This window comes from Bactrocera latifrons, unplaced genomic scaffold, assembly GCF_001853355.1.
Source record: "Bactrocera latifrons isolate USDA-ARS-PBARC rearing strain unplaced genomic scaffold, ASM185335v1 scaffold_1, whole genome shotgun sequence".
In the NCBI taxonomy this organism is placed as follows: Eukaryota; Metazoa; Arthropoda; class Insecta; order Diptera; family Tephritidae; genus Bactrocera; species Bactrocera latifrons.
Window position 1 is genome coordinate 1,962,192 of NW_017534407.1, and position 72,089 is coordinate 2,034,280.

The 72,089-nt window shown below is 37.3% G+C and overlaps 1 protein-coding gene across 1 annotated transcript; it reads left to right on the top strand.

The window, feature by feature from the left end:
* Window positions 1-15,178: 15,178 nt before the first annotated feature.
* On the top strand, window positions 15,179-50,649 carry LOC108965435 (homeobox protein caupolican). Its single transcript, XM_018927855.1, has 5 exons — window positions 15,179-16,194; window positions 34,590-35,234; window positions 41,217-41,332; window positions 46,068-46,459; window positions 49,054-50,649. Exons 1-5 carry the CDS (start codon window positions 16,147-16,149, stop codon window positions 50,205-50,207), a joined length of 2,355 nt encoding a protein of 784 aa, XP_018783400.1. The 5' UTR covers window positions 15,179-16,146; the 3' UTR covers window positions 50,208-50,649.
* Window positions 50,650-72,089: the final 21,440 nt, after the last annotated feature.

The following is a 72,089-nucleotide window of genomic DNA, read 5'->3' on the forward strand; positions in this document are numbered from 1 at the left end:
TGCGAAAGTAATGTGCCATTCAATATACTAGTGAACTGAAGTGTCGGCCGCTGCATGAATGCGTGCACTGCCAACAACAACACGCATAGTGTGTGCATAAGAGAGTGCGTAAATGAAGCTGCAAATGACATCAACACCGCAGCAATTGCTGCAACAGCACAGCGACATCGACAGTCGTAATGCCGCGGTGATAATTCAATTTTGACACCTCAAACAACTGGTGTGCAGAAAATGAGGTCCTCGACACGCGAACCGTGCGATAGATAGCGTAAAAATGCTGACCATTTACGGTGTTTTATTGAGCTCCGCTGCCAAATGAGTTTAATTAAAAATTTAAAATAATTACATGTGGATGCGTATTTACATATACATATGTGAATATCTGTATATGTACCCCGAAATATATATATTAATATATACAGTGTGTGTAATCTTTAATGCCAGTAGGTGCAAATTCATAAATTTGAAAAAGCAACTGTCTTAAGAGAGAGTCTAATTCGTAGAATAGTGCAGAAGCCTTTGAAAGTAGTAGAGAATTGAAGAAATTTGCGATCAGAAATAAAACAAGTAAGAAGAAGATTTTATACTCTTGCATCTTTCAGGACTCCAAGACAGGAAGAAACCCAAAGGCGTAAAATGTCAACCAGAGGATCGAAATCCAAGTAATTTTATATATCTGCTTTTTTTCTGGCGCAGGCATCGATTATGCGATTATAGCCGAGTTAACAACAGCGCGTTAGTCGTTTCTTCTTTTCGCTACGTGGCGCCAAGAGAAGCCAGGATCTTCTCTAGCTGGTCCTTTCTACGGTGTGGAGGTATTCTTCTTCCTCTGCTTCTCCGGGCGGGTACTGTCGAATACTTTCAGCGCGAGATTATTTTCATCCATTCGGACAGCATTAATTCGCTTAACTATGTCGTTGCCGTCGAATAACTCATACAGCTCATCGTTCCATCGATTGCGATATTCGCCGTGGCCAACGCGCAAAGAACCATAAATCTTTCGCAGAACTCTTTTCTCGTAAACTCGCAACGTTGTTGTCATCGTCCATTCCTCTGCACCATATAGCAGGACGGGAGTAATGAGTGACAGAGTTAAGCTGATGGCCTTAGTCGCTAATGCTGAATAATTTTTAGAATGGTAAGGTGTAATTGTATTATCCTTTTCAATAAAATAATACTAATAATAATGAGTGACTTGTAGAATTTGGTCTTTGTTCGTCGAGAGAGAACCTGTTGGCAAGAGTTATTCTGCATTGGATATCTAGGCTGGCATTGTGGTTGGTGTTAATACTGGTTCCAAGATAGATGAAATTATAGACGTCTTCGAAGTTATGACTTTCAACAGTAACGGGGAGGGGGGGGGGGTCTAGTCGTGAGTGCGACGACTGCTTGTTTGATAACAGGAGTTTTTCGTCTTCCCCTTGTTCACCTACAGACCCATTTGCTTCGCTTCCTTATCCAGTCTGGATTAAGCAGAACTAACGGCGCGGATGTTGAGGCCAATGGCATTAGTGTTATCGGCATACGCAGCAGTTGTACACTCTTATAGAATATTGTATCTGCTCAATGAAATTCTGCAGCTCGAATTAATTTTTCCAATAGTATATTGAAGAACTATCTCGCGATAGTTAGTCGCCTTGTTTGAAATCTTATTTGGCTCGGAGAACGGATCTTCTCGATCCTGATGGAGTTCGTGGTATTGCTCATCGCCAGTTTGCATGCAATGCAACATTAGTTTTGCGGGGGTACCAAATTCAGACATCGCGGCATAAAGGCAGCTCCTTTTCATGCTGTCAAAGGCAGCTTTGAATTCGGCGAAGAGGTGATGTATGTCGATTCTTTTTGACACAATCCGATCGATAGAATTTTATGTGCAATATTAAGGACGCTTATCCCACGGTAGTTGGCGCAGATTTTGGATTCTCCCTCTTTGTTATTTGGGCAGAGCGCTCTTGGATTCCAATCGTTGGACATGCTTTCGTCCGACCATATTCTAGAAAGAAGCTGACGCATGTTCATTATCAGTTCCTTGTCACCGTATTTGAATAGCTCGGCCGACAATCCATCAGTCTCGCCGCGTTGTTGTTCTTCAGGCGGGAAATTGCTATTCGAACTTCTTCATTGTTAGGAAATGGATTGTGTGCTCCATTTTCATCGATTGTGGAATCACGTTTGCCATCCCCTGGTGTTATGCTTTCACTGCCTGCTTAATGCTGGAGATGTGTTCCATCCATAATTTTATGCTCTGGATAACGGTCACTCTTTTAGGTGTTCACTGTCTTCTCACTTCACTTATGTAAGTAAGAAATATGTGTATTTGAAAAAGGAATTATAGCTCCGGTTGAAGTCAAAATTTTTTTATTAAGAATAAGTAAGAATACGGCACGTGATTCGAACAATCAGAAATTTCTCAAAATCCCAGTTTCCTCCAAAAAAATTAAATTAGACTAGTTTCTTTACTATATCATTATACAAAATTTATAATATTTATGAAAAGTTTCATTTGACAGATGAAAATTGATTTCTCTCGTTACACTGACAGTTTGCATGATAGGCAAGAATTTTAATTAAAATAACTTCGCTGGACAAGTGCAAATTTGCTGTGTGTGTTCATTGGCTTTGCAACAAATTGAGGGTGGAATGCTCTTAACTTGAAATTTCTTAAAAGATTAATGTACTCAGATATAGTAGACTACAAATATATTAAGTACGACTGTTATAGAGTTTCAATATTTAAAAAAAAATTATAAACATAAATACGTATGCATGTATATAAAAGAGTAGGGAAGATTTGAAAATACGTAATAAATAATAATGTGCATTTTTAACTAAAAGAGTAAAGATGAATAGTAAAGTAGGAACCCCACTTTTATAAATAAATATATGTATGTATTTTAATTTGCATTTTGCGTTGTTTAAGTATTTCAAATAAAGCCCGCAATTTAATACAAACTATATAATACTTCAAACGTTTAAATAACAATTTTCTTATTTTTAGTACAATTTTAAAATTTTTTTTTTTACACTTGTTTTCTCTAGGTGGACGATCTACATACGATATTTTAGGTTAGATGGCTGATTCAGAGAGATCGGGCTTGGACTGCTATATGAAGTTCTTTTGTGTACTCCTGTTTTCGATTTAATAAGTTGGCAAAGCGCTTAACGGCAAATAAAAATTTGCACAGGCGTTTAATTTCCACTGCCACTAGTTCGGTGGGTTGTCTGAAGGTATGCGCCGCCAAATGTTTAAGCCTTAATCTCCCAGCGGGACAGTCAAGAAGCAAGTGTTGAGTTGATTTCCACATCATCTTCTTTTAAACAGCTTCTGCATATGGCTTCTGGTAAGATTCCCAGCGTAACCTCATCTTTGTCGACACTGCAATAGTCAGGAAGTCTGAAGCTGGAGTTGATAGAGGACTCATGACAGTAAACCCCTTAACCAATCTTTCTCCCAAGCTACCTTTTCAAGTATATAAAACCATCTCGGTTTTATTTGGGTTGATGGCGAGACCACTTTCGACTGCCCAATTTGTTACAACGCCGAGATATTCCTGTGTCAACTCGTGCACAGCACTCAAGAACTTTCATTTGACCATAAGTACTGCATCGTCTGCATGAGCAATCCCCCTCAGCCACGATTCTCAAGTTTTATAAGCATATTGTTAACAATTCGGATCCAAAGAAGAAAAGAGAGAACAGTCTGTTGCAGCCGCGTTAGTCTGATGCCATCCGGTCTCTTGGACTTGAAAGATTTGAAAGAATTGATCGCCCAGGTAAAGTGCCGTCTATCGAGAAGGTCGACAAAGGCCCCCAGAGTATGTGTTGCTCGGAAACAGAGCATCAAAGAGCATTCGAAGTATATGTATCTTCACTACTTAGAGCCCGCTTCCCATTTTCGTCTTTAAGATAACCCGGGGAGACGGGATTCGTTGCGTGAATACGTCTGAACTGAGGACTTATGACAAACGTCCACTTTTTCACAGAAGCTTTTCCATGAGGTCCTCTTTGCCTCCCTTAACTCGGACTTGTATGTTGCAAGTCCCGTTTTATAAAACGCCCAATCGTCAACTAACCCACTTCTACTCTCTGATTTCCGAGAATTTTTTAGACCACCAAAGAGGTTTCCTTCTGATGTTCGGTGTTTTAGCCGGACAGGAACTCTCTAGTGTAGTTTTATACGCCAAGCTGAAGGCTTCGACCCACCCGTCCACCGTATCGGTGGTGCCAATGAGTCTACCCCTGGCGCGCGTGCGAGAGTTTGTCGGAACCGCTTGCGATACCCTTGCCAGTTTGTAATTCAAGGTTTCTAAAATACATTCTAGGTGGACGTTCTCCGACTAGACTGTAGTCGATATACCTATGATCAGAAAAGGAGTGATCGTGAAAGATCTTTCAGTTTGAGATCAAATCAGAGATTCCGTTCGAGGGTAGGGTGAGGTCAAGAACCTCTTTTACTGAATGCAGTCACGAATGCAGGAGAGCTCTCATAGTACAAGGGAAAAGCTTATCGCTAGCAATGAATTTGATTTACATAAAATGTTTCATTATCTTAATATTTTTTGAAACGAAAGTTCCCTTAACTCGAAAGAAAATGCAGAAAATGTGTTTGTACTCCCACAACGAATAACGGTTAACGTTAACAAACAGCTGTCATATACAACAACAATTGATACCTGGGAAAGCATTAACAAAGGCCAATTAAACATATGAAAATTAATTTTTGTGCTAAAAACAACATTTGGCTGCAACCATAAGAGCAAATGTCAAGCCATATTAAATGGCATTGTGATAAATACAAAAACAATAGCAATACAAAGTGATATACCGCCATGCGAGCACACGCATACATACATATATCAACAGGCGGGTGGGCGATGGGTCAGCCACTTGAAAATACAAAGTGAGCCGATTTGTTGATTTTCGTAAATAAACAAAAACAATAACAATGCCATCTAAAGATACCAAATGCTCATAGAAGTATATGTGTGCGTGTTGCTATGCATTTGTATGTTTGTTGCTTTATGCGTCTGTAAAAGTGTCAGCAAATAAGTTTCCATTTAGTGATGTTTGGAAAAGTGTTGCACTTTTGTTTGCACAAAAATACCAATTTCAAGTGGCGACAGATAAGATTTCTTTGATGATGACTAACTGCTATTTATTGGAAATATTTTTATTTATCAACACATTTGTTGCTGATAAGTCAGCCAGACCTCATAGTGTCTAACCTTAATGAATTTAACAGCAAATTAGTAAATGTTACAAATGCATAAAGAGTTTTGTTGTAAATTTTTATTAAAAATGTATTTTAATTTTCCACAAATTCTATTGAATTCATATTTTTTGTATAGCTCGCAGGCAACTTGCCAAATTCGCTCTAATCTGTGTAAGCATCTTCATTGGAAACTGAAAAATCCTAGTATATACACCAAATGTCTTTGTAAGTATAGCTCCAACTACAGTACTAAAGTTAAGCACCACTTGCGTCGCACACCGGGGATTAATAGTGCCTTTACAAATTTATTTAAAACAATTTGCATTAAATTCTTCCTTCCGTCTACCTTTTAGTGGCTCCCATATGCATTTATACTTTCTCTCTTCCTATAAAAACACTCTGTCACACACACACAGGTGCTTGCAAGTGGCAATTTTGCCTTTTGTTCGGTTCAAGGTTTTTATTACATTGAAGTGAATCGATGCACGAAATTCACAAGACTCGAATTTGAAGTTGGCAGCCGCCAGCCGTCAGTCGCTTCATCTTCTTTATTATAACACACATGCACACACACATTTGTGCATGTCTACCAACAGCCACCTGCGTATTTGCATGTGTTGCTTGCATGTGTATGAGCATAAGTGTGTATTTTGCAGGTATTTGTGTGTGTGTGTGTGTGTGTGTGTGTGTGCATGCGAACGTTTAAAAATAGACAATTTCATGTCCAAATGCTTTCCAGGTGACATGAAACAACACTTAGGCAGTGTGGCGTAAGTGCTGCCACTAGATACAGTTGCCAATGTGGCACAAACGCTCTAGCTCAGATGTGTGTGTGTGTCCGTATGTTTGACACGCTGCTTTATTCTTCTATGTGTGCATATGTGCTCACTTATACCCTGCTGGAAGTATTGGAAAAAATATAGTGCACAACAAGTGCTTCGGTTAAAAACTCACTAACACATACATACATATCAAAAACAAGAATACATACATATTTGTGTGTGCTTGTAGAATATGAAAGTAGCTAGACATTTGGTAGCCAGCAAATAAAATTGCTTGAAAAAATCAGTTTAGTTTTTTTGGTGAAATCAAAACTTTTTGAAACACTTTAGTTAAATAATTTCGAGTAGTTGTTTTTTTTTTTTGAAGGTTCATCAGCGAATTTAGGTCAACGAGGCACTATATTGGTGACACACATATGTTTGGATGTATGTACAACTATTTTTTTCCACAATTTGGAAAATGTGCAGTTGTTGTCCATTCAATGGCAACAAAAGTTTTGACCTTGCGTATTCGCTCTTTGGGTAGATCACAGATTCGATAGGGGTAAATTTTCGTTATGTTTGCATTGTTCCATTATTTATTTGGAAATGTATGTCTCAAAATCTATTTTCTATCAGTGTGAACTGAGTAGAAATTATTTAAAGCTCAGTGACGTGATTATGGCGAGATAGCTAATTGCAGACAATTTGTAGAATGAGCCGAAAGACGAATTTGTTTAGAATATTTCGCAAAAGTTGCTGAAAGTTTCCATCCATACGGATTGCCAGATTGTCGGCATGCCAAATTGAGATATACGAAAGTAGATCCAAGAATATTTCACGTATATAAAGGGTGACTTTTTATAAAGAAAAAACACAGAAATTTCAAATTAAATGGGGCATGTTAATTACCATTCGAAAGTACGTTATTTGGCATTTAATTTTTCAACTTATCTCTTTGGTCCATTTGTTGAGTCCAATTTTCGATAACTCGTTCGAGCATTTCGATTGGTAAGTGACGAATAACACTCGTGATGTTTTGCTCCAAGGCCTGAATCGAAACAGGATTGTCCGCATAGACTTTAGACTTTAGATATTCCCAGCAGAAAAAGTCTAACGGTGTGATATCACACGATATTGGTGACCAATCGATCGTTCCAAAACGTGATATTATCTGCTCACCGAAGTTTTCTCTCAATAAATCCATTGATTGATGGGATATGTGGGAAGTGGCGGCGTCTTGTTTAAGCCAAATGTCGCCCGCGTCACGAGCTTCAATTTTAGACATCAAATAGTCGGTTATTATGGCGTGATAATGGTCAAAATTGACCACGTTCTCACGTTCGACATATTTTTTTAAAGAATAAGAATATGAACCAATTTTCCACCGGCCCTGAAACCACATCAAACCGTTGTTGTATAGTCGAATCTTCTTGGATCTTTTCAAGAGCCCATAGAACAAAGCGATGCCGCTTGGGAAGGATGCGCGGCTTCAGTTCTTGCACAAGCTGTGTTTTATTCGCTTTCAATTTAAGACCTCGACGTAAGATCCGCCAAATCGTTCCATTGGTCAATCAGAGTTGCTGCAAATGGCGCCAACAAAAATAGCATGGCTCGTGCTTGATCTGCCGAAAACAGACTATTGAAAGAAGTACCTATACTTGGATCAACCGTTAGTTTGATCTCAAATTCGCTCTCGCGGCTCCAATAATCTTAGAAATGAAGACAGACTTATAGAGAGGAATCATGACTTATAGAGAGTGAAGACGTTTCAGTTTAAGTCTTATATAATTGGTGTAAACCTTATCTTCTGGCTGCAAGATATAGAAAACTTTTAACCTTTTCAAATTTATAGCTGCCAATATACACGTAGTTCCTAAGATACGAGGAGTCTTTCCGTGTGGCCTCCAAATTCTTTGTCTTGTCCTCGTTCACCACATGATCAACCACTTAACTTTTTTTCTATGTTGAGCGCTGACAGCTCTGTTGTTAAGGCCTACCATATCAATATCATCTGCGGACCCCAGTAACTTTCTACTGAAGTGGTCCTTCTCGACTTTGCCGGAGTTAATGGTTGTTTTCAACGTCATTGTACATAACCGTATCGTTAGATTTGCTATCGAAAGCGACTTTAGAAAACAACAAAAAGTTAATGGATGTCCATCTGTTGCCATAACCAATTCATTTTTACGAATATTAAAACTTTATATTTCATATTAAATGACATAAGAAAATCTTTCCTGCAAAATTTATAACTCTGTTTCTTCCTTTTTTACGTTGGAACATAAATCGGACTCATGTCTTATATGGTCTACCTTTAATTACTAAAACCGGCTTCTATGTTCCAAAATATTTTGGACGGCATTTCTTTATTACGAAATTTCATATTCGGATTATATACATATACATATATATTATATATATAGATATAAAAAGTGAGGTTATATTAACTCATGAACCGTTTGCCTTCCAACTATCGCAAAACAAAAACAAAACAAAAAAAAATCAGTATTCTACTAAAGTGTTTTTCCAATGTATCTGGCTTTAATAATATCAAAATACAAAACCTTTGAAATCATCTCCATCAAAATACTCAAACAAAATTAATAGAAGCAACTTATGCCACTAAGATAAAATCAAAAATTAATTTCAAACATGCCTATTCACTAATCTCAATAGTGTTTGCTACAAATATGCATAAATATTTAAATATCCTGGCATGTCCTGTGCCTACACGATAAATACTTATATCCAAGACGTAGCACGTTTTCACTCCGCTGGCGCCATCAAGTGCCGCACTCTATTAGTACCCTCAAATTCTCAAGTGAGTAGCCGCTTTGGAAGTGCTGCGCTTTCAAAATTATGCACCAACTTAGACGAAACATAATAAATTACTACAAGTTAACACCCACTTTTTAAATGCTCATCATAGGCAACAACAATAGCAATGAAGTCGTTAAATATTTGGTGTTTTATAAAATCTCACTTTACACCAAATTCTGACTAAAAAAGAAATGCTGCTTTAGTCGAGCTCAAATTCCAATAAATCACCGCGAGCAAACCAGATGCTACAAAACGGTACATTGTCGTGAGGCTAGGAAAATTCAACAGTTGGAAATTGGAGCTATTGGAGTGTGATCTGCCTTTAGGAAGTGCACTTGGCATACAGATTCCCTAAACTCTGGCTGTACGCACAATTAGCACTCGCATTCGATATGGGCTTATATATACACGTACTTCTATACGCATATGTTATTATAGTGTATGTGTATGTACATATGTATTACTCCCACACACTTTGACGCTTATCATGTTAAGGGCTTCTGGGCTTGTGTATGAAATTGGAAATTAGTTGTATCTTCATACGATAATTTTAATTTCTGTTGCTAGAGCAAATTTGGATACAAATAAAATGTGTTACATATGCAACATCTTCCTACAGTTGCTCACCTAACGGCTGTATGCAGCACTAATCGAGTTTGATAAAGGGTTATAAAAATATATCTGTGGGACTGTCTGTCAGTCCGCCCGTCCGTGGAAGCTGTAACTTCAGTAAAATTGATAGATCTGGATGAAAGTTAGTACACATGTTCCTTTGGAAAAAAAGTAAGGCGAAGTTCGTAGATGGGCGCAGTCGGACCACTGCCATGTCTACAAAACGCCATTGAAGGATAACTAAGCACTCAAGATGTAAAACTATAATTTAGCGCAGACGAGCGCAGAGTAGCAAGAGGCTACTGCGAACTGAAAATTTTAAAAAGTGGGTGTAGCCTCGCCCTATTATATCTCTAAATCTAATAATATAGCCAAATTCGGTTAGGACAATTCCTATAAGAGCTTACCAAAAGTGTGAAAATGGATGAAATCGTATGATAACCTCGCCCGCCTGTATATATTATATGAGAATGTTAAAAACTACTTAAAACGCAATAAATAAATAACTAAATACGTCAGAGGCATAAAGGAAGAGACGGCTTAAAATGGGCCGTTGTAAAAAGTGGAGAGTGGGCGGTGATGCCACCTTTTATTCAAAATCACATATCTCAGGAACTGCTCGACGGATTTCAATATGTTATATATGATTCTAATTATTTATTTAATAATTTATTTCGCAGTTCGAATATGGGCGAACTCTGACTACCACCACGCCTACTTCGTATTTAAAACAATCTTAAATTTTTTTTTGATTATTTCACCTTCCGTTATACAAATCAAAAAGAAATTAATATAACGGGGCAAAACTTTGCACGAATTATAACTTGGAAGTATGCCAGCTTATGAACAAAAATTGCCCAAATCGATCTAAAACTGTTCAAACCCCTGGGTACTGGGAGCCTATAGTTGACTTTGTACCACAAATATCGGTCAATTTGTCAGTGGTATGTTTGTGTTTCAAAAATGTGTTGCATCGGGTCAATACTATCCTTAGCTCCTACATACAACGAACTTCTAGGGGACTTTATGCCGCATATAACGGAAAATATGTGAGTTATCTTAACGTTTGATGAGCGTTTCTCGGCATCTATGCCAATCGCATGGACCATTGTACATCAGTAGAAGGCATATGATCTCAGAACACGATGAACTCATTGCACACGACAAAGACCAAAAACTATTTTGATGACGATAGAAAGAGATTGATCGAAATATCTGACACTCTAAAGTTATCAAAGGATCGCTCTGTAAGAAGAGTAAGTACTGCACGAGTACCCAATCAACCGTTTTACTTTACAACTATCCCCAAAAGCAATGAAATCAGAATTTCTCTTCCCTTGGCATAAAGTAAGTAGACACGGTGAATGGCTAAAAGGCACAGTAGTTCAAAAACGCGCTTTATGATAAGTATAGACTTTTGGATTCCCTGGTTACTATTTATTTAATCGAAATTAATAATTATTTTAAAATAATAAAAAAAAAAAACGTATCTTACAAGCCATCCATGATAACGACCAATATTTAATGACTTATGTGTTTTCAATAATGGAACTGCTCTAAAAAATAAAATTTATTATATTCTCGAGCAATTGCGAGGACACCCAAACATAAAGCAGTATACGGAAATGTGATATAAGAATTCTTTCACAGCTTTCTCGCATAGCACTTTGTTCATTGAAGAGCATAAACAATAACTGACTACTTCACTTTTATTGTGAGGAACGATTTTGATACATGTGTATGTGTATGGGTATAGCCTCCGTGAAATTCAATATATTTAGGAAGGTTGCAAATGTTTAAAAGAAAACCTTTAGGAAAATTGGATTGTTAATTTAAATATAATATATTTATATTTTGTTAACAGCAAGAAAAACGCTAACTTCGTTTGCACCGAAGCAATAAGACCATTTATCAATACAAAACATTTCTTGAAAGAACTTGATTTTGAAGGGTTAGTCTTATGTCAAATGAAGAAGTCGTTCATACAAACCCTTGATACCGATAATTCAGTTTATGAGACAGCTACATGCAGCTGCTTTGGCAGAATGTGTGCATAATTTCAAATCTACATACATATATCCCAGAAGTTGAGGGACTAGTTCATGCATTTACAGGTGGACAGATAGACAAACATGGTTAAATCGACTCAGATCGTCATGCTGATCATTTATATACTATATAGATTTTATAGCGTATCCGATGTTTAATTCTGGATGTTATAATTCTTAACTAAAATGATAGACAAGAATTAAAAAATCGCTAAATAATTTTAAACTCCGAAACACAATTTTTTATTGAATTCTAATTAAAAACTAGGGATTATATTTTTTTTTTCAATCCGGTATTTACGATAAAAACTATCATGTTTTATTTTTATTCTGATTTTTGGGATTAAACATTTATTTAGTGCAGATGCATCGACAGCCGGAGTGTGGAACTTTAATCTGCTAAACCTTACCTTCTTCCAACTCATGTCTCTCCCATGGAGCCACCGAATTTGATATTACTTAATGCGAGAGAAAAATACTTTTAAGTAACTTCTATTGTGCGGACTGACCGACTCCTAATCTATTGTAAGTTTCTTAGCTTTGTCGTAATTAGAGCTGACGCTTCGTTGACAGCTTTCCATTTATCGGAGGGCAGATACTATGTGTTGTAAAATGTACACCGTTACACTACCGCCGAGTGTAGATTTTAACTTTTCCTTTATGTTTAAGAAATGGGGAACTGCAAAAATAAGAGTATTCTATGCACTCTCTACATGTTGGACACAACGGACTAAGGTAGTGATGAAATCGGAGCAAATAATACTTCTAGAGCATCCTTGGTCACTTAGTATTTAGGTTAGGTGGAAATTCAGGTAGACATGTCGTCTGTCTATCTACGAATGAATGTCTGGGATCAGTCTGTTCAGTCTGTGGGTCCATTGTTCTATGGAGGTTTGCCACCGCTGCTGCCACATTGTAAGGCTCTTGGTTTTCTCCTCTTTTTTCCGCCGTGTAGACGGCTTACGGTTAGACATACACATATATGTGTTCGTGTACAAGGTTGAATCACTAAAAGACCTTATACATACATTTGTACATACATACATATATTGCAATTAAAAACGTAAATTAAATACAAGCACAATAAAAGTGCCATTAATCAAATATATGGAATTTATTTATTGATTTTATGTACCTAACATGTTTGCTACTTTTTCTATTTTTGCAACGCAACTTTGATGCCACGAGTGTCTATTATGGTTTTCTTTTAATTAGTTTTTTTATTATGCCTATCTGCTTATGTGAAGATGTTCGCCGCTAAAATCAACAAAATGAAACCGCACCTAGCACGCAGAAAAACAACAACAACGAAAAGCAAATATACACATACAAACCTACATACGTGTATGTGGATATGTTTGTATAGAAAACATGCAACAATTAAAAATATTTTTAAAATATACAAAAGAAGTGAAAACAAAATTGCAAATCGAATAAGAGAAACTTTGCCTACAATTGATAAAAATATTTGCAACCTTTTATACATACATACATATGTACACATATGTATATACAACCATATATGTATGCATATAATAAAAACATAGGTAAAACAAAATGGCAAAATAGACGCAAAAAACCGTATTTGAACATGCAAAGGTAGGCAAATCCCACATATAGGCCGCCTAGTACACTTCACCTCCCCCCCAACCCTCTGTGACCAACATTTACTATTCTATGTACTCGCCGCTATATCCGTAAGCTATGGATTTTTATGGCTTCGTGCCCCTTAATTTTGCTTGAGTTGCTGGCGTTTATATACCCGCAAGTTGGGAGTGAGGGGTACAACGTCGTAGTCGCCATAAAATTCAAATACAATTGCTGGTGGCAACACTGCATTTTGCAGCATAAATCAGAGAAAGCCACATACGAAATGGTCGCCGGCATGCGAAGGCGCGAGGGGGATGTGAGTGGGGCTGTGCAAATTGCGCTAGTCGGCCATAATCGCTCTACGAGCATTTGACCAGCGCCATGCAACAGTGTAGAGCTGAGTTGCAGCAACGCCAACGGCTGCTTGCAATGCATTTTCTGCACACACAGACGCATATAAGTGTGCTCGCAGCGTTGATACTCGTTGTTTCACTCGCTGGCAGGCAGTTACTCGCTGGTGTTGTGCGCTCAGCTCAGTGGGCGTTGCCTTTCGTATTTTGGAGAGCGCTGCTGCTGTTATGCTTTTGTTGGCACGGCAGTTGAGTAGTCATATCAGCAATCGCACCACTTCACTAAGCTGTTGTTGTGCCCTGATACACTGTTAGCTGACTGTTAGTGTGAGTGAGTAAGAAAGTATCCGTGGTATAGCTGTCTCTTTTACTCTACTGTTTTTGTGCGTTTCTTAAGTGTTTTGAGTTGCCTTGTTGGCAGCTAAAGCAAAAAAACACAAACATAGCCGACCAGTTTGTAGTTGTTGTACTTGTGATGTCGTGCGGCAGTTAGGTTGGAAAAATGTCGTATGAACCGTTGGATGCGTGCGACTAGTTTGTGTTCGAACGCGATTTGGTGTGCATCGTGAGGTTGCGCTTCTTTATGCAAGAAATTCGTGATTGGAAAATTTCGAAAAAAATTAACTGGTGTTGAAAACTGGTTGTAGCGAAATATGTGCTAAAAACTTACTGACAAAAATCGTTAAAGAAAAAATTCGGATTTTAAAAATTGTATGAAAACAGTAATTTGCAACAACAAACAATACTTGTTACTGTGACAGACAGCAGTATACAAAAGAACAGATTGTGAGACAAGATTTTACTCGAAATATCAAAATAAAGCGAAACTCTGAATGTGCAGAAGGGCTGAATATGCAGTAGTAACACAAAAATGATAACTCTTTTCTTATAAAATATTTGGTTGCAAAATATGCAATAATAAATTTATAAATTTGAAATCAGTGAAAAGCAAATTTATGAAAAAAATAAATAATTAAAATAATAAATAAACAAAAATTAAAATAAATAGACACAAACAAAATAAATAAAAAATTAAAATTCACGAACTAATATCTACTTCTAAAGAAAGGTCTGCAAAATGGACTAAAATATTGCGCAATAGAAACACACAATTTATTGACTGTGAAAAACGTTGTTTATGAGGTGTGGAGAGCATAAAATAAAACAAAAATACTAAAAATTTACAAAACCGTTTTTGAAACAAGATAAAAAATTTTGAGTTTTTTGAGGACAGTAATGAGCAGAAAAAAAACAAAAATATTATAACAGATACATATGTATGTATAAGAATAATGCCAAAAATGCAACTGAAAATTTAATTTCAACGCAAATTATGGAAAATTAATTTCACAGTTATTTTGTATAATTGATGTCAGTTCAAAAAGAAAGCATGCAAATAAACAGTTACGCTAAGCGGTGCTAAATTATTGAAGTTATTACACTTCAAAAGCAACACAACAGCTTGCCAGCGGTTTAAAAATAAAGAAATTCAATGAAACTCAAAAATTAAAACAACAACAACAATAACACGAATACTCCAACGATTTCATTGACACGCACAAACATATGCCGCTAAGCATTTGCCAAGCGCGTAAAACGTTTATTACGGCATGTTTTACATTTATGCGACAGCTTAAATACAAGCAACAACTGCAATAAAAACAAAAACAACAACACTAGGGACCCGCTGTATACGCGTGAGCCACTGACGAACAAACGCCAAGTAAAAAACGAAGAAAACAAAAACAAATCAGTAAACAAATAATCATAAAACCGTCAAAAAGGATATGCAACAACAACAACGGCAAACAGCAAAGAAAAGCCAACAGCAACAACAACAATAAAGCTATAACAATAAAGGCGAGGGCAGCAGAGCAAACAAATCCCTTAAAATCAGCGCTACACCCACAGCGGCACAGCACACATACACCTACATATATACATTGCACGCAACACCCACAAAGCGTGTGAACCAAATACTCCAAAATAAGAAGAAGAAAATATTTGTAAAGCACGAAACTCGAAATAAGCGTCCACAGCGGAAAAGGAAATAAGTTGCGGAGCAAACAAACATACAAAGCTTATACGTACATATGTATGCATGTATGTATGGGCATGTAATAATAGCGAAATATGTAAATAAAAAATCGTTGCGAAAAAGTCGCCAAAGAGTGTAGCCTGAAAACATTTCCCGCTGACATTAACACAAATGCTTGACAATTTGTTTTACCAATTTCCAGCCACACCAAGCGACTATATTGACTAGCCATATAAGGCAGCAACAACAAGCACGGTGTGTGTGCGGGTGTGCACGAGTTGAAGCTAGCATCCTGTGCCGCACGAAAAAGTGCTTTTATACGCAAAAGCAGCGCAGCGGCGTCAACGTCAGCGCCAAACATCCGGTGGGCGCGTTCAGGCCACAAACGCGGCTGTGATTGTATGCTTGCACCACTAGGCAGCATCCAACGTGCGCGTATCCTTGCCGCTTGGGACACATTTAAATGTGTGTGCGATAGCTCGTGAATGTCCTGTGGCTAGTTGATTTTATTTTTTGCGTACATTTCGTCCAACCACTGTTGCCACAGACAATTGTCGTTGCTGTTATTAACAGTGAAACGATCAAAAGAGTGCCCTATAGCTAGCTTATAGCTTTGCTAACAGTGTGTGCAAAATAAAAGCTGCTTTAAGGGGTAATAACAAAGTGAGACTACTACAAAAACAACACAAGTGTGTGTGAAAAGTGTTAAGAAATGGCCGCCTACACGCAGTTTGGTTATAATTACCCGTCGGCAAATCAGGTGAGCGAAGATTTTCTTATAGCTTACAGGCGAATTCAACGTAAAATTAACACTTTTGAATTAATTATTTATTTATTCTCACAAATTAATTTAAAGCTTATTATTTAAGAAAATATTGCTAAGAAAATAAATAATTGTTCCTATTACACAATGTTTTCTACTATTCGAATTTGAAATCAATTAAAGTCGAATTAAGACACTTTTTTTTTTTTTTTGAATGAAAATGTATTTGTCGCAATATATAAAGGCGTCTCATTAAATGCTTAATTTAGTGTGGTCCTTTCGAATGATAATGACAAAAGTTATGCTCAGATTATCACTCATTATCACGCTAATTGAGGGTTTAGGCTATTCCGGGAAATAAATTTTTTTTTCTTGAAGTACGATTTATGTAGGTTACTTAAAACTATACTAAATTGGTAGAGTATTGAAAAATACATTTTCGTAGTGTTGTTGTTGTTGTTATTGTAGCTTCAGAAAACTTTCCTGAAATATTGCTGCCGAGTTAACAGTCTTTGGCTGGAATAAAATACGGGTCCGCTAAGTTTATATAGGCCCGTCTGTTCTGGGAACGAATTTTTGTAGTGTTAAGAAGCTGGTTATTCGGCTTTAGCACGAAAAACTTTTAGTGCGTCTATCTAAAAAATATAATATAAATAATCTGCTTGATGCTGACTTAATTTGGACCTGCCCGTCTGTCTGTTTTTGAGATATTGAACTGAAATTTTGTGAACTTGCTTTTCTTCTCAAGAAGTTGCTTATCGCACAAATTAACTGATCAAAATTAAGTTAATGTATGGAAAACTACCATTTTACGATATAGTGCTATAAGCACAAAATAGTAAGTGCTTCTTCATAAATTTAAAATTCTTAATTTATACTTCTAAATCAATGCTGCAGAATACACTTGTGACAAGGTTTTTTCCAATCCCCTAACCGGCTGTTTCAGTGAATTTCTGAAATAGCCTTCAATGCGGATTGCGCTTCAAGTTCAATGTCTTCAATTGACTCAAAACGGTTTTCCCGGAGCGAACGTTTGATCTTGTTGAATAGCTAGGAGTCATACGGTGCTTGCGTCTCGATATTGGTTGAAAATTTGACGAAAACTCACAAACGATCACTGCAGTATGTGACGTTGCATTATCGTGGTACAAAAACCAAAAATTGTCGGTCCATAATTCCGACCTCTTTTCACCAATAGCATCACGCAAGCGACACAAAGCCCTCAAATAGTATTCTTTGTTGACAGTGTGGCCATTGGAAGTGCACCACATCACGATATTCGAAAAAAGCTGTCAACATGACATTGATTTTTGACGTGCTTTTACTTGTTTTTTCGGCTTCGGCGCAACTTTGCCACGATATTCGGCCTATTAATCGTTTGTTTCTGGCTCGTTAACATACATCCAAGACTAATCGTCAGTAATAATACGTTTTATGACATCTTAGTAGTCGGAAATCATTGTTTCACAGACGTTAACGCGACGTTGTTTTTCGAAAAATATTGAGTGATTTTGTAACCAATCGTACTTTCACTCTTCTTAGGCCCAAATTATCTTTCAAATTAAACTTTTGATCTCTTTTTATTGATCTTTTAGATATTCCAACGATGCCAGTAAGATCTCTGACTATAATGTTCTTTAAGACTGCAGGTAGATACGATTTTGGGTCTGATCCTTACATAACAAACTTCAGTTTTTCGTAACAAAAATAAGGGACTTTTTTTTAAGTTTGCTTTTGTAGAAATTATTTCGTAGAGGCAAATCTTGCAAACTTTAAGAGCTAAACAGTTCTGAAATAATTTTTTTTTTTTTGGGGTCTGTTCAGAGTGGCTTACGAGTTGAATTATTTTTGAAAGATCAAATAGCTCCGATTATTTCACAGCAAATGTGTATGAGAAATCGATATACGGCGAATGTTCATAGAATTTTATAACTAAAAATTTGCGGGTTTGGAGAGTCCAATTGTCAATTTTTTTTTTATGTTAATATATGATACGACGCAATGATCAGCTTTAATCCTTGCTTACTTCTCCGCTAAGGACATGTTTTTATGAGCTTTTCTATCTTTCGTTTCTTGAAAGAAAGAAATGGTTAAAATAATTTATTCGCGAATTCTTCTCCGAAGCAATACTGTAAGTATGCCCCAGATTCCGTATTCGCCAGATGAGTAAATTTTTCTTTTTTCCAAAAATGAAGAGAGTCTTGCAAATTCGTAGTTTTACAGGATAGCTGAAAATCATTGAAAAGGTTAAAGGCTATCCCGAAAATCGAGTTTGAGCAGTATTTCGACAATTGAATAAAGGACTGGTAAAAGAGCATAATATCAAATGATCACTATTTTGAAGGCGACAACATTAATGTGACAAATGTGTTAATATTTTTTTCGAAAAAAAATATATCCCCTGAAAATTTTTTCGAAAAAAAAATTTCTTTATTTTTATATACAAGTGATTGTCTTCGTAGCATCGTAACAATTTTCAATCTGAAATTTATCATTTTGTTTGAAATGCACATCAAGTTTTCACTGAAAAATTTTCAATAATTTACCTTTTGAATAGCCGAAAAAAAGAAAGCAATCGATCGAAATTGAACGAATCAAATAATTTGCAAAGCAGTTGGAAAAAAAAATTGAAAGAAAGAAGTTTTGTATGGAAAAATATCTTTTTTATAGTATTTCGACTTTTTTCGATTTTTTTGTATTGATAAATTTGAAAAAAGAGAGATAGATTTAAATAAACAATTTAAAAAATAAGACGAAAAAAAAATATGGAAAAAACTCACTTTTTGAGATTTTTTAATTTTCCGAATTTTGCTCAGAAAAAGTATAATTTTTTGTTTTCTAAACCTTCCGAGATCCATAACGAATAACCCCTGAAAATTTCATCAAGCTTGGTTCACCCTTAGCCTCACTAACAAACAAACATTAATTTTTATTAATTTAAAAGAATCACCAAAAGCTTTCAATACGTAAATAAATATGTGTTTAATTTTTGCTATTTTAATAAATTTTATACATATATTTTATTTAATAGCAGTGAAAATGCTTTTGTTTTCCATGGTCCTTTAAATAATTGTAAATTTGTAAAAGAGTAAAACCCTTATATTGAACGCAAAACGCAAATTTTTTGTTATAACATTAACTCATTGCCTTAATGAAGACTCTTGCTTTTAAGTGTAAAGCAATGATTTTCTAGTTTTTATTCTAAAACTCTAATTCTACCAAGTCGAATACATGCACTCATACGTTGATTTATCCTCTTTTCACTGCTTTTCACCATTCAAACCCCTGACTCATACGCAAATGCCGCACAAAATTATTTCGCACTAAAAACGTGTTGAAACCCATAATTAGCTTAATGTTCTAAGCAGACAAGAGCACAACTTAACCTCCGCTGCCTCGCACAGCACTTGACTCCTTGCGGCGCAGCGTGACGAACCCGACCAACGCTCATGAAACGTGATTCAATTTTAAATCAACGCTAATTTCGGTTGCTGCCACCACTGTGCCTCCTCCGTATGTATGTGTGTGGCTAAATACCCAAGCATAACGCGCCACACAACACTCAAAATAATTTTATTATAATTTTAAAAACGTTCGATAATTAGAGCAAAAGCTTATAAAGCGGATAGAACAAGAAAACTACGATTCTTTTATGCAAAGACAGCGTGTGTATGTGTGTGCAGCTTGTGGAAAAGTAGAAGTTTAAATCACAAAAGCGCCACAGGCATGAATATTCAAAAGAAGAAAATTGCTGCGCCATGGAAGACAGTGTCAGACCGTGGGCTCCAGGAGAGGCGGGCAATGGCTATGCAACTATTGGCCACAGGGCAGGTTGTATGTGCCCGGTGGACTGTGCTGGCGTTTGGCGAGCGTTGGTCGCGCGTTAATTCAGCAAATTATGCAAGGAAATGTTTGCAACAATTTAGGACAACGCCACAACAACAACAACGATAGCCAGCATAGCAATGGCGAATGTATAGGTGTTGTGTATAGGTCTAGGAGTAGGGCATGCAGCTTTATTTGCAACTTGCATATCGGTAATTACACGACGGTGGCAGCATTACATATATGTATGTACATATATTTACATACAAACAGAAATTTATGTATATTTACATATATAAGCTTAATGCTTAAATGATATATATATGTATATTGGTTATATATATATCGTATATATATATCTAAATAATGCATCCCATCTGCCTTGCACTCCACTCACGCGGAGCTGCCCTCGCATGGCGACTTCCATTGCTGCTTATTTGAAGATAATTTACACTGCACTCAAAGCGCCATCACAAGCATGTGTATGTGCATGGATGTGTGTGTGCCGCAGTTTACTTACTGGTATGTTGTTTTGTTTGCAAATTTGCTCCTTACGCAGGATCTTAACGCTACCGCAATGCGTTTAAACATTCAAAGCGTATTTGCACACACGCACACACACACATAAAAACTTATGCAACTATATTCGTAATAAATTGGTCGGAATGGCTACCCATTTATTATAATAAGCAAACTTGTCTTAAATTATTATAATTAAAGTAATGCATGTATGCTGAAGATTATCGGCAATTATAATTACAGACCATTGAAGACACATTGAAGGAGCTCGCTGAGGAAATTTAGTTCGAACTGTATAAGCTTTTTAGGTACATAATCAACTTACTTGCAAATATTGATATATGTATATAGAAATATATGTGGGGTAATAATATACAAATACATTTATGTACGTGTATATACATATATATTTATATACATATATATTTATATACATATTTATATACATATATATTTATATACATATTTATATACATATGTATATGATATATATGTATGCAGTTGTGTTAACACTTTATAGCAAAAGTAGCACATTTCCTTGTAGTAATGATGCTTGTGGCTAAAATGAGTTGAAATTATGTAAAATTATATTATTATGAAATAACTAAATTACTGAATTAATTTCCAGTATCATCAAACTGCTGTTTATTATGTAATGTCATGTTATTGAGTTTTAATGAAAATTTGATTAAATAATTAAAAATTTTGCAAATACCAAAAAATTCTACAAAAAAAAAAAAAAAAACAATTTGGTTTTAAAGAGTGATTCATATCGAGAATCCCTACTTTTTTTTAAAAGAACTTGTTTTGAAAGAAAAAGTACAGAAACTTCAAATTTAATGGCAACTGTTTATTATAATTCAAAAGAACAGATGGTATACGTGATGATTTGCTCCAAAGCCTGAATCGAGCCATATCCTCAAAAAACAAAAAAATCTATCTAAATTTTGGTAACCAATCGATCGGCCTTAAACATGAAATTATCTGCTCACCAAATTGTTCTCTCAATAAATTCAATGCTTGGTGTGATGTGTCAGATGCGGCGTTGCTTGGAGAAATCAAATTCGTCAAGATCACGAGCTTCAATCTCCGGCATCAAATAATCGGTTATCATAGCGCTATAAAGGTCACCATTGAAGGTTACGTTCTTATCGGAATCATATCTGAAGAAATATGGACCGATGTTTTCAACGGCCCACAGACCACACCAAACTGTGGGTTTTTCTAGATGAAATGGCTCGAAAATGTCGAATCTTCTTGAAACTTTTCAAAGGGGTCATTTAACAAGCGATGCGATGTCGCTTGGGAAGATCGAGCTGCTGCAGCATTTTGTACTTTTTCAATTTAAGATCTCAACGTAGAATGCGCCAAGTTATCTTTATCAGGAAACAAAACAAGCATTGTTCCAAATGTCGTTATGTGGTTAAGGTAAAGAAATAAAAACATCTTTATAATTGGTGTCTGTTTAAAAATAATATCGATTACTGAAAAATATCGATTTTTTTGTTAGCATATATCAAAATACCGATTTTTTAAACATTATTTTAATTGTGTAACCGTGGATCCGCCTCTGATTATTGTTGATTTTTCTGCTCAGTTTATTACCATTAAGGTTATAGCTTAAGAGTAGTTTTCTTTCAAGAGAGTAGCCCCATCTTTGGAGCAAATACCATGTCCTATAGTTTTTAAATTTTTTTTTTTAACTCTTTACTAAACAAAAAAAAAAAAAAAAATAAAAAAAAAAAAAAAAAAAAAAAAAAAAAAAAAAAAAAAAAAAAAAAAAAAGGAAAAAAAAACAAAAAAAAGTTATTGTCGATATCCTTGACAGGTCTTTAACTTGATTTTGATGATTCCGATCTGAACAATCTGTTTGGATGTTGATAGTTTGAATAATAATCTACATACGAGTATATAAAATTCCATGAACATGCTTTGCCAAAATTCAAATTTTCCATACAATTAATTGGTCAGTGTATATGGCAGCTATATAAAGCATATAGTTGTCGGATCTGCACAAATGTTTCAGTGATTGTATCGATGATTGATGTAATATGCCAAATTTTGACTTTATAAATTTTTATATAATAATTTTTATATAATTTTCGAAAATAAAAATGTTGTTAAGATTTCTTTTAAATGCTATAAGAAGAGTCCATCTTCTTCATCTTCTTTATTGGTATAAACAAAAATGAGTACTACTCTTACGACATATTTGCACATATTGCGATAAATCAAAAAATTCACAATGAAAGCAAAGAAGTTAAATAGAACATTCCCGCTAATAATATGTATACACGCTCTATATACGTACTGTTGTATGTGCACGCAAGAATTTACGTAATATTAAGTATATTATACGAGTATATAATAAATAAAGTATATGTAGACATTTTAAACATTTTATCATCGACTTGTAACAACACTACAGTACATTTTTGCTAAGGCTTTGCGCTACTTAGTGACTTGAAGCTTTCCAAATAACCACTTGTTAATGATATACGTGAACCTACGCACTAAATAAAATTTTTGAAATATTTTCCGACCAATTACATTCAATAAAAATAAATCAAAAAAAAGTCCTTCGATTTTAAGTTCTCTAAAAACAACTCTTCCACTTTTGAACATAAAAAGCAGGATGCGTAATGTTTAAATGTGTAGACTTAAGCTTTCAATTTTTATAGAAAATATTTTTTAGAACCATTCCAATTATGGACGCAATCGAACTAGTTCCCTAACTAACTTCGATATATGTAACTGCTTCTAGCGTTGGATATTCATCAATATTTATTCATAAATGCATGTCTACACATACTTGCACGCATACGTGTCTCTGTATCAGTGTATATGAATTTTTATGAGGTGTCCTTATTATCCGCAACCGAATGCCGAAGACAATGCGTTGCAAAAATGCACATTGATTGCATGAATGAATGAGCGAATGTGTGTGGCAGGCGCAAAAAACAAAGCAGACGGCATGCACAAAAAAAAAAAAAAAAACAAGAAAAAACGTTAACTTCGGTTGCACCGAAGCTAAATACCCTTCACAAGTGCATTTGGCTTAGTAACTTTGTGTTCAGTTTATATGAAAGCTATATGCTATAGTAATTCGTTCTGAACAATTTTTTTGGAGATTCTATTGTTGCCTTAAGCAGTAATCCTTGCCAAATTTCGTGAATATATCTTGTCAAATGAGGAAGTTTCCCATGCTAACATTTAGTGCCGATCATTCAGTTTGTATAGCAACTATATGTTATAGTTAACCGATCTGAACAATTTGTTCTGAGATTTCATTGTTGCCATAGAAAATAACTGGTGCCAACTTTAGTGAATATATCTTGTCAAATGTGAAAGTTTTCCATACAAGAACTTGACTCCGATCGTTCAGTTTGTATGGCAGCTATATGCTATAATGATCCGATATCGGCAGTTCCGACAAATGAGCAGCTTCTTGAAGAGAAAATGACGTTTGCAAAATCTCAAAACGATATCTTATAAACTGAGGGACTAGTGAAGGGAAACGAACAGATGGACAGACAGACGGACATGGCTAAAACGACTCAGCTCAACATACTGATCATTTAGATATATACTTTATAGAGTCTCCGACGCTTCCTTCTGGGTGTTACAANAAAAAATAGCACAAAATAAGCACAGAAGCTGCAGTAAGGACAAATGTACACACACACATATATACAAGCCTTGGCACACAGGGCTAGACGGCAAAAGGCATAACAGAAATTTTTCAGTTCCACATTCCATAATTGATTTATGAATTTTTAATGTGCGTATGCGCGTTGAAAACACAATAGCAACTAAGCGACACACAAGCACGCGCACACACATGCATACATGTGTAAACATAAAAACACATACATATTATGTATGTATGGATGTGTGTATGGCGGCTGCGTAGCATTTGAAACAATGCAAAAACTTCTGTTAAGCAGACAGCAGCAACAACACCAGCAACAACAACAACTCCTGTCTCTTATACACATCTAGATGTGTATAAGAGACAGCATGCATACATGTGTAAACATAAAAACACATACATATTATGTATGTATGGATGTGTGTATGGCGGCTGCGTAGCATTTGAAACAATGCAAAAACTTCTGTTAAGCAGACAGCAGCAACAACACCAGCAACAACAACAACTCACGCAATTATTGTCATTCTGCAGCAGTCGCTGCTGAGCGCAATCATTATGCCTGCTACTTTGCAAACAATTTTTTTTCGGCCAACTTTTCAACTCATTGTGTGAATATTTAAGTGAGTGGCTCGCTTTGCGGAGGCGAACTTCATTACCAGTTGCAGGCGCAGCAGACAGTGAGCGAGCAAACAGCAACGCCGGTAGCCAAAGCAGCGCCACTCGACTTTTTTTTGTGCAAAAACAAACCCGCACATAAACACATATTGTAAATATGTATTTTTGTAAGTTGTTGTTGTTGTTCTGTCTGTTGGCCAAATGTGGTTTTTCAAAGTAGTTCAACGGTTCACCTTCGCATTTTGACCACAGCTACTGTTATGCGTTTTATTCTTAGTCTCTGTTGTTGTTGTTTTTGCCAGTTAGCTATCGCCAAAATAAAAACTTGCAAGCATTAGTTAAGCCTTTTTACCTTGCGGTTGTGCTATTCCATGCTTTTAATTTTTCGGCAACAATAACGGCATTGGCGCTTGGCCGCGCTCTTTGTAGTTGTTGCATTGGCGTTGACCAGCAAATTTATATGCAATAAAAACGCGCTCGAAGATTGCGCAAATTCAACTGTATGTGTATAAAATACATAAATCATAAAATTAATAACCGTAAATTGACGGCGGCGACTCGAGAAGACCAATAAGGGGGTGTATTAATGTTTTTGTGTCCTCATTAATTGTTTTCTTCTACTTTCTTCTTTTGCACATTCAATCTTGTGCACATTTCTTGAATCAAATTGAAAAAAATCTGCGAAATCTTTTTATTTATTTTTTATTTTTTTGGGAAGCGGGTTTTTGGGTTGCGGCTTTTCGGATAACGGGTTACTAAGCGTTTTGTGAAAATAACATATGAAGTGAGTTACCGTATACTGTTCTGTGATATCTTAGCCGCTGCAAAGATTTGAATCAATGAAAATGGTAATTTATTATCCGGAGATTTTAGAACTTTTCCTATTTAACTTCGGGCAGTTTTTTACCCTGAACGAGATACATTAAGTTTGTCACGAAGGAAGCATAGGAGACCCTATAATATATCTATATCTATATCTATATCTATATCTATATCTATATCTATATCTATATCTATATCTATATCTATATCTATATCTATATCTATATTTATATCTATATCTATATCTATATCGATATCTATATCTATGTCCTTCAATGCGTTTGTTCGCCCGTCTCTCTCTTCACGTATAATTAGTTCCTTAGTGTTTGAGATATCGATCTGAAATTTTGCATACGTCATATTCTCTCCAAGAAGTTGCGAATTTGTCAAAAACGCCGATGTTAGACAATTATAGTATATATTTGTCATATAAACTGGCTGATCAAAAATCCATCGTAGTACGGAGATTTCTTTATTTCAAAAGATATCTTAATAGAATTTGGCGCGGATTATTGCTCGAGGCCAGCGTTTTGTGAAAACAATCTCTGCGGAAATTGGTCAAATCGGTTCATTATAGTGAATAGCTGCCATATAAACACCACGATCAAAATCAAGTTCTTGTATGAAACATGATCAAGTTCTTGTATGTACAGATACAGCTTATGTAAAGAGTTTCAATGCAAACGAAGATAACGTTTTTTATTGTTAGTAAGCCATTTAGATTAATATGACTTTTGGGAATTCTTTTCTTAACTTTCATATACGCATATTGTTATAGATTTTCAGGGTATATGTTTTTATACGTGTTTCAAGATTACACAGTGAAATTAAATAAAAAATTAAATTATCTTTTGAATTATAAGAGATCTCCAACGGCGCTAAAAAAATCCTCCCGTACTACCAGTCGCTACACTATGGTTATTTACGACCTTTTAAAGTTGTTCTTCCTCTAAATCAATTTTCTTAGCAAATCCAACACATTTGTCGAAAACCAACATGTGGCAAACAATACTTTCGAGTCTAAATTTTTCTAATCCACTTATACATAAGGTCAGATCAATGAAAAGCACGCTCGAAAGGCTCCATGGCGCTATCTAAGCTAACATAGAAATCGCTCACAGCGAAGCGGAAAGCGGAAGTGAAACGGAAATTGTAACTGCATGCTCTGCAAACCATAAACGCAAACCAAAAAAAAAATAATAATAATAATAAATAAAGAAAGAGATCAAAAGCTTGTCTGTTTAACTATTAGACCTCACGCACTGACATACATATGGTACATTCGGTACATATGGTACATATGTATGTACAATTACTTAAATAAAAGTACATATACAAACAGATGGGTACACCTCTTGCTAGTGGGTCATCCCCACTCCATTCCTCACTTAACATATTTGCCAATCAAGCGGATATGCGCGTGCGAGCCCCGAACGGTGGTGTGAGTATGACGAGCATTGTTCTCCAACTTTTCGACGAAAAATCATCAACCAGCTGGCCGAAGATGTGCAGCGAAAAGAAGATCAAAGTAGCGCCCATAAAAGGTAATAATGTGCAAATATTAAAACAGCAAATTATTGCAATTGAAGCACGGATTGCTGTGTAAAGAAGGTGGGGCATGAAAGAAAAAATAAAAATATGCAACAACACCATACAAACATAGAAGCAAACAGAAATTGTGGAGAAGAAACCAAACGACGAGAAAAAATCAAAAAGAGATAATGCCAAGTCAGACGTGACTAAAACAAGTCGAAACAAAATGGGGCGACACGCAAATCGCAAATGCTCGCTTTAGTTTATGACAACAACAACAACAGCAGCAATAACTGCGAATTCAGCAGAACAATTGAAAAAGTGATGAATATGCGCATGAGAATAAATACAATAAAAAATTAGTAAGGAAACCAGGAAATGTTCGAACGTGCAATAGAAAGTGCGCCGCTGTTACGTTTCGTTAATTTGCCAAAAATCAGGCAAAAATAATGAGCAGAACAGAAACTAAAACCAGAAACAGCAGTAAGACATTCCATGACAGCATTGAAGCTTAAAGCGTTGCACAGAACAGCCTCGGTCAGCGATGCTTGCACGAATTTGATTTTTGTTTTCTATTCATTTGGAAAAGTTTTTGTTTTGGCTTAAACTGGCCATTAACATTTAAATAATTACAAAATCACAATTTCGTAATTTTCAGCGGTCAGTTTCCAAGATACTTTGCAATTAGAAAAGATTTCCATACACGAACTTGAGCTCGATGTCCAGAACTCCTAGGTATGGATCATAAACCAATTCATTGAGTTGATATCTACTCTAGCCTATTCGCCGGGTTCGAGGGAGTTATGGCAACCGAGATTCTTCAATCTCAATCTGGCCAAAGTTGGACAGTGAAGGAAAAAGTGTCGCGATGTTTCCATCTCATATTTCTCCCTGCAACTGTGACACGTTGCAGCTCAACACCTTCGGATGACTTCATCCAATCGAGCGAAATGAACACTTATCATCATCCATTGCATGGCATCATCCAAAATGTTTTTAATGAAATTACTGCCCTTTTCTATTAAAAATCTTTACTCATATTGTATTGTGGAAAAAACTATTAAAATTTATTTATTTAAATCAAAATAGCCAACCTTATCAGCCTTATCCTGCCTGCGGTGCGGATATCTGTAAATACAGCAATCGACGCCAATTGTACAATTTTGCACTCAAATAAAGTCCATACCTTTTCATTTAATTGATATTGTGGTACTGCAGTGTTGGCAATCAAAGTCCAAGCAATAAAAATTAAACGCTCCTAAATTGTGCAAAACTCTGCCAACACCTCGAGATGAGCATACCGACAATAATTTATAAATCTATGCACAGATTGTGCGGTGGTGTTACGGTGCCACAAGGAGCATGAAGACCACTGTAGACAACTGCACACAAAGGAAGTGTGTACAGTGTGCGCAGCGCTTAACTATCTCTAAGTGTCTGCTCATATCCTATCTACAGAAATTTCTCGATAAATTCCGGAAAATTTTGAGACCGGAATAAGAGCAACAGTAAGGGTCGGCAACACACCTTGCAACACGACTGGTGTAGTAGAACACGGCTGGTGCAGTGCAGCAAAACGTACAACAGCGCTTGGACAGTGTGTGTAGCAATGCGATATGTGGAGCATTTGGTAGGATTTTTATTTTGGTTGCACGATGAGAGGGAGCCTTCAGTGTGTGTGGGGCGGCAGCGAAAAAAGGGTTTTTGAGCGCTGTAGCTGCTTGCCTCGTTAAAATGCGAACGTTCATTGCGAACAAAGTGTGGAGGATCATTAAAAATAAACTGTCTTGCGTGCTGATAATAAGCGTGCAACAATGACCAAGTCAAGAGAAGTCAGACACACATACTTCCACACATACATACACACATATATCGCATGCGGCTGGACGTTGTGAGTTACGAAATGCAGGCAAGGTGCAGACTTGCGGCGTTGTGAAGGCGCTGTGGTGCGTTGCTTGCCGCTTGGTGGACTTGCTGCAACGCACACAGTTGTAAGTGGCTTGTGCAACCTTTCTTCGTGCAGCTTTTATGTCTTTTTTTTATCTGTCACAGCGAGCAAAAAAGCAGCAACTACACTTGATAGCAGCGCATTCACATTGCTCGTGTGCGCGTTTCTGTGTGTCTGCGGCACTTGTGGCCGCCAGCGGTGGACATTCATTCAGAATTCATTAGATTTCATTCATGAAAATGTTTTTATTATGCGAGAACGTTTTCGTCTGTAATTTGCGCCATTGTACCTTAATCTGTTCACTGCAAGCGTGTTAGCGGTTGTGCGTGTGTGTTGGTGTGGGTGTGCGCCTGCGCTTAATGGCCTCCAATAACTGCGAATTATGAATGTGATTAGATAGTGGCTGTCCAATTGAGTGTCCATTTCGTTCGCTTGGATGGAGTCATCCGAAGGTGTTGAGCTGCAGTTCGGACATAGCGCCAAATTACCATTATTATAGATCTTGCATGTTATGCCCCATCGCATGCTCCCATCCTTACTGCGCGCTCCATGCCACAAATGCGCCACCCGCTCGCCATGGTAAAGGTTTTGTTTGATCTTTTTTTTTTCTTGCTTTCTCAACTTCCCAATTGTGTTTGCCCATAAACGTAAATAACGCATTGTGTTCGTAGGCCTTTACATGCGCAACACTGTTGGGCGTGTATGTGTGTTGCAGGTTGTGTTGCGCAGTAGCTGCGCCTTTAGGCCATCTCGTCAGGCAATTTCTTTCGCTGGCGCTGCGTAATCGCATATGCAGATTACGAGCGCTTGTTTGTGTTTTTGTATGTGTAAGAGTGTTTTTTTCGTTGGGCGTTCGTATTGGTTGCAATTGCATGCAGATTTGCTGCTACTAGATGATTATGGTTATTATGCTTAATGTTTGTTTAGCGACCGTTTGCTTATCATGTTGCTAATTTGCAATTTCTGCACTAATAATATGTTGGTATACGTTGGACGAAAATTATGAAAATACATGTGAGCAGTTTTGGGGCGTTATAATATAAAATACACAGTAGTAATTGCTGTATATGAAAACTTTTTCTCCTATGGTTGCTTACTTTACTCTACAGTAGTGAGATGATCGATGGTTTAAGCTTCTAATTAATTCATTAACTACTCATATATATTTTCGGTATTTTTCCACTTTTTGGGATTTTTGTGAGGATTTTTTTTGCTGTTATAGAATGTTGAGGTTTCAAAAAAGACTACTTACAACGTACATTATACGTATGTATTTACCAGAGCAGTTCTATTCCAAAAACGGTGACCATTCACTTTCCGGCTGTCTTTGGCGCAGGTTCACTAGCTGAAGTTTGCTATTTCGATTGTCTCTTGGTCGATGATTTGCATCAGTGCATCTAGGTTTCTTGAAAGCTGTTGGAAGGAACTTGGGATTGTGTTTCAATAGCTTCGAACACTGTTGTGAAGTGGTCTCATGGTACACGGTAACATGATACTCATACCGAATATATAATGCTGGACATAATATATGCTGTGTTATGAGATACAACCTTGCATACTTTCAATCTGAGCTGTCATTATGAGATTTTAAATATCTGCACGTCATGCTTTTGAAGCCGTTTTTTTTTATGCGCTACCGAAAGAAAAACATCATGGTGTTAGGCTCTCTTGTAATGCATTGGAAATTTTCGCTGCCAAAAATAAGCATCGAATTATAGGCTAACATTAAAATGTTTAAATTTTTCTAAAATCAGCGCACATAACTACTTAGAGATGCGGGCAAACCAAACCTTTGAATCTGAATCGGCTGAAATTTTGACATTAATGATCTATGAGAATTTCGAGAAAGCGCCGTCACCCTCCTTTCTCTTAGCTTAATCGGAGATATATATGTTAGTGAAAATATTATGGCTTATACTAACTAAAAATATATAAATATTCTGAGCTTGCTGCTAAAGGACCTAGTTCTTTCAACAATAAAGAATACAGTGGCTCCTGAAAGCATTAACATTTAGATGTGAAAAGTATAAAGGCTGATAGTGACAGACATTGAATGCAAAGTACTTGTCCGCTAGGGAGATCTCTAGGAAAAAAAAAACTTAGTATAATGTTGACCATTGAAGCAACAGAAGATACTGACACAATAAAGCTCGATCGTAACAGAGACCTTACTTGGACAACTTAGAACACCGATCCGTTGTGGTACCCAAAACTGTTATATAATAGATCATGAGATCCTTACACATCGACAAAGCGCTTTTAGCCTATCAGAAATTTGTTGTGGCGACTTAAGTCAGTTTCCGCTATATCAGATGGTATGAATGTCGAGGCGTTTCAATCTCAGTCTTGCTAAAGCTGGATGATGTAGGTGAAAGTTATTTAATGTTTCCAACTCTTAATCCTCCATACAACTTTAATAGCTAGATATAAGCTTATCTTATGGCTGCTTATTGAACAATGATGGCGTATATAAGTTCGCACCGCTTCAAATACCCAGCTTCCGTCAGCTTTGGAGCACACTTCAACGTAATACACCACTCGACAATGTCCGCGGATGCCTAGTATAAAATGGCATTAAGTTTTATTGTTGGCATAGTCGGCAACGCACCGTTGACGCCGACGTGAGCCACTCTTTGGACATGTTTAAGGTTCTTAGTAAATGAAGTTTTCTGGAGGACCCTCTACCAGACGAATACATTGTGGGGTGTTATTGACTTGATTATGGTTTCGTAGAAGTTCCCATCCTTTCTAGCTTCTCTACAGCAATATAAGACAACCGATGCCTTCATTACTCTCTTCATTTAGTAGATATTAATACTCGTACAAGGTTTTCATATTATCATTCGTTTGAGGACGTCCGAGGGAAGAGGCACTTCAGCGACCTTACAGTCTGCCGTCATTTAACATGATTTGAAAAATATGGACATTTCTTTCGCTAATTGTAAACATTGTTAATAAGTTTACACCCTTCTGGTCTTTAATTCACACAAACACTGAAGAAAATGTTGTACGAACATACTCACTAGCCTTTGTTTACACTATATGTTACACATACATATATGTATCCGAAGACGTATTCATAATCTACGTCAGGAATCATAAAGAAATTTGATATGTCTGCTAAATGCGTGAAAATTATACAGTTAAATAACAATAACAACATAAAACCGACAATCAGATGAATGAAACAAAGAAACGCAATGCAGACAGTCAGACAGACAAACAGACGGACTTACGCAGCGCCTAAATAAATAGCAACACTTGTCATGGGACAATTTGCATATTTTGCCACATCTCACATATAAAACAATAATTCGCAATCAGTTGGCAGTGATCGCGAGTTGCGAGCACATTAACTGAGCGTGAGTGTAGGTTGCACACAGCAGAATTCGGGAAGACAGTTGTGCGAAACCTCAAGTTGATTTTATTGCAGACTCCACTTGGTGGAGTGGCTATAATGACTAAGTTAGCGGTTCAACCCAAGCTTATGTGTGTATATATTTAGACGCGATCCACGCTCATTTGCATGGCTGACCTGCGGCTCTGGTTGAGCGCCGCTTGACGTTCGTCGTCGCCGCTGCCGCCGTCGCCGTCGCTGCCGTTTAATGGTTGCGACCACTCAATGCTGCCACATTCCAAATGGCGTACGAAATTTGTCATCAACTATCAGCTGCCATTTAGCCGATCCTAGCCGTACCTTAGTTTCACTTTGAATGTCTTTACTTTGCTGCGCGCGAGTCTTTAGCATCTGATAAAATGTGGCCAGTGCTGGTGCTGTGGGATCGCTGCTGACTCGTCTGCCAGATCCATGGCAAAGAGTTCGCAACCAAAAAAGAAAGGAAAGCAATGAAACATTCTTTTAAGGTAGTTTCATCAAAAAAACGAGGTTAAAGTATTAGTATGAGGAAAAAAAGCGACGAGTTCACTTTGCTTTGCTGCCGCCACTGACGCGTCCACGGTTTTCGTGTAAGCTGCTAGCCGCTAGACTTGCTCGATTTTTCTGTGTTTTATTTTTTTTTTTATGTTTTCTACTAAACAATTATTTGTTTCTTCTATTTTTTTGCTTGGTGCACATGGCGTCATTATGTGGAGCATGTGTCCAGTTGAGTTTTGATCTTGGCTTCATTTTTTTATTCTTCAATTTCTTCAACTTTATAAAACCGTCTTTTGCTGGCAGCCAAATTTGTAGGCTGCTTAGTTTGTTGCTTAATCTCTTCTGCTGTTGCTACAATTTCTATGTACGCTATGTTTTTTTTTCGTTTTACACGTTCGTGGCTTGCGCTGTCCTCCTCGCAGTCTTTTTGTTTTGGCTTTCGTACGTTCGTGGAGGACATCAAAATGCTGGCTAATAAAATGTGACAGCCGCAGCTAATGAATCCGCGCAGTGACAGCACGGCGTGCAGCATGGCCTAACCGAAATACATATGTATGTGTGTGTCTCAGTCGGCAACGAACGTTATTTAGATTTCGTTGATTTTTTTTTTAATTTTTTTTCAATTTATTTTCCCAATTTTATGCTTTTGTGTTGTGTCTGGCGTTATTTAAAGTTGTTGTTGTTTTATTTTTCTGCTTTATAGGTGACTTTGGTATTGTTGTTTTATTTTTCTGCTTCATAGCTGACTTTAGCTTCCCTGTAGCCTCAATCTTGCGGACACATTGCGATTCGCTGCGGTTATCGAGTGCGACCGCTGCGGCATACCTGTGCGCATGCGCCACCAGTCACAGCTACATTGTTGATTTGCCATTTGCATGTATGTATATTTGCTTGCGCGCGATCGTGCCCCAAACGTTTTCTGGTTCTATTTGGGTTGCTTATTCCCTTCTGTGGCTTTACTCACTGTCCATTTCATTTTGGCCTTTTTTTAATTTCATTGCTTTATTGATTGTTGCACCGTTACCGCCGCACGCTGCGGATCAGCAACCGCAACGAATTTTATTTTATTTTCTTGTACGCAAGACCCATGATTTGTTTTCGGCTGTTATTGTTGTGCTCCAACGACTTCACTCGACCATCTCATACGACCCTACCTACCACTAGCCGAGTAGGTACCACATATACATTGTTGATTTTGCTGTCGTATCTGAAATCTGACTGTGATAAATTGAAAATTAATGAAGTGAAAATAGATGGAACGGATCGCAAATTGCGCCGAGCCAATAAAATATTTTGACATTCGGAGTTATCGTCTTAATCTGCTTGGCTGACTCGTGTTGACCGCACCAATGCTGTTGCTTGATGTGGCTGGTGTGTTTATTTTCTCGAAAGTGCGTGCTTCTTCTTCTATGAATGTCTTGTTAGCGGTTTTTGTTCGGCGCTACAAACGGTTGTTTGCCGTGTGCACTATTGCCTCGCATTGCCGTTACACACCAATCACCTGCTCTTGCCATATTTCTTCAATACACTTACCTATTGTTTTATGCGCCATTTAGTTTCGATGAAATTTCAATTTCCTTACTTACTTTGCTTCCTACTTACAGTTACTCAACGGTGTTGCACAGTCAGCAGCCGCCGCCGCTAACATTTCCAACGGCATGTCGGCAAACAACATCGGCATGGTTAGCGGCAGCGCACCGTCACCGCTCTCTGGCGGCAATGATGCATCACTCAGTCCATCTGGCGGCTCGTCGGCCACCACAACTGGCGGTGTCACAACCACTGGACCGCTTAGTCCAGGTGCAATTTCGCAAACATCAAATAATACAAACAACAATAACAACAGCGGCGCTAGCACCTCCGGTCTCAGTATACTGCATAGCAGCACCGCCAATGCAATCGGCTTGAGTTTGAGCCTAAATGCAGATGTCAGCGGTAGCGAGGGTGATGTCGGCATAGGCATTGATGGTGTAGGCGCCGCCGCCGCCAATGCTGCCACTATCAATGACGGCACTACGCCCTGCTGTGAGAATGGCCGCCCCATTATTACAGATCCCGTCTCCGGGCAGACGGTCTGCTCGTGCCAATACGATTCGGCGCGCTTGGCGCTCTCCGGCTATACGCGCATGCCCGGCGCTGGTGCCACAGCCGGCGTTGGTGTTGGTGTTTATGGCACGCCCTATCCATCAAGCGAGCAAAATCCCTATCCCAGCATTGGCGTGGATAGTTCGGCGTTCTATTCGCCGCTGGTAAGTATTTGTTGGCTTTTTTATTACGTTATTATACGTTGTAAATGCGCGCGTATATGAGTACGTATGTGTGTGTGTGTGTTACTTGTATCGTTAACATTTAATTGGATTATCATTTGTTCGCTTTTGTGGTTTGTGGCACGTCAAATTCACGTTGAAAGTCCGATCCTTTCGTTATGCAAATAGACAGCGGTCAGCAGGCGGTATTTGGTTCGCGCGTGCGCCGTCACTGCCTGCAGCCGCGTCTCTACTGACAAGATAATTGAATTGAGCGCTTTGACATTGAAGTCCGGATTATTTGGTTTTGGAATTTGTCGAACCGTTTGTACGCAATTGAGTTATTGTGCGATGAAACTAAATTTATACTGAAAATCTACTGTGTAAGTGTCAGTCTTAGTAACTGGCATAGCCGCAACTAATAGTCCCCGTTTCAACAAATATGCGATAGGCTCAAAGCGCTTTGTCGATGTGGGGCTCTTGTGATCTATATTGTAAGAGGTACCACAATGGATCAGCGTTCTTAGCGGTTCTAATGCATGCGTTAGAATTTAGATGCCGGTTAGGATCGACAATATATATAAGCTAGGTGAGAATTGCAAAAATTAAGAAAAGAAATAATTATGTAAAACAAAGTTTTACAGGACAGTTTGAGGAGAGAGACTGTTAGAGAGGTAATAAAGACTAAAGAGAGAAAAAGTTTTATTTATAATATACATTTAGGCTATTAAGGTATTTTCAGATTTAAAATAGTTCAGATATGTAGAGAAAAAAAGAGTCAGATATTGAGAATGAGAGTGAAGCTAAGAGAAAATGTATAAAAAAATACTAAATAAAAAAAAGATTATGTAATTTAAGAATGAGTAGAGTAGTGATCGTCCTATTTTTCAAAGTGCCAGGTGAAGAAAATATTCGTTTTTTGACCTACCCCAACATTTTAGCAGTAAAACTATTTGTTATTTTTGGGAAATGACAAATACCACATTCTATCGACATTAACTCTTATTATAATATTATATACTGAAGCAGACTATTTTTTATGCGCCTTGCCGAGCAACACAAATTGGTTCCAAAAATAAGCCTCAAAATGCTTCTTTATTTTACGAAAATTTGCTAATATTCATTTTAGTATTTTCTGTAAGTTATTCCCTTCCAAGTTACTTTCAAAACTTTGATAATCCATCACTGCCTCACCTTCACTAAAAGTTTACTAACACGACGAGTTTTCTTGTTTATTTCCAATAGCTTTCTTTTTTGGTCGCGAAGGTTTAAATTTCAATCCATTTTAAGGCGTTTTCTTAATGTCTGCCATCTGTCAGTTGTTATAGTTAAAAAACAAAGATTATTTACCAAACGAAGGAGTCTTGGTTAAGTTAACCGGAACTTAAATGATAGATTGATGCTAACAAGACATTGAGAAACGGGCCTTAATGTACTAAAATCATTATTATATATTGTCTCTTATGTCGTAGAATTTACCATAAAAAAGGTTGTATATAGTTTGTTAAGCCTCATCCGTTTTAAAATCATGCCATTGTGTTGATTTTTTAATAAATGTATAGGAGTATATGTACATATAAAAAGCCACCGCGTCTAGCAAAAATATCATTTACTTATATATATGTATGTCTACATTTGTGGCTTCTATGCTGGTGTGTGCCCTTGCATTTGTTATTATTACCATTATAAATGAGTCTGTTCGCATTTATGTATTTGTAATTGTTGTTGTTTTAGCAATGCTTGTTGCTCGTGTTTTACACTTGCATTTATGTTAACTAAACTAAAACATGACAACAACAGGAATTGCAGCAATGTATTGCTTTGCCGGTGAGACACCTTTATTTTGAGTAGAACACATACACACACAGCAACATATATGTACATATAGATGTATATACATATATTGTATACATATGTACAAATATCATATTTGTGTATCTGTGTATTACCGCTGCCGACGTCCGTTTCCCTTTTAGCCAATTTGAACTAAGTTGAATTTCGGTTTCGTTTTAGCATTTATATTTTGTTGTTGTTGTTTTTTGTTTTTGTGTTTTGCGTTTGGCAACAATGCTTGTGTAAATAAATTCATTCTCATTCATAGCTCATTCATTGAGTTTTGCCGCCATCATCGCGTGCGATCGCTTTGACTGCCATATTTGCCATTTTGTTGTTGCCTCACTTGTCAGCGCTGTCATTGCGAGTGTACTTTTATTCGGTTTTATTTAGTATTTAATTATAAGCCTTTGTCACTTTTTTTCAGTATAGAAAGTATTATTGTTGTGCTGTTTTTAAATTTTTATTATTCAGCAAGTAAATTTCGTTCTATTTCTACATTTTATTCTACAGCTTCGATTTATTTGGGCTTAGTTTCCTTTGGCTTTGTTTTGCTTTGTCATTTTTTTAGTGTGCTTTTGTGTGTATTGATTGGTTTTCACAAACTAATCGAACTTATTTAATAAGACATGCATAAAATGAAATAAAGTAAGTATCGGGTGATTTTTTTGAGGTTAGGATTTTCATGCATTAGTATTTGACAGATCACGTGGGATATCAGACATGGTGTCAAAGAGAAAGATGCTCAGTATGCTTTGACATTTCATCATGAATAGACTTACTAACGAGCAACGCTTGCAAATCATTGAATTTTATTACCAAAATCAGTGTTCGGTTCGAAATGTGTTTCGCGCTTTACGTCCGATTTATGGTCTACATAATCGACCAAGTGAGCAAACAATTAATGCGATTGTGACCAAGTTTCGCACTCAGTTTACTTTATTGGACATTAAACCAACCACACGAATGCGTACAGTGCGTACAGAAGAGAATATTGCGTCTGTTTCTGAGAGTGTGGCTGAAGACCGTGAAATGTCGATTCGTCGCCGTTCGCAGCAATTGGGTTTGTGTTATTCGACCACATGGAAGATTTTACGCAAAGATCTTGGTGTAAAACCGTATAAAATACAGCTCGTGCAAGAACTGAAGCCGAACGATCTGCCACAACGTCGAATTTTCAGTGAATGGGCCCTAGAAAAGTTGGCAGAAAATCCGCTTTTTTATCGACAAATTTTGTTCAGCGATGAGGCTCATTTCTGGTTGAATGGCTACGTAAATAAGCAAAATTGCCGCATTTGGGGTGAAGAGCAACCAGAAGCCCTGTCTCTTATACACATCTAGATGTGTATAAGAGACAGGAGCAAACAATTAATGCGATTGTGACCAAGTTTCGCACTCAGTTTACTTTATTGGACATTAAACCAACCACACGAATGCGTACAGTGCGTACAGAAGCTGTCTCTTATACACATCTAGATGTGTATAAGAGACAGACCTAAGACGCAGCCGCGGTCAACATTTAAATGAAATTATCTTCAAAAAGTAAATGTCATGAACCAATCTAACGTTTCAAATAAAGAACCGATGAGATTTTGCAAATTTTATGCGTTTTTTTTTTTAAAAAAGTTATCAAGCTCTTAAAAAATCACCCGATATGAATAGAAAGATTTCGCTCACACAAGCCTTTTTAATATCGCATTTTAAAATGTTTTAATTAAGTGTGTTACTAAAGGTATTTTTTAAAAGTTAGCCAAGTCTTGTTTATTTTTAAAACTTCGATATAGTATCGAGCTACGTATTTTCAATAAAATAAACATATAGGCAGAAAGAGATAAGAGATAAGTATAAGATAAGAGTTTGAGAAGCTGATTGGCAGCGGTAAAGTGCGAAAATTTTTTTAGAAGTTAAGGCAGCAAACAAATTATTGTTGTTCGAGGCCGGCTTCTGTAAAGTAAGGAAAGAAAACCTAACCGCTTAAGGTGGGTTTCAGAGGTAAAAAAAAAAAGGTAAAGCAATCATATATTTGAAAAATATAATATGTTATATCAATGGTATACGAGTATATTTGAAGAATATCTCCTGAAATTTCGATACAAAAATGTTGGAAATTCCGCCGTTGAGACCGCATTTCCCTGGGTGTCTCGCAAAAAAGTGCTCTCGCCGTGGACAGCATAACTTATTATTGGTTCATGTAAAATTGAAAAACTAAGCATATTCTGTTAGTACATATCTAAATCTCATTTTTGAACGTAGGAAATAAAAAAATATTAAAATTGTCCTTCTATTCTCGGACTTTGAACAAAAAATCTAATTTTTGGTAAAATTTTTTGGTCAGAAAAATAAGTTGTAATTAAACAAGAAAAAATCCTTCAATCAATAACTGTATAATATTATTTCAAAAACGTGTACACAATACGAACTAAATCGGTCGATAACTTTTCGAGAAATCGTGTGCACCCACTTCAGAAACACAGTTTCGAGAAAAACGCGTTTAAAGGCAGGGCACTTAGCGCAGCTAGCCTTGAGTGCACAAGTTCTCAAGGCTGTATCTCCGTAATTAATACTCAGATCAACTTTAAAATTTAGGACTATATTCTAGAGATATTGTAGAATTAACAAAGCAAACAAAAAAAAAAGAAAATCGATTTTTGTAAATCCTCAAACCCACCTAACCCCTTAATAACAGACACACAGATTACACTCGATATGTGGAGGTAATACTTCTCGAAACTATGCAGAATACCGCTGAGCACATTAGCTCCGTGAAAATCGGGAAGGACCTCTTCAAGGCGTTCGTTACATGTTCAAGTTTTTAGACTGAGACTCTCGTGAATCTTTTTTAAATAATTCTGAAAAAAGTATCAAGTGCCGTCAATCTGATACTGTTTACTCTAGAAGTACAAGGCTCCTGGAGTAGCCAGATGGTATAGACAAGCCTAGTATCGAAAAAAGTTGGTCCTGTCATTTACGAGGTAAGACAAAGTACTTAGAGGCCACATACAAAGATTCCTCGCATCTTGGGAACTACGTCAATTTTGGCAGTTATGAATTTGAAAATGTAAAGACTTTGATGTCTCGGAACCAGCATTTCTAATTCCCGTCCTATTATATGGCTCAAAAACATTCGAACTGTTCGTCGCAAGATCTTTGGAGTCATTCACGTGAGCGATGAATACCGTAGAAGATAGAACCACGCAATAGATACAGTTAAGCGGTTAGAATGCAACAAATGCACAGATTAGCCCATGCCGTTCGCATCGAAGATGATGTTTCAACGGCAGCAAGGAGGCCCACATATCCAATAGGAGCACCAAGTGGATAAGTGACCTGTCTGGGATGTACAACTGGGATGGACTCACAAAGGATAGAGTCAACTGGCGAAATTTCATGTTCAACAAATTCTATTTTTCTGCTAATATTATTAGTGGGATTACAACAAAAGTTCGATATGTAATGGAATAAAACGAATTTCAATAATAACTAGAATAGCCAAATTTGGAGAGGCTGACCGATAATTCTCGTTTCGTGTTCCTCCAAAAAGTTTGGTTTGTTACAATCATGTTCGAATTTGACGGCACATTGTCGCTGAGAAAAACCAGGAATTTTCTGCCTTATTGACCGTTTGCAACGAATTCATGTTTAACTCCAACACGGTAATCAAAGAATTATAATAGTCTCGGATTTTTATCAGGTCAATGACTATTAACTTGGCAGTATTTTTGAAAATTATTTGAGGTAAAATCGCCATACAAATTGTTAGTGTCATATAAAAGCAGCTGCCAAAGAAGTAATACTCAAGTAAAATAAAAAACCGAACACTTGAAGATCTCCGGAAACTCGGAAGAGGATTCTGGATTGAGAAAACTACACCCGGAATACTTAGAATTAAAAAAAAAAAAAAAAAAATTAAAGAAAAGTCGTATGAACACTTTGCGTATTTGCAAAAAATTTAAAGCACTTTAAGTAGAATATAAAAAAGTTATATTTTGTAATTTTTTTTATTAACATCTTTTTATGAAAAAAACACTTTTACATTTTAATATTCTACACAGTTCTACGCCAGTTTTTAATTACTTTATATTTTTTATATTTAAATTCAATCTACTATTTTTCTTAGCTCTAATTTTTTTATTTCCTCTCTTCTTCTTACAGAGTAACCCCTATGCACTTAAAGAAGGCAACGCTGGCTCTGACATGTCTGCTTGGACCTCAGCTAGCCTGCAGCCAACCACTGGTTATTATTCATATGATCCCATTGCCGCTTATGGGTAAGTAAGCAATGGCACTTATCTGCAATTATTATGTTTGAACCAAAAAAAAAAAAATAAAAAAAATAAAAAAATAAAAAAAATAAAAATAATATTATCAGCGTGCTACTTATTCATAAATATGTATATAGAGTATATGTATGTAAGTCTAACAACAGAATAAGAAATAAATCTTAAGCACTTGAACGTAAACGCGATGACTTATGACGTGTTGACAATATGTTGTCTGGTCTTTATGCTCATAAGTGGCTTATCAGTGAGCAGGTTTCTTCTCATGACCTCACTCGCTTTGGCTCTGGCTGTGGCGTGTGTCAGCTAACGGTTGTTGTGGAAGTGGAACACGCTATGCACGTGATTTATTACTTATTTGCTGCCCAAAAAGAAATTTCGGATTTCGTTAGCGTCAATGCCGCCAAGCGTTAAATGACCGAGATTACCAACTTCTGTTCACATTAATACAAGAACTAAATATTGAATTGTTGCAAGGATTTGTTTTTTAAATTAAACGAATTTCATTATGTGCAGAGTTTAAACGCTTAAATGCTGATAAAATTAAAGACAGATAACTCAGCCGATCACGACGCTGCATATTTGCTATTTGGCCGCAAGCCGTAGTCGGCTGCTGCGTCCACTTTGAGAGTGCGACGAGCTTGTCTGCGGTTGTGTGCCACAAAAATGGCGTAGAACACACGCGCATACTATAGAAACACTAGTAACAACAACAGCAGTAACTTTGTCTATGAACCCAACTAAATCCCACGCGTACATTTGTAGTCTGTGGCAGTTCAACAAGTGGTACAGCAGTATTTGTCGCTTACGTCTCTGCAATGTCCTGTCGCCCTTATCGACCACAACGCACGATTTCGTCTCCTTTCGTTCGTATCAGCAATACGTTTTCATTTTCCGTTCTATCTATTACAGTTACTTCGTTTTTATTTCGCTTGTTTGGCTATTGGTTATTTGTGCTTGTAGTTGTTGTTGTTTTTCAAATGCGACACTTAAAATTATCGAAAGATTTAAATTCGTTGTGCGTTCCGCCGTGGTGGAAAAGCTTTTATTATGGCCAGCTGTCACTTTCAAGGATTTTCGCTGTGAATTTTCACGCTGAAACTGCTAAAGCTCACACGATTTGGAAACTTTTTCCGCATTTCGGTTTTGTTGTGGGTTTAAAGATTTAGAGGATTTGTATTGAGGAGCTAGCATTTTAGAATTATGTGATGGGAAAATACCAATTAAATAAACTTTTTCAGAGCTTAAGTCAAGCTTGTGTTTGCTTTAGTTTGTTTTAGTAAATACAAATCCATTTTTTTAAGTTGAAAGCTTTATTTAGTATGCCACGTTTTGTTCGGTTCATATACCACTTTCATAGAAACTCTCCTACTTAAAAACAAAAAACTTGAATAGGATTTTCATAAGTTTCCCTTGAGATATAATTTTCAACAGCAAAGTCATTCATCATAGACAGGCGAACTCATGTAGTAATCCCTTGGTGACTGTCGCATGCTATAAGGTGGATGCATACCCAACCAAGCTTCCGGAGCGCATGTCTATAACTATCGATGTATATAACCTTGTGTTACACTGATAAAGCATAGTTAAACTCCTATTGCGAAAAGCTGACCTCTTCCGGACGTTTGTTTCCTTCAGGCGGTGAAATTTTCGACAGCAGTTGTTCGAATTAAGAATTAAGAAGACCTCATAGCAAATGATTCCTTACAAATCGCACCAAAAACACAGCTAAATCTTGTTGACTGTCAATCCTGGCTTGGAAGGTTTCTTGTTAAAATTACGAAACGGTTTCGACGATTTAAGTTATTTGTTGCATATCAGAATCTCAAACACTACTTCTTGCCTCTTGTCTGACTATTCACAAAAACAAAATCTAATGTTTCCCTGTCTTGGTTTTGACACTTTTTGCAGTCTTCTTGATTTGTTAGCCCCATTCTGTAATGAATCTGTGACCAGTTGGTATTTCGTATTTTTCAGTTTTGCTCGCAGGTATATTGTACCATCGCATCTTGAATTTCCTTGCAATGCTAATTAGAAAAAAATTTTATGTTTTAAATAAAATTTTATACAATAAGGAGTTCAACATTTTAAAGCTTGTTTGAGATATTTTTCTCCTCCACTTAGCTACGGGATTTGATTTTTCCCAGTAATATAATAGTCTAGGTGTCTTTATTTGATAAGATAAAATACTCAGTAGCGTCATCAGAATATCATGATTTTAAAAGATCAATAATCTCACCTCCTGACCTCCATGATCAAAATCTGAAAACATCCATAAACTACTGTGCCTGTGGATCAAAACTACCACTAGGTGCTCAATTGTTGATCGGACAGGACGATTATGATCACCATGAATGGAATTTCGAATTTGATCGTATATCTTTTCATGATGAAATGACAAACCTTACTGAAGAGAAATGTCAAAAGAGCGGGATGTCGTTTGCGGCCCCTGTCGGTCTACTACCCGTTACATTTTTAACTTTTCAAAGTCATGAATTATGGAATTGCAAAACGCAGGCTTTATGAGTAGCTTCTAAAAATATCCTTGCTATGAAATATGATGCTTCGACAAGATAAAGTCCTATGAAGACATTGCCATTTCAAAGATTTTTACATATGAATTAACTATTATAATGACCATATAGTGATTTTAAGCTGTTAGAGAGGTCAGAGTCCGACAGTAATAGAAGATCAAAAGAAAACCTTTCACAAACATAATTGCAAATAAAACCGAACGCTTTCGGAACTTTCTACTGCCCTTTATAAAGATTCCGGCGTGATTGCGTTTGTTATAAACGATGTACAATGCTGGACACAGTCTTGGCAGAAAATCATTACGTGACTGCACGATCTACTGATCCATCAGTATGTTTGTTGTAGTCAACTTTCGATCAATGAGTACGATAATCCATCCTAAGTAAATCCATTTATAGTTTAATGGATCGATAGCTAACTTCATTGAATCTGTGCATTATTTCAATCGTTAATGAGATAATGAGTTTGGACACAAACGAACGAAAACATGCTTACTAAAAATATTTATTATAAGCCCAATAATGGCAATTTCTTCATTTTGCACATAGTCCGCACGTATTATTAGAAACGAATGCTTATCGATTAAATGCGCTTACAGATATGGCATCAAAGCGCTTACTTAGATAATACCGCCTATAACACTAATACATATCAGCGTTGATTGGGTAAGCTAAACTGCAACTCCATTCCGAAACCATATTCAAGTCAAGTCAATTACTGTACCAAGGTGTCTCCGCTGCAGATAACGAAATTACTCAACTAAAAGCTAAAGTTAGCGTACCGCGCTCGTGCGCTGCCATGGCGGTGGCATTGCTGTTGGGAGGAAGTGGTGTTAGAGGCGGTGGCGAAGGCTATGTCTGCAATGACAGTATTGTGGCTCAATCAACATTCCAACTGACAATTAGTTGCTCATATTTCATATAGTTGTTGTTGTTGTTGCCTGTCTTCTAAATTTCTAAGTTCGCAATGTGTGATTGCGCGGGGCTGTCTGGTGGAGCGTTGTTTGCAGCATTGACGTTATCGTGGCGATAGCTGAGGTTGTTTTTGTTGGTATTGTTGTTGAGCTGACTGTTAATTTTTGTTGTTGTTTTTATTATTGTTGCTTTGCTGTGCGGTTGACGCTTTGGCAATATTTACAAATTGCAGAATCGATAGCGCTTTGAGGCGCAGCCGACACTTAATTGCCGCCACTCGACTTGAGTAAATCAAGCGAGTATTTATTTACGTATGATTAGTTATTTACATGTGCATATATGTTTCTACTTATATATATATTTCGATTTGCTATAATTGACCGTTATAAATTAGTAAGTTAACACTCGTATTCGCCAATTCATTTAGAAATCCGCTCTCAAGGCGATGAGGGTTGGTGGGAAAGACATTAAGCAGATTGTAATCTGATTAAGATTGAGTTTTTTGTTAAAGAAAAAAATAATAACAGCTTTGATAAGTTAAAAAACGTTAACTTCGTTTGTACCGCAACTTCAATACCCTTCACATGTGTATTTCGTATCGCATAAACGGATATATAAAGATCTCTAAATTGATTTACAGCGGTCGGTTTGTATGACAGCTATTTGCTATTGTAGTCCGATCCGAACAATTTGTTCGGAAATTGTATAGTTGTCTAGGGTTTTTATTTATGCCAAATTTCGTTAAGATAACTCGTGAAAGAAAATAGTTTTGCATACAAGAACTGGATTATGATCGGTCAGTTTGTATGACAGCTATAAGCTATAGTGGTCCGCTTCAAACAGTTTCTTCGGAGATTATAGCATTGCTGCGTGTAATAACGCATACAAAATTTCGTGAAGATATCTCATCAAATAAAAGAGTTTGCCGAACAAGAACTGGATCTTGAGGAAAATAAGCAGAAAAGAACATTTGAGGGATTTCAAATCGACGTCTCAAAAACTGAGGGAGTAATTTGCTTATATACAAACACAGACAAACAGACGTATACAGCTAAATCCACTCATCCTGATTATTTATACATACATATATATATTTGTTTCCCTATGAATATTTCAAACTTCCTGGCAATCTTAATATACCCTGCTCAGGTTATTAACGGTTTATTTTAAAAAAATCTAAAAAATAATAATTTTCTGGCCATAAAAATAAAAGAAAAAAAAAAAACGTTCAATTATCACATACATTTAAAATGTCTAAAAAAAAAAATTTCTTTTAGTTACGGTTCCAGTTACGACTTGGCCGCACGCCGCAAGAACGCCACACGTGAGTCCACAGCCACACTGAAGGCTTGGCTTAGTGAGCACAAGAAGAATCCCTACCCCACCAAAGGTGAGAAGATAATGTTGGCCATCATTACGAAAATGACGCTGACACAGGTCTCTACATGGTTCGCGAATGCGCGTCGACGTTTGAAGAAGGAGAATAAAATGACTTGGGAACCAAAGAATAAGACCGACGACGATGATGAAGCAATGTTGTCGGACGATGAGAAGGAAAAAGATGCTGCCGATGAGGTTGATAAGCTGAGCAGCGGCGGTGTAGGCGCAGGCGACGTCGTTGGGGGCGTTTACGGTGGTGCAGCTTTGAGTGGCAGTGACTTGCGAAAAGGTGAGTTAGACAACTAAATTGCTAAATGTTTATTATGTGGATATTATATGGAATATTTTAACAGCTGAAGTGTTGGTTATAGTTTTGGTAGTTAGGTAACATCGCTATCCGCTAATCTTAAGTTGTTAAAACTAACTTGATTTCATTTAAGCCTTCGATATTTGTCCGTGTGAGTTTCCTGCCTTACTGCCCTATGTCAACTACAGGCTTGCCGTTTCGCCATTGTTATTGCTATCCTTTGAGAAAACTCTCATTACTTGTTTGGCACTTTGGCATCGCTTATGGTTACACTCTGTTTCTTAAGGTCGTTTCCTTTTGTCGTAAGCACTTAAGCAGCACAAAATGTTGACGGTATTCCTTTTGGTCCATCGCGTGAGGGTTGTTGACATTTTGTTGCACTGAAAATGAGGGTGGTACGAAAAATATTTGATATAGAAAATTTACAGATTATTTTTAGAAAAATAATATTCTTGATTCTATATTCTTATACTGCTCGATGCTTCATTTAAAAAAAAAATTTTTCTCATACAAAAAAAAAAATATTTTAACATTAACATTAACAAATAGCAAAGAAATTCTGAAATTTTTTAAAAAGAAATTTTAAACTAGGCCATTGCAACGTCATTTCCAGTGACTCTTAGGAAAAAAGATGTGCCCGCTTTGGTAGGTTAACTCCTTACAGTATCATCTAAAGGAAAAAAATATGTATTTTAGTTAAAACCTTAATTTATAATTTGGACGAAGGAAAAAAACTGAGAATTGGATTTTTGCAGACAGTTTTATAAAAAAATTAAAATTTCCCGACATTTTTTTACAAATAGTTGTAAAAAAATCCTTCATCCGAGTATTTAAGAATTGTATCTGAAAGACCTGTGTAAAATTTCATGAAGATCGGTTGAGTATTTCTCCAGAAATCTTGCCAGCGGATTTAAAAAAAATAGTTACGAGAAAAACGCGTTTAAAGACGGCGCAGTTAGCCTAGCTAGCTCGAGCGCATAATTTCTCAAGGCTATATATCCGAAACTATTATTCGGATCAACATGAAAATTTAGGACAATATTCTAGAGATAATAAGACAATATAAAAATTGAAAAAAATTTTGGAAACCCGTAAACTCATGTTACCCCTTAATGAAGAAAAGTAGCGGTATATATAATTTTCAATTCTTTTCTAATCACGTTCCAATGTATTATTCAGTTTTTATCTTACTAAACAAAAAACTTATAGATTTAGGTCATTCGCAAAGCCATCTTTAACGATTATTTTTGATCGAGTTACAACTCGAAATCTTTCAAGGATGCTGGGTTTATCAAAATGATGTATTATATGAAAGACCTAACGTCTAAGGTATCCCATTGCCTTACTCTATAAAAGTTTCAATAAGACCAGAAACTCATATTTGGGTCTCCTTTATATTTCCAAATGGTGGATCCCATTATTAAACCATATCTCCAATTTATAGTAAACACTAAAGCTATAATTAAAATAAGTCCATTTTAAGGTTCTAAAAGTCTAAATGAAATATGGTCTGCAAAAGCTTAAAAAGGTCTAAAGATCTCTGTGAAGACTTAAAAGCAAAAAAGCTGTATAAAATACTATTTTTACCTCGACTTCAATAAATTAACTCCAAAATGTATAAATTCTCCATTCCAAAAGAGTTAAGATATAAGAAACTAAAGGCGAAACTACTCTTTAAGCTTTCATATCATATATGCGTTTTCATCTACTCTGCCTATTTTCCGAACCACCCTCATAAAAGACACATTGTAACGAAACCCTCAGAAATTTCGCTTGCCAAAATCACTGCTTGCTCCAACAAAGCGCAACAAAGCGTTTACGAGTGCAAGCATTGCCAACACTGGGGTTGGCTTTTTGGCTGGCGCATCATTCACTTTAAGTGATATTTATGTGGCGCGACATTACACATTCCCCCTTTTGTCTGCTGCCACTACCTCTTACACTCGCTAACTGCCACTTGTGGGCTGTTGTTGTCTTCCAAGCGTTCACACATACTTATGTTGTTGTTATTGCTTGCTTTATCACTGACATTGACTATGATACAACTGAGCTGCCCCAACTGCTCGACGGCTGGTCGACGTCGGCAGGAAATGGCTGGCATATGGCTGCCATTAAGTTAAGGGCTGCTCGGTGGGCTGTGCAACAACGCCTTTAAGTGGCCTCGCTGACTGAATTCTGCAACTTTTACCAAATTAAGTTAACTTCAAGACAAGACAAGACACCAACGAGCAGAGTAAACACCAGTGAAGTGCTTGTGGAATTACTGCATAAAGGACGGTAGAGGTTGGTGGCTTCAAAGTAACGGAAGATGAAATATTTTGTAGTTGAAAGTTGTGGCATTGCGAGGGTTGAGCGCTTCAACGCCCACAAATGATAGCACAGAGCGGGGAGTAGTAACTTTTTTGAGAAATGGGAAGGTTTTCCAAAACTTTTGTTTTTGTTGTTGTCTTAACTTAACCGTTGTGTACAATTCCTTGTTATGATTGTGCGTCTTAGCAGAGATTTCCGCACTCAATTCGCAAACAAATTGAAATCAAATTAATTTGCATATCACCCTCCCCCTCTCTCTTTCGCAGATGACCCCGTGGTGAAATCTGAGTTATTGGGGAAGGAATACAAAATGGATGGCTGCACAATGGATGAACCGAAATTCGGCGATATATCCTCCTTACGCAACATGAGTGGCATCTACAGTTCACCATATGGGCAACACCCCAGCTATCATCCCTACCAACAACAACAAGCAACTGCTTACTACCAACAACAGCAACAACAGCAGCATGCAGTTAGTATGACATATGGCACAACAAGTCAAATCAACGCAGCGAATGAGTATAATGTGTCAAAAAACCTGCTGCGTGCGGCGGACTGTGGTATACCGCTCCCAGCGAGCAAACCCAAGATCTGGAGTTTGGCAGACACGGTCGCTTGCAAGACACCGCCACTTCCGCCGCCGCCGACGCTGGCCGCACTGCCACCACCTACACAAATGAACACATATCAGCAGCAGCTACAGCAACAACAACAGCAGCAGCAATCGTTGCTGCCGAGCCGGTCGCAATACTACCAACAAATGCCGACGCACTTACAACAGCTCAGTCAACTCAATCCACACAGCAGCAGCAACACACAACCAGCGCACAACAACAACAGCAGCAGCAGCAACAATTCGACATCGCTGAGTATGATGAACGGCTACGTCGGCGCATTGCCTTATTCGCGCATACCTACGGCGTACGCAGCAACTGGCAGCAGCAACAACAACAACAACAGCAGCGGTCAATTTCTCAATTTGAGCTCCAGCAGCAACAGCAGCAACAATGGCAGCGGCAGCAGCAACCACCACAACGGCAGTATTGGCAGTGGCAGCAGCAACAGTAGCGCTTCGACGCCACCTGCCATGACGCAGGGGCCACCACTGTTAACAGCGCAACAATATCACCAGCTGCAACAGCAACAACAGCAGCAACAGCGCTTGGGTTTCAACGAAATACAGCCGGATACGCCGCCACAAACACCACCCAACATGAAGTTGGTGAGCGGCGGCAGTGGCATTGCCTTGAATCAGCTGGCGCGCAGCGGCTTAATGGGGACGCCCACTAGCGCCGCGACTGGCATGTGCTACAACGGTGGTAATGGTATCGCTGTGTCGCAAGGGATGTACGGCGCGGCAATGGGTGCCAGTGTGGGTATCAATTACGCGTTGGCAGCGGCACGTGCTGAGGGCTGAGTGGGGAGAGTTGGAGGTCATGAGTCAATCAGTCGCTGAAAAAAATTTAAAAAAAAAAAATTAAGCTTACGCAACTCGTGTCATCCATGGGACATGTGGGACATGCGCAACAACAAAAGCAGGCAATAAATTGTAAAAATATAATTGTATTGAAATTTTTGTAGCAAAGCGCGGCGCTTACGGACGGCGGACAGCGGAAGTAAGTCACACTAGTTTCTTCATTACTTTTCCTTGTACATCTGCGTCGTATTTACATACATGTGTATATACACCACAAATCCGCTATTCGCAGCAGTGCCTGCCGTCACAATTTAAACGCGCTAATTATTTTGCAATAAAAACGTAATTTGAGTAAGCGGCAATAAAAAGTGTTTATTGCAATTCGCCTGCCGGCTGCGTAATTCAACACGCGCGCAGCTAACCAAAAAAAAAAAAAAAAGGGGAAACAAAAAAAAAGTAACTCAAAAAGTAGTTGAAAACAGTAAAAGTAATAACTGAAGACTTAAGGCACGAACTCGCCGCAGCAAATACGTGAAAATATGGAGAGGGTGGTCGCCGCAAATTGCCTGTGCTGTTGCAGTTGTTATTGTACAATTAATAGCGCTTTATTAAAACAACAATAAAAGCTAGTTAAGGCATACGCACATCCCATTAGTCACACCAACGGCAGGTTAACGACTCTGCGCACACACTAGCTGACTAGACTGAAAGCTAGATAGCAGCTGCAACATTAACACTATCGGTAAAAAGCGCGAAGGTGTTGTAAAAATAGCAATTAAGCCTTGATAAAATTGCTTGTAAAACTTATAAATTAAGATTAAAAGCACATTAAAAGATGGCAATTAAAAAGTGCTAAAAATTAACGCATGCGGCATTATTTTGCTGTTGGCGCAAGTAGGGGCTGGTTCGTAAACATGTTTACAAACTAAAAAGAATTAACGCTGAGGGTATAAGAAAAATAGAAAAACGTTGATTTCGGTTGCACGGATGCCATAACAGCGCTTGATTTTAATCGGTTGGTTTGTATGGCAGCTATATGCTATAGCTATCCGATAAGCAGTCTCTTGCCGATTAAAGCATGTGTACAAAAATTCAGATTGATATCTCAAAAACTAGAGTACTAAATCGCTTGGGTTTTTTTCTTTTTGCTTTGTTTATCTTTGAAAAACTTTTTTATGGATTCAGCTTATAAATTAAGGTATAAAATTTCAAAAAGCTAAAAAAAATTTCAATAGCTTTTAAATCTAAAAAATATAGCTTTAATGGAGGTGTAAAAAAGTGTGAAATTTTGCTTTTATATACATAAGTAAGTTCCCATCTCCGACTTGTAATTTTAATGTATAAATATTTAATTTAATTTAATTTAATTTTATTTTATTTTATTTCGTTTTATTTTATTTTGTTTTATTTTATTTTAATTTTTTTTAATTTTATTTTGTTTAATTTAATTTAATTTTATTTTATTTTATTTCGTTTTATTTTATTTTGTTTTATTTTATTTTAATTTTTTTTAATTTTATTTTGTTTAATTTAATTTAATTTTATTTTTTCTATTATTTATTTGAATACATCGATTCCTATTTTTTTTCTTTTTTATACGCTAACAATTTCATAATTCTTATCAATTCCTAAATAGCTTCAAATTAAAAAGTAAAATAAATAATTAAAAAATGTTGAAACGAAAAGAATTAGAAAAAAGTATTCTAAAACATGTAGAGTATCAAAAAATATGCTTTCGGAATTTCTAAAATATTCTTGATCGTAAAGACTATCAAAAAATATGTTTTCGAACCACCCCCTGCGTCAGCGATGTGCTCTAAATATACCCAACAGTTCATAAGTACCACTTATGTAACGTATAAAAAATCATCAAATAAAAAATCATCAAAATCAAAAACAAACTATAGCAAATTATTAACACGTTTACAGCAAATTTTCATTAAGCGCACCGAAAAAAAAAATATAATAAATTATTGCTCATAACACTTTTAATAACAGCAATAAAAATGTAACAGAAAACTTTTGAACTAAATACACACATACCAAAGCAACTACGTTTGCGTGTGCGTAGGCGAGTTGCGTATATAATAATATAATTTGTACGTATATATGTACATAAATAATAACAAAGTTAAAATTTGTTTTGCTGCAACAAGAGTAATTGCAACGCAACAACACATGACTGACACATACATATAAACACACAGCTATGCATATATGCGAGTGTACCTAAACATGTGCATAACGGTACTACATTTATGACATACAACAAAAGCAAGATTATTAATTAAGACACTTGCCAATTAATTTGTTGTTTTACTTGTGTGTAATAATAACGATTTGCAATAACAATTACAACAAATACAAATACTATAATCAATATAAATATTATTCTCATTGTAAACATATATGCAAACATTTAAATTGTACATAAAATAATACGATAAATTATTTTAAGGGGCGGAAAAAACACACACGCAGACACGTAATTGCAAGTCGAAATTCTGTAGTACATAAATTTAGTATGAATTAAGCTATTCTAAAATTATTTGTTTCGTATATATACTGGCGTTATATATACATGCACACATATATGTATAAACACATACCTACATAAATGCAATACGTTTAAGTGAAAATTTAAATCTGTGATAATTGAAATGTAAAGAAAACCATAAAATTCCTAAACACTTAGGTTGCAATTGAATGTAAATAAAATAAACATAAGAAAAGAGAAAAGAAAAAACAAGTATAATATAAATAATATAATGTCTAACGCAAAACTATATCGTAAATTTAAATCTTGTTGATTCGCTTAACTGATTAAAACTAATTAATTTCTAAGTACACTTATAATTCAAATTTAAATAAAGAAATCATATGCTACATTTAAGCTTCTTCCTTATTTTCATGCCATGGTTGATGCGGAAACCTTTAGAGAGTTAATAATAATGGACCTTTTCAAGGTTGCCTACTTTTGTGAAAAGAACACAGAAGCTTCAAATTCAATGCGACTCTGTATTATCATTCGAAAGAACATTTTTTGATATTTATTTTTTGAAGATTTGGAGATTTTGAAGAGCATTTTTGATGACTCGTTTGTCGCGCGTGATGTTTTGCTCCAAGGCCGGAATCGAAGCTAGATTGTCCGCATAGATTTTCGATCTATTCATATTCTCACAGAAAAAAAGGTGTGTCTAACGGTGTGAAAGTGTTAACTCGATATATCCATTTATTTATGCGATGTTTGGGAAGTGCGCCGTCTTGTTTAAACCAAATGTCGCCGACCTCACGAGCTTCAATTTACGCCATCAACTAGTAGGTTATCATGATATGGTAACGGTCAACATTAACGGTTAAGTTCTCGCCGGCATTATTTTTGAAGAAATATGGACCGATGATTCCACCGGCCTACAAAACACACCAAACCCCTCTTTTTTCGAGAAAAAATGGTAACTCTTGAATCTCGTCAAGTTGCTTTTAGTTCCAAATGCTTCAATTTTGATTGCTTACATAGCTATTGAGCCAGAACTAGGTTCCATCACAGTTTGGATCGAAAATGTCAGATCTTTTTGGAACTTTAACTAATAGAGTGAAGCGATGTTGCTTGGGAAAGTCGAGCTTCAGTTCTTCCTCAAACTTTATTTTGTACGCTTTTTAATTAGGTTTTCGAGTTCTGTGTTGCTGCGAACAGCCTCGAATCATCCCGGCAAAGGTGAGCCGAAGCCGAAAAAACCACATGTGCGATTATCGAGGCGTGTTACACTCCGAACTCTTTTTGTCCATCCAAATACATACTATTTGAGTGTTATGCGTCGTTTCCGCAAAGCTATTTGTAAAAAGAGAGCGGTATTATGGGCCGACAACTTTTGATTTTTGCAACACGATAATGTACCGTCACATACTGAATTGATTATTCTTGAAGTTTTCACCAAATTTTCAACCAATATCGTGCCGCAACCGCCTGATTTAGCTTTTGACTTTTGGCTATTCAACAAACTCAAATGAGCGCTCCGAGTAAACCGTTATTGGTCAATTGAAGAAATTAATCGTGAATCGCTACGCGCATTGAAGGCTATTCCTGAAATTTACTTAATCAACTGTTTCGAGAATTGAAACGTTGGCACAAATGTATTGGTTCGAAGTGGCATTACTTTCAGAGGGACGACGTAGATTTTGAAGAACAAATTAAACATTTTAAAATTATTAACAAAGTCTTACTATTCTTTGCTTATGAAGTGTATAATGTTTTTGATTTGCTGCGTGGGGAAGCTACTTTTAATGGAGTAAGAACACTGATAAAGTTAGGGAAAACAGCGTCAGCAAGATATAAATTTTCATGAAGCTATTTCGTCATCTGTGGAACTGTTTTTGAATACTTAGAAAGTTATGATCGATATATAAAATCCTCACGATCTCGAATTTTACTTAAATCCGGTGACAATTGTTTAAATTTTTTAGGCAATTTGTTTATGGAAGCTTCTAGAAGTCATTTTCCTTTATTGGTTTCTACATATATTAAGGTATATTTTCAGTATTGCTTCTAAAGAATAACTTGGATAACTAGGCTATAAAGTTCTGTATTTTGAAAAGCTCGAGGAAACCTATCTTTATGACCCGTATTCTTTTGTTGAGACCAAAAAATTCACGAAACCTCTTACGATTTACCTTGGGTCAGAAGGACATTGCGGTTTCACAGCTGCTTTTAGCTGGCCAAGGCTTGCTTACCTGGTTGGAGGCCCAATAATCCAACAGTCCAGTTGTGAACCATGATGAACTGAAGTGCCAATATGTTGGTCAAATCATCTTAAAAATGTTTTAAAAATAAAACATACTACACAAAATACCACAAATCTTCTTATAATTAGTGCGGAGTCAACAAAACTCACTACTATTAATTATTAAATGAAAAAAACACGAATTCAAAGAAGAGCAACAAAAAAATCCCTCAAAAATCACAGCTCACACCAAAATACCAGGAAGGTTGAAAAGATCGTTAAGTCCGGCGCATAGCAATAATTTAACAGCGATCTAAATGTGGTTTCGTAGCACAGCAGTAGTCAGATTAGAGTGTTTTATATCAAATTAATATGCTATTATATAAATGTATGAAGTGAAAAAAAACACAAAAAAGTGAACAATTAATCGCTTCGATTTTCTCCCATTTGCTTGGGATCAGTGAGCGAAAGTCAATGGGGTAAACGGTGTGCGCCGGCGCAGCAGGCGCGTGAGAGATTCATGGGAGTTCCAAGCGTATCAAATTTTAACAATGCTGAGAAGTGGAGATAAATAGCCGAAGATATGTAGTTGTAATATGAATGATCACATTACTGCAGCGTGTGTTTGTGTGTTTCATATCTTTGAGAAAGATGCTGTATTAAGAATGAAGGCATCGACGAACTAAATATCATTAATAGATGTGACCAAACTCATTGACGACGACGTAATTGGTTATATGAAGGAGAACACTTCTTTATACTGCGAGCGTGTGCGATATTAATAGTAGTAGTGGCAGTTAATCATTGCCGACTGCTACCTGCTGGACGGACGCATGGGACGCGATATGAATTTTAGAGCGTCAAGCAGCGCAAATAACCCATTAAATGCCACAAAGGCCAACAATAAAAATTAAAAACGCATTCATTTAAGTGGCAAGTGGCCACTGAAAGCCACTGAAGAAGACTACGGACAGGCTTACATAATCCATCAAGTGGCCCATACATGGTAGGTATATGTGTGTATGTAAAACGAACTGTGGAAGGGAGGTACTTGGAAAACCAGTAGCCGCTGTTTATGACAGTTGAAAAATGACAACTAATCAGTTTTAGCCTTTTTTGTTAATATGTCTTTAGTAGAGGTAAAAAATATTTCATTCTTCAATACAAGCGGTTTACGAGGGCAGTCCGATAATTTATTTTTTAACATTGTTATCTTTTAGTCGGTTGGTGTATGGCCGCAAAAGCTGCACTCACACTCAGATATTTTGCGTACTTAGATAACTGAGAGCCTGTGCACTAGCGAACACTTGCACGCACTGATTTCATTCCAAAATTCTAGAATTACTAGGTCGCCGAGCTTAGCCGTGGAGGGAGGGTCTCACAGGAGGATAGGATCGGTAAACTTCTTTACGAATGGATCTAGTCTTGCGAGTAGGGCTTGCTGAGAAGTATACTGTCGGGAACAATCCATAAACTTCAGCTTTAGGTCTCCTGACCACTGTAGCTACACATCTAGTGATCCGAATTGTAACCTTCTTTAGAGTGGTGACTATCCGCTCCGAGAGTAGGGCAACGATATTAGCCTTTAGCTCGTTGACTATGTTCTGTAAAGCCCTGGCTGTCACTTTTCTGCCAACATTCCAACTAGGTGGGCATTAGAGGGAAGGTCTCAGTGGAGGAGAGGGGCGGTGAACTTTCTTGCGGAAGCTACTAGCAGCTGTGCAATTGCATTGTCCTTCTGAACCAGCAACAGGAGTTCGACTCAGACTTTGAGCTGATCTGGAGCACATCAAAAGCATCAGATGACGACGCCGCCCACTTGGTATCGACAGTGCGAAAGGAACTGGTTTCAGGTATGATGCAATAATGCGTAGAACATCACATCACGATAAGCGACGTCCAGTGCATTGGTGGAATGAGGATATGTCCACGTAGAGAAAGCTTTGTCATTCAGCTAGACAGCGTATACAGTGCAACCGGATGAACGAACGAAAATCTCCTTGAACATAATATAAAAGCCACAAGAAGCTCCTGAAAATGGCAATTACCCGGAGTAAAAAATTATGTTTTGAGAAGCTCTGTGAGGAAGCAAATATTGAATCTTGGGGAATTGTTTACAAAATCGCAGCAAAATAAGCAGCAGCAACCTAAATATGCCTCTTTTATGGGGAAAAGTCGTCGAAACATTGAAGCTGCAGTTTCACAGGAAGAGCGATTGGCCATAGCAAAGAAAATTAAAAATACCAAGGCGCTAGGATTGGATGGGATACCCAATAGGGCCCTGAAAAAAGCTATAAGATCAAAACATCAACTATTCGCTAAAATGTACAACGCGTGCATAAATGAAGAGGTGTTCCCCGACTCGTGGAAAGTAGAGCGATTGATTCTGCTGCCAAAACCAAAGAAACCACTTGAAGAACCTTCATCGTACCGACCACTGTGTATGCTCGACATAATGGGTAAAGTGTACGAAAATATTATAAGAAAACGCTTGGAGCTAACAATCCAGAAACCCAGCGGATTATCAGAGAGATGATATGGCTTTATAAAAAAGAGATCCGCTATTGACGCACAAAAAAGTACTGCGCGCTGATTACCCTAGATGTCAAGAATGTGTTCAACACGGCAAAATGGGTACACATAATCAAAGCCCTGGATGAAATACGCGTCCCTGAATACATATTATAATGAGCTATTTAAAAAACAGAAGGCTGCGTTTTGATACAGACGAATGTACCAAGAGCTACTCTATCTCGAGTGCAGCACCCCAAGGTTCAGTGCAAGGAACCTCATGTATGACCGGGTGCTAAGAAGACATCAACCAACAGACACGTATGCTAATAGCGTATGCGGACGATCTCATGGTGGTAGTGGCCAAATAATTAACCGACCTAAGAAACAAATGCAATGAGTGCTTAAATGGCCTACGCTCTTCTGTTAGTCTGGAACTGGCGGAGCAAAAAACTGAAGTTCTGAAGCACCAGGAAGGTAGAAGAACAAATAGAGCTCACCATAGTGGAGTCCGAGATTACTTCACAGCCGCAGCTGAAAGATCTGGGAGTAATATTAGATTCTAAATTAAAATTTAAAGAATACCTGGAGTATTCCTCCAGTAAAGCAAACAAAATTTACAATGCTCTATCAAGAATGATGAAGAATACAGGCTGTGTGCGTTCCAGCTGGCGATTCTTAATAGCGAAAGCAATGAGTTCCGTAATACTGTACGCATCAACAGTATGGATACAGGCAATGAATATAAAAGCATATGCTAAAAAAAACACAATTGCAGTGCATACGCTTTCTGCAATTCGAGTAATAAGTGTAAGTATATTAGCCAGCATGCCTCCCATTGTCATCCAGAGAGATGAAATCGAGCGTTTATATCATCTATCAGTGCCTAAAACAGTATCGGCAAAGACAGAGGAGAGGAACAAGAGGAACATATGACAGGAGCGGTGGAATTCCTCATTTAAAGGGTGTTGGTCCCACCGACTTATACCGGACATCTATTCGTGGCTGAACAGGCGACATGGGGACCTAGACTTTCATTTGACCCAAATATTTAGTGGACTTGGTTGCTTAGGAACTACCTTTTCAGATTCCACAATGACACTAGTCCGAACTGTACAGAGAATATAGACTCTGAGCATGTATTTTTTTATTGCCCTCAATTTTCAAATACAAGGGAAAAACTAAAAACCACACTCGGTGCTAATTTTATTGTCTATAATTTAACGACACTCATGTGTCAGTCGACTGATAATTGGAAAGCTGTCAGCATCCATAATAACAAACCTGAGACTTTTTAAACAAATTAATTGTCCCTCCCACGAAGTAATACTTAATCGGTGGTCTCGTGGGAGAGCCTTGAGTAGGGAGTAGGTAAGGTTTAGCGGATTAAAGTTACGCACTCCGCCTTTCGATGCTTCCCCCTACTATAAAAAAGGAGTAAATCATAAAAGGTTTTGTAAAAACGCTTAGCTCTAAACAAAAGAATGCGGGTCTTAAAAGTAGGTTTCCTCGAGTTCTTCAAAGCACTTTTCCGATGGGACAGCACGTTGTAGTCAAGTTCGACCAGTTTGGACGTAGCGACGATGGACGGTTATGTTGTACGAAGGTCAGGGTCAAAATTAACTTAAGAGTCCGATTTGGCTGCAGCAATCGTCTACAATATACAGCAAATATGGGAGAGTGACGCCAACGGAAAGTGAGAAAAAAATGGATTACCCTTGTAAATATTATATAAGTAAGTTTTTAGACGTTCATGAGCCGGATAACTAAGTGTTTTTGTTGTTGTGCATGTGCACTACTGGCGGTTAAACCAAATTTTTATTCCTGAGAAAACTCCTCCAACAGCAGCCGCTGCACCGTTTCTGGTCAAAGCGTAGACAAGCGGACAGTTGCAAAAGGCTAAGGATGGACGATTGGTCGGCCAAGTAAATGTGTGCGGATAAGCTGGTGGAAAAAAATGATGACACAACTTATCACATTGTCGGGATCTTAACTCAATGAGCTCAATGCAATCATAATCATCATCGCGAGAAAATCAAGCAAATGCAGACAGGTAGAAAGGCAATGAGATGCCAGCGCAGTAAGGCCTGGAAAGACGGTAGCCACAGTCGTTGCATCAATGAATGCAGCACCCATTGCTTGCACATTGGAGTAGGCTGGACCGACAGGAGTCACATAGTGGTCATAAGTATTCACCTCATATCACACATTTCGGTGACTGACTTTTGTGTGGTGTCGGCGGTGGTGGCAAGCCGTTCGTTGGCTGTCGCATTGCTTGCTGCTCAAGGAGCAAGTGCTTTTTTTTGTGCGATCGTCACACGCTCCTGCCCGATCGCGATGCTCGCTCGCATGCGTGTATGTGTATACGAGTATGTAGTATCGCTATCATTCATCAAGTGAAGCGGTGGCTCTTTCGCAGCGGTATGACTTCACCTGATGATCATTGAAAAAATTACCGTCATTAATAACAGAAAAAATAGAAATAAAATTAAAAGAAGAAAGCGATACCTTCACACTGCCATACACAACCGTTACATACACAAAACATATACATTCCCACATGTATTTTATTAGCATTTCGTTGTTTGTTTTTGCCTTCGCTGTCGACTACTTTTTTTTTAGCTGTATCGCTCATTTCGTCTGAAGTGTTTTTCATGTTCAACTCGGCGTTTCGCTGTTTGACTTATTCGCCTTTTTCCATCATTCCTTTTTTTTATTAATGTGTTTCAATTAATTATATGGGAGTGCGCGCACGGCTGAAAATGTCGAGTATATTACAAGCGCGCACACACATACACACTGTCCGCATCGCATATGTAGTAGATGTATTGTCCATATATTGGCGGCCTACTCAGCGTGCCTATTTAACAATTTTGTGACATTAGAAGAAAAGGATTAGTGGTAGCCATTCATCTGATATTTGTCACAATTGATTAAGGAGCCACAACAAGCACTTAAGCATCGGTAATGGATTGAGAATTCTGTTTTGCTTTTCCCTTGAATTTTAATATCTACAAAATTTGGCTTTTGTAGAAATTCAATTAGCGTGAAATGCTTTGACATATTTTCTTCAAGAAAAATATTATTTGGACGGCATGATAAATTGCTTGTCATAAATAATTAGACAATTGGCGATATTTTTGAAATTATGTGTAGAAAGTTGCTGGTAGAAAGTGCGTCAAAAGGATGACACGCCAAGAGAAGAGGGGGTTTTGTGAATATATTTTATAAAATATATTTTTTTAAATACTATTTATAATGGAATATTTTTTTTTAATGCAGCGAATAATTTGTTTAACTTATTTTTTTGTTTTTTTATAATTTGATTTAAAAAAGTTTGTTTCTAAATAACTTACTTAAACTTTTTTACGCTTTACAAATTCCTTGTGGCAGATTTTTAATTTGTTTTCAAAGCAAGATAGTTCTTCTAAACGTATATAGTACTATATATCTACAGTTCTTTCGTATTTGGAAGTCACAAAATGATTGCAGGGAAAACTGGCCGCCAGCTGGCTCCATATAAGTAAAGCAGGCACAGCGCTTGGCCAGTGCTAAGATGACTCTCACGCCACGATGTGATGTGATTTGGAAGTTACAAAATGATTTCAGGGGAATTTGCCTACAAGGGTCTATTTCTCTTGCCTAAAAGCATCTGCTGTGGAGATCCTCGTTTGAATTTCGGAGATTTCGTGCCTGATCTTTGCTTCAGACTTAATGTAGACTTCATTTAGTATGGTCCGAGAATGCTCTATTCTGATTAACCTTGCTTGAGAGAAATTCTGTCTTCCCGTCGCGCTTATAATGGGCACTGCAAGCTCAAGAAACATTTGGTCAACATGGGCATAGCTTCTTGAGAAAACTGCCGGTTTATTGACAAGGAACCGGAAACTAGAGAACACTGCGTTCTAGATTGCTCAGCAGTTTGTATTGTAAATTTGTATCACAGCACATCCATAGCGCCCAGCAAGCTCTTGGAAATTTTCAGAGTGCTGGACCTTTGTGACCATATGTGGTATAGGAGAGGCCACAAAAGACCCACTTCTCTGATTGATGTCGGAGTGGCTCTAAATCATGTGATGGGCTTTGGTATCACCAGCTGCTTTAGACATGCATGACGTTCAGTTGTCAGACGTCCTTACACTTTTTTTTCGAAGATGCCCGTGGTTTGCTCTCTGACGAACACTACCTCTTTTCAGGGATGAGCTTTGGATCTGAGGCACTGCGTGCGGCGAAATATGCCTAATGTTTTCCCCGTCCTCTTTGCCTAAACCAAACGTTTCGACTCTCATCCATTAAGTTGAACTTACCATCGAGTAAGCTGCTTTTCCCGACTGCAGTCATGTATCGCGCTATTGCCTTTCTTGCTTGGCTTCTTTCGAGAATTCGGTTGAAACCGCATTTACTTCCTCAGAATAGCTTAGAATCTCTAATTCTCTTCTTGGCCTGATTTTTCATACACTTTGGCATCCGTACATTCAAAAGTTGGCTTGGCAGTAGTACAACAACTACTAACCCCTAATCCCGTTGCCGCCGGTAACAGGTTTCCACCGATGTTTTCACTTCATTTCTTCGTTGGCCACCAAATAGATTTTATAATTCATGCGTCTGTACCATTAGCCCTTTAAAACTGTTCCTAGTTATCTGTTTTTGGATGACGCCTGCTTGAAATGTCATGACTTAATTAATCCAGAGTCATCTTGAGACCACAACGTTACAAGCAGCCATACCCATTGTCTAGTTAACGACTCTGGACCCTATAGCCTACAAGGCTGTAAGACTTTGGGAATGCCGTTTTCATAGGTATTCATGAACCTAAAGTCTATTTCTTGTACAACATTCAAGAAAAATAGTTTAAGGCTCATGTGGAAGATTATTTGAAAAACTAAATTTCTTTATCTCTCTATAAACTTTAAGCTCTCGTACCAATGTTGAGAAGCCATAAAAATGGCTGCCATTATGGAGCATTATTTGATCTGCAAATGTGTTTTCAAGAAGAACGGATTTTCTTTGACACTAAGCAAACGATGGCTTGCTATGAACTTTCTGACTGTAAAATCAAATCTACACGTAGTTAGGAATTTTTGGACCTTTCTACAGTTTTTTCTTTTGCATTGAAGTACTTATATGTGTAAGAAGTCATAACGGAAAATTGAAAAACTGACAGAATTATTATTACAGTCATCAGGTCCTTTTGAACTGAAGTGGAACTTAGAATAAATATATTAGTTTTGGCTTACAATAATCTCTAAACTACCTTTCGGGTCTTGCGAGACTTAGGTTGATCGCCCGTGGATGTGACAAGAGAGTCAAGAACTTTGCGAATCAACATATTTGCGAGGGATGTGCTTAGATTTTTCGAAATTTTGTATTTTCTTTCATTGCAGGAATTTAGGAAAATTATACAATAGGGATTCGGGATCACCTTCTTTCGTTCAAGTTCGTATTTTGGTCATTCTGTATATACACGAATTATTCCATTAGTTTTTGAAATATCGATTTGAAATTTCTCCGCAAGAAGCTGCTCATTCGGAGTCGAAATCAACCAAATGTGGCTACTATAGCATAAAGCTGCCGTACAAAGTGGCCGATCAAAGTCAAGTTGTTGCAGAATTTTTTTTTGATCAGGTACCTTCACTAGTCCGTCGTAGATTATTATCCAAGTGACAATCTTTAAAAAAAATGTCAAAAGTCTGGGGCAGTAAACATATAGCTGCCATTTAAAGTGGCGGATCCAAATTAAGATAATGATCTTGATAAAAGGTATGATTTCCTTTTTAGGTAGCTTGAATGTAGTTTATCTCACTACGTAGTAAAAAAGAGTTGGTCGGTTACGTTTTAAGATTTAGTTATACCAGTTTCACCTAAAATATGCTGAAGTAACTGAAACCCCACATATTCACTTTCGAGGAACGGCCGCATGTTTACAAAAAAACAAAAAAAAAAAAAAATTACATTCTTCGAATGATTATGATACTTACTTCATTACTTACTTTTTGGATTCAAGCATATTGATCGATATATTTATTTATGCTTCAGTTACTTAAAATATGTTCTTAGCGAATAGTTTCGAGCTTGAACAACATAACATACTTTGATCGGTAGTAAAACTTAATTGCTAACTAATTTCTTTTCATAGCAACAAACGTCATAAAAATGCTTATCTATAAGTAATATACACATACATATGCCTCTACATATGTCCGTCTATCAACAAATTCCATCAAATTCATCGCTCACAATTGTTTATCGCCTAAAAGCCTCATTAATTTCCGACCATTTGACATTTGATGTGACACACTGAAGACATTATACTCCAAAAACAATACGATTGCCAATAGATGAAATGTCGCAGTTGAAAAAACTCGCAATCACCCCCTCAATTCACATATCTGCTTGCAACTCGAAGAGTAAGAAGCAGCAACTTCTACCAACATATTGCACACTTGCATTGCGCTGAATGCGATTATCAAAGAATATCGCTGACTTTGATTGCCTGTGAGTGAAATGGTGGTGTCAATGATTTTTATTGCTCCTCTTCAATTCCAAAACCGTGTATTCCCATTGTAATTTGGCGATCGAGGCGCCACATGGAGGCTGTATGCACTTACATACACACTTATATATGGCTGTGTGGCGTTGACATTCAACTGTCAAACTAACGAAAAAAGATGAGCAAAGCATGAGTCAAATGACGACAATGGATCACTATATTGATCTTCAATAGCCGTATGTGTGTGTATACATGATGGAAAGTGATTGCTGCAGCAATTGGAGCGCATATATAACATACTTGACTTCTGCTGGTGTGTCATGTGGGCAATTTGATTTGGTGGCCCTAAAGCAGCTGTGATAGACACCCGAAAAGTGATCGCGTCAGTTTTTCATGAAGAAAAATTTCTTTATAATCGTGCAGCCATCACAAATCTTCATTTCACATTTTTCAAATTCATTTGTGGATATTTTTAAATTCCCCACGCCCCAGTCTAATGTAAATTAAATTATGACATAAAATTCAGTGAAATGCTTGGGTAAGATAATTGCGGTTGACAGCTTGTAGTGTCTGTGTTTTGAAATTAGTTATAAGCGTGAAATATTAGCGCTTGCATTTTTTTAGGTTTTGGTACTAGGGTGGTCCAATAAATATTTTGTCTAGAAAAGAAAATGGAAATTTTTCGAATAAATGGTGATTTATTACCCACTTTAGTCTACAGTTGGCTTGACACACTTGACTTAGGAGTTCTCCAAGTACTGTAATTAATTTTTCTTCAAGGTCTTTCAAGGTATGATGAGGTGTAAGACGATCCGTTGTCACAGAGAGAAAGCAAGTCGAAGGAGTTTTTCGCTGGAGAATCCTCTACCATGCGAATAACAACATATCAAACAGTTTGTGTTTACATCTTCTTCGATATTCGAAGTTTTCGTGTTCTTTTCATTGGAATTACATTTTCACACGGCGGGCCCCAAATTCAGGGACACAACCCCAGGGGTGAAAATTTCGGTGATCACGTTTATATAGCGAGTCGCCAGCTTCAATACAAACGTCCACGTGCATCCGCATCTCTTAGTGAACAGACCCTGAAATGTTGTTCCCTTAAACATACTACTTTGTATTGGCCCCATCAAGGCTCCCTTTCTTTTAGCACTGAACCTGAGATCTACACGGGTGGATTACAGTACCTTACTCAAATTTGTTCACGTTAGTCGGAGTGTTCGACGCGGACGCAGGATTACGGATTGAGTATAGTAGCTAAGCCATGGCTGAATACCCAAAGTAACTGGGTCCAAACCTCATTTTACTTCGGCGTACTAGAGCTCTGTGACCCCCTCCCAGGAGTCGATTTAGATTATAAAACCAAGGAAAATGACAAAAAGAAGAAAATAACTATATTTCTAAGTCCACGAACACGCCCACTTCCACATACCGTCAATACAAAGAGAGGGTCATCGAAATGACAGCAAACTTCTTTTGTAGCAGCGGCTATAGCTGTTAGTAGCGGACTGCCCTCGTATTAATTTTTTAGGCATTCGTTTACGCACTAAAATCTGTAATATTTTGGAAAGGGGAAGAACAAGGGAATTTTTGTTGCAACAGCGGTAATTTGATTGATGCTTGCTGCAAGCTCTTTTAGTCGCTCTATTTCATGTAAGTGCCTGTTTATATTTATACAAACTTACACAGCCATACAAACATACATATTTACATGTATGTAAGCAATTTCATCTAATAAATTTAGAAAGCGTCTTAGCGCTCTACAGCACTATTTAGGCTCTCCCCTACGGCCATCAATGCGTATTTATGAGTATCATTCGCAGATGACTCGAACACACCATATGCCAAACATGATTCCACCGATACATAAATCATGTACGCTGTCTTCATTTTCTGAGACTTTTGTTCAGGTGGGCGGGTGCACAACAACAACAGCAGAAATTATAAAAAGTTTGTGCATACTAAATGAAATAAATATGGATTGAAAGCAAAAATATGATGTGAAAAGCGTTTGGTTCTGAGCACAATCCACTACCACCGCCACTAGTGGCGCACAGTTGGCGCTTTGGTCCAACTAAGCCTTCCACCATAATTAAAATTTTTAGTCAATTGGCATTGTCGTTTTGTTGGCAGCATTTGTTGTTGTTACAGTTGTTTTTTTTTTTCAGCGCTGAAGATTCGAATTCAGATTTTTTTGCTGCCATGTAAGCTCTGCCGTTCATCATACGAGGCTGGTTCAATAAGAAGTTAGTAGTATTACCATCCTATGGCGCCGTTAATCTAATTGAATTTTATTATCGTTTATTATGTTCTCGTGGATCATTCGATTCGTATTTTAGTTTTGATCGAAATATCCGCAGATTGTAGTAAAGTGGGGAAGAGCTATATCGATTGTTGAGTTTTTTTAAAGGAATTTAAGCAATGAAATCAACCACGGATTGGATACTCTGTAAATGATAATGTAGCTTATTGCAATAACAGTACGGTCAACGTAACCGGAACGGACCTAGATCAACTCGGCAAGGACTGTAAAATCGGCTACAACAACAATGATAACATGACAGAAGTTCGCTAACTCGCTTCTCAGATCGCCCATTGAAGCTCGGCAAGGTAGCTAGTACAATAGACATAGCAAGCAGCCGCATGAGTCTAATATTGCATAAAATAAAGAACATGACTAAACTATTGCATTCCGAAAACCAAAGTAGAATCGAACAGTGGACTTCACCCGACGAACCTACTTCAAAAAAGGCGAAGACTGTGCCATCGGCCGAAAAGATGAAGACCACCGTTTTCTGGAGTTCACAAGCTATGATCTTCATCCAATACTTGGCGTAGCGGCTAAAGAGTTGCAGAACTCAACTGTGTCAAGAAACGTGCCATAATAATACCACCGGCACATACCTGCGACACCGCCACCGACAAAAAGGAGAAGTTTGACATATGTATAAGATACGTTCATCAGCATCACGGACGGTCTACTTATGGTAGCAGATCTTCAAAACTTATATTTCTTAGACGGGTTTAGTAAGTTGGAACAACGCTGTGTCAAGGATATGAAATTTAAAAATTATGTTATGAGATGAAGGACTATTTTTTAGAAATTTTATGTTTTCTTTAGTATACTAAATATTGCTCGAACAGCCCTCGTTTGTTCGGCTGTGCGCCTGTTCGCCGGCCACTCGTTTATGTAAATCGCTGTGCGCCGCTGTGACAGCCCGGTTAACTAACTGCCTGTTGGCTGGTGATCACAGCTTGCGATTTGCGATTTGCATGCATTTGATGAGCTTTCGCTGTGCGTTGGCTGCACTAGCTAGCTGGCTGGCTAGTGATCGCCAGTCCTGTTGTTGCTTACTTAGCATACAGGCCATCACAGCCTACTGTCCGCCAAACATCCGCCTGTCTGTGTACTGATCTGTTTGTGGATTCTGTTTCGTCAGTCTGCTGCTGCCTTCCCGTGTAACGTCCAATCGTAGCGCTGTGCTTCCTGCGCGCCTCGTCCGGCGTAGAACTGCGAGCCAAGTTGCCTAAAACATCACAACAACAACAATAAGCAGCTGATTTCAGTTCGTTGAGGTGGCGGTAGTTTTCGGTGTTGCTGATGTGTGTGTGTGTGTGTGTGTGTGTGTGTGTGTGCATAACGCGTTCGGTTGGCAATTCGATATCCCGCTAAGAATATGACTGCGCATAAGTCAAGTTAATTTTGCGTTGATTTATTTTGATGTTCGATCTGATCTTGTGTTGTACGTTTGCAGTTGCTGCAGCCGTTCAGACTCGGCCTCACTTCGCTTGTTTTAGTTTTCAGTTTTCTTTTTCGCCTAAATGTTCGATGAAAATCGCTGCCCAGCACCACAGCGTGCAATAGACGCTGCCCCCGCTGCTGCTTCGGCTGCACCATGGTTGCAACATGCCACAAACATATGTATATATGTGTATGTGTATACGATCGACCACTCGTGGTCTGCACGTCGCTTGCGACATGCGTTCTCAATGAGGTGTTGAAGGCTGCTTAACACCATTATTTCTGCATACATTTGTCCTACCTAAAATTTTATAAAAGCGCTAGAAATAATTTATGAAGATTTCGCCATTTCTCCAGCCTTCTGCTCTTGCTGACGCTGTTGTAAGTATTTTTTAGTCGTACTCTTCGACTACTTTTTGCACTGCGCTTCACCCATTTGGCCTCTAGACGTTGTCTGTCATCGCTGTCAACGTGTTGCTTTGTTGGAAAATATTGCAAATGCTGGTGTTGTTGTTGTTGGTGATGGTGGTGGTGGTGGCGTTAATGTTGCCGTTGATTACTTCGTTGTTAAGGTTCGGGTTCAGCACCTCTCTATTCGCTTGCACGCACACCTAAGTTGACCCTAATTTCTTGTCTTCATGCTGTTAGACAGGATCGTAGATAGGCGCAGAAGAATTATGACTTGTGGGGATCTAATAGACAGCAGTGGTAAATTGAGTGAAAACGCACAAAGGTTATGTCAGCGCATGCAGAATAGTACAATACTAAGGCCGGCGTTTAATTGCTTGAGAAGCTTCATGCTCAATAAATCTTATTTCGGTTATTTACTAAGCGATCTAAGTAACTTTCAAATGGACAGAGTGCATCCTCTTCTTTATGGCGGCGTATATAGTTTGTATATAGTAAAAGACAGAAATGTTTATTCATTAGTTATTTTTTACTTTTTTGCAGGGCTTTGCGTATTTCCGAAGGTGTATCGATAATTTTCGGCACGAATCTTCACCTTAAGTATCGACAGATTGTAAAGATATTAGCACTACTAGCACGCAGCGTGTACAGGAAGACCGTGGAGAGTCGGTGTCATTCGCCAGTTTCCATTTGAAATACTCGAACAAGTCATCGAAAATTGGACTGAACGGATGGATCATCTGAGACGTAGTCGTGGCCAATATTTGAAAGAAAGAATTTTTAAAAAATTAATGACTGATGTTCCTTCGAATGCAAATAAACATAAAAAAGTAGAGAACCTGGAATGGATCACCCTTGGATCAACCATGGATCAATTTCGCATCGCGTTTACTTTTGTGGATAATGTGTATATCGTGCAGTGTGCACCGTATACGCTATTGCTGCTTTGGAGCAGACTGTCAAACAACACACTAATGAGTCCATTCAGTTCAGTTTTATAGCAGCTGAATTCTATGGTTTTGCGATATCGGCGGTTCAGACAAATGAACAGTTTCTTTAGTGAGTGATTAGTGCGAATATAAAAATAAATAGAGAAAGAGCTAAAATTGTCTCACTTTAAACGCTCTTACCTCTGCTTAATACCTGAACTCTCCAACAGAGTGGAGACCTTCCTCTTCCTCTGTTTCGACCGGCGGATGCTGAATAAAAAATCTTCAAAGCTTCTCTTGTATCTGGACAACATGACCTAGCCAGGGCAGCCGCTGCCTCTGGATTCGCTGAACTATGTATCTCAATGTCGCCGTATATCTAGTACAGTTCGTTGCTCCATTTACTGTGGAACTCGCCGTTGAAAATACGCAATGGAATATAAATCTTCCGTAAAACCTTTCTCTTGAACACTGCTAAGGGCAACTGATAAGAAGATGTCATTGCTCATGAGCAGGATGGGAATGATGAGGAAATTTTCAAGTTTGGTATTTGTTCGTCGAGAGAGGGCTCTACTTGCCTACTCAGTCCAAAGTAGCACCTGTTGGTATCCTGCGTCGGATTTCATCGAGTCCGAGTTAGAGGTCCTCGTAGCGTACGTATGTCAAGGACACTGGATAAATGACGTCCTTCTATCACAACGAGATTGATTTGATTTCAAACTTTACGATGCGGAGATAGTCAAGGAGCTTGATTATTTTTTTTCGCTAGTAGTATCTAGTAAAACCGATCGATCAGCACCAACTCATATGGAGAGCTTTCGGCTTGGTTGCGGAATTTTCCAACTTTCGTAGCAAAGATGAAGATTATTATACAAAAAAATTATGGATATGTAAATAAAGTTATATAACTATGTATATATATGTATTATTTATCAATTATAAGTATTCACAAACAAATAAATATAACAAATATCGAATATATTTTTCCCGTCGCGATTTAGTTGAATTTAGTTAAATATTTTCAAAGAAATAAAGTATTGATAATCATTAAGTAAAGGATAGCGTTAAAATTTCTTCATATTAAAAAGAATAAAAAAAGTCAGAAGCATTTTAAAACCTACTTGTACTTTAGTATACCAAAAATGTAGATTGCTATCACACAGGCTTATAAATGCTAAAAAATCTAGATTTTAATGTTTCGGCGAATGTTGATGTATAAATAATGGCGCCAAAAGAGCTACTGAACAAAAAAGGGTTCATGTTAACAGTATTTTAAGTCTATTTTGGTGTCGCAACTCCATACTTTATTTTTGTGTTGGATACATTATTAGTGCCAGTAGCTGCGACGACTTGTACGCATTTGTATATACTTAAGTTTTTTAAGCTGCGTTGATTAGATCTCGTACGGGACATGCACACCGTTATATTTTCCTCCCATACTCGACGTGATATATGAACTGAACGCCATCATTTTTACACAAAATTAAGTAAATAAAAATGTCACTAATGATTTCGAAAACAACATTCTCTTTTTTTACCTTTTTCTGCTATTTATTTGGGAAATAAATTAAAATTATTCCTTATTTTTTGCGTATTATTCTAGCCACATTCAGTCGTTTGTGGCGTTAGCGGCTGCCTGACTTCAAATACATATGTACTACACGCCTGTATCTGTGTGTGTGCTTTTATTTATGTTTCGAAAATTAGTCATAAATTTATTTGAATTCTTCAGTTCGCCGACGTTTAACGCGCCCAATTAATTCTGGTACATGTTTTTTGGGGCAGTGGCTGGTTATTTTGCTATTTCACCACACCGAAACCGAGAAACCGCTGCACACACTCCGGCTGCTTTCAACAATTCCAACATGTTTTGACGTTTCTTTTTGTTAGATCTCTTCGAGTTCATTCCACGAAAGCGAAGGTGATAAAAATCTTTCATGTACTTTAGCATGTAAATGCGTTAAATTTGCCACAGTTGTAGAAAATAATTATATTTATTAGACTGGCTGGTTTGGAGTCTTTTTTGTTTTTTTATTAATGATATACCCTTCTTGGTTTATGATATTGTTGAAAATTTTAACGGAAATGTATGTGAGATTTTGGTGATCTTCACAATAAACTTTACTGATTTTTATTTTTTAAGTAGCTAAAGAAACTCTCCCTCTTCCATGGGTATCTGTAAGTAATAGAACGTATGACAGATCAATTGAAAAGGCCTGATACATAGATGGCGCTACTATAATTAAATCCATATCTTTAGTTTACCGAGACCTTGAGAAGGCGCGTGTTCGAAGCAAAGAATAATGTATCACCCCTAAAGGAAACTGTTGTCATCTAGGCTTTATAGGCTTTATAGAATTTATAGTATATCTGTTTCATCCTAACTATGCGTTCATACTTTCGTGAAATGAATAATTAAATAAAAACTGAATATTGATAGGACTACGCTCGTATGTACTTGGGTCCACGAGAAATAGACATGATCAGATCGAAACCGCGCATACCTTCCATAAATTAAAACCATTTAAGTAAAAGACAGTATATGGTTTGTTGTAATCCTCCAAAGAAGGGTGAAATGGGCTATATTTGCATTGACGTCGGTTTATTCCATGGATTTTTCAGTGGATTTCTCTAATAAAAATTTAGTACATGAAATGTCTAAAATGAGTCCAAATCTTCACCTAAAAATTAATACGTACGTTGCTTTTCGGGCTTCGGCAACACTAATGTTGCAATTTGGAAACTCACAATTTTTTTGTAAAATTTGACATTTTTGATGGCATACATATTCGTACTTAGAACTTTTCGAGATACGGTCGCTATTTGTGCTGTTTACAGTAACTAAAAATATTCTTCTCGACCAAAAGAAAAAAGTAATTTTCTCGCACGCCCGATATGTTTTTCATATTTTTGACGTGAATTAACTCATCAAGTAGGCAGAGATGAACTTAGTTAAAATTTTGATGAATAAAGCTCCATCAAAGACCAGTCATTATCGATAGTATGATGAATTCAATAGAGGCCGTAAATCACTTCAAGACGCTTTTTGGCAAGATCGTCCAGAATCAGTTGTTGTTCCAGAAA

Bases quoted from the DNA above. Each gene is read 5' to 3' on its own strand.
- LOC108965435 (XM_018927855.1), top strand. From the start codon at position 16,147: ATGGCCGCCTACACGCAGTTTGGTTATAATTACCCGTCGGCAAATCAG. The intron at 16,195-34,589 runs GTGAGCGAAGAT...TCCTACTTACAG, and splicing joins ATTACCCGTCGGCAAATCAG to TTACTCAACGGTGTTGCACA. The intron at 46,460-49,053 runs GTGAGTTAGACA...TCTCTTTCGCAG, and splicing joins TGGCAGTGACTTGCGAAAAG to ATGACCCCGTGGTGAAATCT.